This window comes from Gigantopelta aegis, chromosome 1 (assembly GCF_016097555.1).
Source record: "Gigantopelta aegis isolate Gae_Host chromosome 1, Gae_host_genome, whole genome shotgun sequence".
NCBI classification, from domain to species: Eukaryota; Metazoa; Mollusca; class Gastropoda; order Neomphalida; family Peltospiridae; genus Gigantopelta; species Gigantopelta aegis.
Window position 1 is genome coordinate 37,387,674 of NC_054699.1, and position 69,948 is coordinate 37,457,621.

At 37.9% G+C, this 69,948-nt stretch overlaps 3 protein-coding genes across 3 annotated transcripts in view; 2 read left to right on the forward strand and 1 right to left on the reverse strand.

The window, feature by feature from the left end:
• Positions 1 to 112, forward strand: part of LOC121378885 — a 16,218-nt gene extending 16,106 nt beyond the window's left edge. The window contains exon 7 of the mRNA XM_041507283.1: positions 1 to 112. This exon is cut by the window's left edge and continues 122 nt beyond it. Coding sequence (XP_041363217.1) covers positions 1 to 24 — 24 coding nt within the window. The 3' untranslated portion in view covers positions 25 to 112.
• Positions 113 to 22,744: 22,632 nt separating this feature from the next.
• Positions 22,745 to 42,668, forward strand: LOC121378957 (monocarboxylate transporter 5-like). The gene is given in 8 exon segments (XM_041507406.1): positions 22,745 to 22,972; positions 23,822 to 23,975; positions 24,917 to 25,060; positions 27,549 to 27,695; positions 30,163 to 30,839; positions 30,841 to 31,528; positions 34,778 to 35,011; positions 42,537 to 42,668. Coding segments are annotated over 7 exon segments (2,232 nt in total). The 3' UTR covers positions 34,972 to 35,011; positions 42,537 to 42,668.
• A 9,963-nt stretch (positions 42,669 to 52,631) lies between these two features.
• Positions 52,632 to 60,634, reverse strand: LOC121367972 (pulmonary surfactant-associated protein D-like). Its single transcript, XM_041492449.1, has 2 exons — positions 60,111 to 60,634; positions 52,632 to 53,022 (listed from the first exon to the last, which is right to left on the reverse strand). The coding sequence occupies exons 1-2, from the start codon at positions 60,268 to 60,270 to the stop codon at positions 52,811 to 52,813; spliced, it is 372 nt and encodes a 123-aa protein (XP_041348383.1). The 5' UTR covers positions 60,271 to 60,634; the 3' UTR covers positions 52,632 to 52,810.
• Between the last annotated feature and the right edge of the window lie 9,314 nt (positions 60,635 to 69,948).

Consider the following 69,948-nt stretch of genomic DNA (forward strand, 5'->3'; position numbering starts at 1 on the left):
AGAAACACGTCTAGCAAGAGTTGATTTAGTGTGAAATAAAATACTGTTACTTCTGTCATGGCAACGATAGCATCAATGTCAGGGTCACTTTTCAGGGGATGGGATGCTAAAAAAGTTAGAGTTTGTTTTGTTTAACGACGCCACTAGAGTACATTGATTTATCAATCATAGGCTATCGGATGTCAAACATTGTGTTGTTTTGACATATAGTCTTAGAGAGAAAACCCGTTATATATTTTTCATTAGTAGCAAGGGATCGTTTATATGCATCATCCCACCGACAGGATAGCACATATATATTTCGTTGCTTATAAACTCGCTCTGGGTGGGAGCTGCTACGAAGAGGCGAACCCAATACCTACCAGCAGTAATCCGACGACTAAAACACTACACCGCTGAGGCTGGTTTTGTAACGATTTATCACGAATATCGGGTGCGAAAGGACAGCTGAACATTTCAAATTGACTGTTGCTGGCTAGTTTAAAAACGTCAAATTCAGCCATGACAACCAATGTCAGAATAACCCAAAGTTTGTTTTGTTTAACGACACCACTAGAACACATCGATTTATTAATGGATGTCAATCATTTGGTAACTGAAATGTAATTTCTTACATATAGTCTGAGAGCAATCTAGCCCGAGTACTCTGACGATAAGAGAGCTAGACGGACATCTGGACAGTTGTTAAAACTCTTACAACTTTCCAAATGTCCGTTTAGCTCTCTTATCGTCAGATTACTCGGACTAAGAGGAAACACGCTACATTGTTCCATTAATAGCAAGGGATCTTTTATAGACATGATACAACATGTCACAACCTTTGATAAACCAGTGGGGCACTGGCTGGAACGAGAAATAGCTCAACTGTCCTACCGACGGGGATTGATCTTAGACCGACCGCGCATCATAGTCCTGCAGCAGAGGCTGAAAAAAGCTTTAGTTTTTGAGTAACCGGGGCCGGAAGTATAACACTTGTCACTGTGGATGAAATTAATGTCTAGCGTGTGGAGTTCACGAAAATATAAGATGAAATTTTCAAAATGGCCGCCAGATCATCATCAAAACTGTATAACTTAAGAACTACAGCACTTTGAAATGTGATCTTGGTGTCAAAACAGATGTTTATGGGCTCAGTGAGTTCATTAAAACTGTATATCTTCAGAACTACAGCACTTTGAAATGTGATCTTGGTGTCAAAAGAGATGTTTATGGGCTCAGTGAGTTCATTAAAACTGTATATCTTCAGAACTACAGCACTTTGAAATGTGATCTTGGTTTCAAAACAGATGTTTATGGGCTCAGTGAGTTCATTAAAACTGTATATCTTCAGAACTACAGCACTTTGAAATGTGATCTTGGTTTCAAAACAGATGTTTATGGGCTCAGTGAGTTCATTAAAACTGTATATCTTCAGAACTACAGCACTTTGAAATGTGATCTTGGTTTCAAAACAGATGTTTATGGGCTCAGTGAGTTCATTAAAACTGTATATCTTCAGAACTACAGCACTTTGAAATGTGATCTTGGTTTCAAAACAGATGTTTATGGGCTCAGTGAGTTCATTAAAACTATTTATAATACTGTCAGATATTGTGTGGACTAATGGCTGGCTAAAAGGACGGTAATTATGGTGTGAAAATATTTGTAACAAGACTTAGAAAAACCTAATTTTATGTCAAATGTAAGTTTTAGAATGTTGTTAAGTTTAGTTAGCATGTTTTAAAAAATATTAAAATAAAATATAACTGCAAATTGTAAATGATTGTTTAAACTAATAGATCAAGATACCGACCTACGTCATACTATTGATCAATGGCTCCCCAGTAAAAACGCGTTGTTGTAATTATACACCTATCAGCATCCACAAAACCACCAAAGCCTGAAAAAATAAAGGAATGGATAAATTAGTGAGTGAGTGTATGTATGTTTGAATGAATGAATGAACGAATGAACGAATAAAAGAAGGTTTAGTAAACCTTCAGCCCAAAAACCTTGAGGTTTGTTGACGGCCTTAGTGTGTTGTACACAATACATAGACCATAGTACATACCGTACATACCGTACTTCTATCATCAGATTCACTCTCGACTGACTGGGTGGTATGTAGCCCAGTTGTAAAGCGCTCGCCTGATGCACGGTCGGTTTGGGATCGATCCCCGTCGATGGACTCCTTGGACTATATCTCGTTTCAGCCAGTGCACTACGACTGGTATATCAAAGGTTGTGGGATGGTACATATAAAATATCCCTTGCTACTAATGGAAAAATGCAGCGGGTTTCCTCTCTAAGACTATATGTTAAAATTACCAACTGTTTGACATCCAATAGCCACTAGTTTATAAATCAAATGTGTTCCAGTGATGTTGTTGAACAAAACAGACTTGAACTCAACTAACATAACTTGTGTTGTTGGATCACATGCACCTGATCACCTGGTGCATCCCTTGGATACGTCGATCTGCATGCTGCTGTGCAAGGTTGTCCAATGCCAAGACATTAGTACTTTGAAGTACATATATATGTAAAAAGGGTCGACTGGTGCAGCAATTTTGGATCACTTAATGCAAATAGTCTGTTTCATCAGTTTTGATAAACCCTACCCATCAAGTGTTTCCTCGAAATCAAACGTGGTGGAATCCTCATCCATGGGCATGCTTTTTTATTATTACCCCCAGATCAAACAGACAATGTCAAGGTTATGAGCATAGTGTTTACTACTATGTCAACTGCTATTATTGCAGTCTGCATGTGTATGCGTCTTCGGCTTGTGGTCATTTCTTTGCAAAGACACTCTTCTTATAGACAATGCCTCACTGAATATTGTTTAACAATGCGCAGTCATCGTTACTGAACAGGGCCCAAGACACCTGGTAGCTACCATTTTTATTCCTAAAACAATGTCCTGTATTCCTAGGTTGGGAACGACTAAAACTGTTCAACTTTCTTCATTATTTATCAGTATACTTAGTGTTACCCTAGAAAGACCTCACAGTGCTGTAGCCAGTTGTAGGCAGGATACAGAAATCACATGACAGTGCAACATATGCTTTAGCTGGTCATAAACAGCAAGTGTTGGTTTATGCCAGGTATTACTGTAATATGTTCTTTCATTGCATGTGAGGAGATATACACATATTTTCTTTACTGTAACTATACTCGTACTATGATAATACAGAAGCAATACGAGATCATCACTGCTTATTACAATGTGTTGTGTTCACCTTCCTCAAGTGCATTTGAGGAGATATACAAGTATTTTCTTTACTCTAACTATACTCGTACTATGATAATACAGAAGCAATACGAGATCATCACTGCTTGTTACAATGTGTTGTGCTCACTTTCCTGAAGTACATTTTGCATGTAGCACAATTCTGATGTCAGCCTAATGCATGTTTCAATATTTTTACTTCACAACTGCCATTTGTTGTAATATTTACTTGCCTCGTCCTGTTCAACAATGAGACACAGCATCTTCGTGCCGCTCAGGCTGATACCTAGACATTTGACCACGTGCTTTGTATAGACATATGCGGGCTTTGCCTATTATAATTGGAGGAAGAAAATATTATTGTATCTCCACATATATGGAAACCATATATGCCAGTCTTAAGTGGTTTACATCAGCACATGCTATATAGGACCAGTTAAGGAATAAGCAATACAGTATCATTATTTGACTATGACACACACAGTGTTCAATTTAATTATGAAGAAAGTTGACCAGTTGCAGTTGATTGCAAACTTGGGAACACAAGAGATATTGTTTTAGGACGAATAGTTGGCGGCCACCAAATGTTGGGTCCCTGTATGAAAATACAAATTGCGCTTAGCTGAACAATCTTCAATATTAGATTGCCAGTAAGAAAGGTGTGCTTGCACATTGTAATTCCATGGTAAGTTGCATTTTCACAAAGTTTTCAAATTTAGTTCACTGACAAATCATGCACATAAATGAAATGTATGATGATTCCATTTTCTGTAATAAGAATAGTATTCAGTTCATTTTTTTTTAAATGGCTTACTAGAATATTGACAAACCAAATGCATCAGAAAAACGTTTAATGGTCTTGTAGGGACAGCATCTCGTTAGTCTCATGTGTTTGTCCCATCAGTTATTTACTAGAAAATAAAGCAGTAGTAAAAGTGAAAGAGACATTTCTCTCAAAACTGATCTTATTGCAGAATTGCGATATGTAGTTAGTGAAAGGGCTGTAAACAAAAATAATATATTTCAAGCTGAGATAGTGATTATAATGTCAGTACACTCTGAAAAGACGTAGTCCGTAAACATTTCATATCAACGTACCATAAGGTTTTAACCTACATAGCAGTGATGACTCTACCGGCTGATGACATCGCGAGACGTCACCAAAGTGATCATGCTTTGACAATGGACAACCATGCACAACATCAGGCAAGACACGTGCCAGATGATTGTGTTGTGTGTGAAGATGATAATGAGATGAAGTCGCCAGTGTACCAGATGATAACTAGTATGCGGATATGAGGAAGGTAGTATGCATAGCGCTATCAATTTATATATTACCCTCAATGGTTTTCGTGTTGTGGATTTGTTAACAGTTATTCATTAATTTATTCGTCATTCATAATTAATTAATTCATTCATCATTCATAATTAATTCATTTATGGTTTGGTATTGTAGTTGTGGTAACTTGTGAGTGCTATTAGCTCTATAATGACAACAATGCTTACTCAATGAGCAATTAATTGACCAATATATGTACCTCGTCTCGATTTATTATTTTAGACAAACAGTTACAATTGTAAGTTAAAAAAAATTTAAATATTTTTCAAAACATGTCATCCTAAACTTATCAACCATTAAAAATTAATATTTAACATAAAAAGTGTCTTTCCAACACAAAGTATTAGATTTTCATGCCAAAACACCGCCATTTTCGTCAGCCATTTTAACTGTTTGACAACCAATTATCCAACAGTATAACAAACCGTTTTGGTGAACTTACTGACTCCATTAACACCAAGATCACCTTTCTAAGTGTTGTAGTTCTAAAGATATACAATTTTATTGATGAACTGGCGGCCATTTTGGAAATGGCCACCATCTTGTTCGTACCAACTTTAGAAAATGTCATCTTATATTTTCATGAGCTATACACCCCACAGATTAATTTCCAGCATGGTGACAAATGTTATACTTTGGGCCCCGGTACACTTCACTTTTGGGGGCCTCTGCTGCAGGACTATCAGCGTAGCACTTTATCACTGGCGTACATGCGTGGAAACGTTATATTGCAATTAGTCTTATAAATTGAAGACAATTAATACAATGTAATGCAATGCAATACAATCTTTATTGCAACCATTGTTACTGTATGAGTACACTGGTTAAGGGGACAGATTCCTATTTACTAAAAGAAAGAGAAAGCAAACATATGAATTAGTTATAACAATAGTAAACAGAGATTTAATACACATATCTACATCTATATGCCACATAAACTAGTGATGATCTTAACGTGTTCAACCTAACTAGGTAGTATTTGCCCTATGGGCGTAACCAGAGAGGCAACGCCGTCCAAAAACACCTATCTTGTTTTCTCACCACCATAAAATATAAACAGGCGAATTTAATAAGCGCCGAATTTTCAGACGGTGTTGTCGTGGTTAAGCCATCGGACATGAGGCTAGTAGATACAGGGTTCGCAGCTCGGTACCGGCTTCCACCCAGAGGGAGTTTTAACGACTCATTGGGTAGGTGTAAGACCACTACACCCTCTTCTTTCTCACTAACCACTAACCCACTGTTTTGGACACACATCCCAGATGGCTGAGGTGTGTGCCCAGGACAGCGTGCTTGAACCTCAATTGGATATAAGCACGGAAATAAGTTGAAATGAAATAACGCGTGTAACTACAAACACATACAATACAATACCTGCGTCTACAGTAAACAGGCTGAGTACATTTGGCCTATAATATATGCTACGCCAACGATGTTACTTGCCTACCTGTTACTTGTCAAGTTAGTCGGTTTGGAGGTACACACACTTCTTCCATCGTGGCTACAGTGCCTGGATCCCTCGGAGGAAAACAAAGATTCTTCCCGCAAGTCCAAAACGTCCATCACTGTGAGGAATGTGGTTAGATAACGATACGGTTAGGTAATCGATACGCTGGAGTCCACAGTGATGCAGTGCAGCCATGACGACCACCGGTGTGTGAGCGGGTGCGGTATTCTTCCCTAAGTTCCGCCAGCAAACGTTTCGCTAACGTTCGCGAATTATTTGATTGGTTCCCGACGTGGCCATTTGGTTTAATGCGAGGCGCCTGAACCAGTCTAGCGGACGTTTTTCCGCTCGGTCTGGATGAACGCAGCCCTGATTTACACCTTTCGTGACACTTTTCTAACGGACAGCACGCGATGTTCTTCATTCTTTTTTGCGTCAACAAGCCTAAAGTTTGTTTTGTTTAACGACACCTCTAGAGCACATTAGCTTATTAATTATAGGCTACTGGATATCAAACGTTTGGTAATTCTTATTTATAATTTTAGAAAGAAACCCGCTAAAATAACATTCTTTAGCAGCAAGGGATATTTTATATACATGTACCACGGCATTTGATATAACAGTCGTGGGGCATTGGTAAAGAATGAGTTCGCCGAGGAAGGTCGATCTAGTGGTGGAAACACTTCTCGCGGGCGCTCTACCCACTGACTTGGCATGTTTAAAATACTCGCTAAAAAGGAAAGCCTGACACTGGTAAAGTGCTCGCCTGATGCGCGGTCGGTCTAGATTCGACTCCCGTCGGTGGACCCATTGGGCTATTTTACGTTCCAGCCAGTGCACTACTACTAGTATATCAATAGCCGTGGTGTGTGCTATCCTGTCTTGTGGATGGTGTATATAGAAAATCCCTTGCTACAAATGGGAAAATGTTGCGGCTTTCCTCTCTAAGACTACATGTCAAAATTACCAAGAGTTTTACATCCGATAGCCATTAGACCGGCCTCGGTGGCGTCGTGTTTAGGCCATCGGTCTGCAGGCTTGTAGGTACTGAGTTCGGATCCCAGTCGAGACATGGGATTTTTAATCCAAATACCGATTCCAAACCCTGAGTGAGTGCTCCGCAAGACTCAATGGGTAGGTGTAAACCACTTGCACCGACCAGTGATCCATAACTGGCTCAACAAAGGCCATGGTTTGTGCTATCCTGCCTGTGGGAAGTGCAAATAAAGATTCCTTGCTGCCTGTCGTAAAAGAGTGACGACAGCAGATTTCCTCTATAAAAAAAAACCCCAGTGTCAGAATGACCATATGTTTGACGTCCAATAGCCGATGATAATATAAAAAATCAATGTGCTCTAGTGGCGTCGTTAAATAAAACAAACTTTACTTTTTTTTACTGTTCTGTGGTTTTACGAGTATATTTAAGTCCAATCGCCGGTGGTTTGGGCTTTAATAAATTATCTGGGTTCTTCAGAAGATAACATTAAAGTTTGTTTTGTTTAACGACACCACTAGAGCACATTGATTAATTAATCACCGGCTATTGCATGTCAAACATGTAGTAAATCTGACTGGTAGTCATCAAAAGAAACCTGCAACATTTTTCCATAAGCACAAAGGGATCGTTTATATGCACTTAGTCACAGATAGGACAGCACATACCACGGCATTTGACCAGTTGCAGTGCACTGGTTGGAACGATAAAAAAAACCCAATCGGTTGAATGGATTCAATGATTCCACAGCAGAGTTACCGGGATATCGGTAGTTCTGACAAATGATCCCACAACAGTGGTTACCGGAATGGCGGTAATTCTGCCAAATGATCCCACAACAGTGGTTATTGGAATGGCAGTAGTTCTGCCAAATGATCCCACAACAGTGGTTACCGGAATGGCGGTAGTTCTGCCAAATGATCCCACAACAGTGGTTACTGGAATGGCAGTAGTTCTGCCAAATGATCCCACAACAGTGGTTACCGGAATGGCGGTAGTTCTGCCAAATGATCCCACAACAGTGGTTACTGGAATGGCAGTAGTTCTGCCAAATGATCCCACAACAGTGGTTACCTGAATGGCGGTAGTTCTGCCAAATGATCCCACAACAGTGGTTACAGGAATGACGGTAGTTCTGAGAAAGATCCCACAACAGTGGTTACCGGAATGGCGGTAGTTCTGACAAATGATTCCACAACAGTGGTTACCGGAATGGCGGTAGTTCTGACAAAGATCCCACAACAGTGGTTACCGGAATGGCGGTAGTTCTGACAAATGATTCCACATCAGTGGTTACCGGAATGGCGGTAGTTCTGCATAAAGATCACACATCAGTGGTTACCGGAATGGCGGTAGTTCTGCATAAAGATCACACATCAGTGGTTACCGGAATGGCGGTAGTTCTGCATAAAGATCACACATCAGTGGTTACCGGAATGGCGGTAGTTCTGCATAAAGATCACACATCAGTGGTTACCGGAATGGCGGTAGTTCTAACAAAGACCACACAGCAGTGGTTACCGGAATGACGGTAGTTCTGCCAAAGATCACACAGCAGTGGTTACCGGAATGGCGGTAGTTCTGCCAAAGACCACACAGCAGTGGTTACCGGAATGGCGGTAGTTCTGACAAAGATCACACAACAGTGGTTACAGGAATGGCGGTAGTTCTGCATAAAGATCACACAGCAGTGGTTACCGGAATGTCAGTAGTTCTGCATAAAGATCAAACAACAGTGGTTACCGGAATTTGTTTCAGACAGCTTAAGTGTCCTTCGGGTTATTAATAATTAAAACAAAAATAATAGCACAAGCGACTACTAAAGGTAATATTATGAAATCGGAATAGGTGTCAGGTGTTACCTGTGCATGGCTATTACAAACTCCTCCAATTGTTGGCTTGGACATATCCACCGGGAAATCTCGGAGAATGTGTCCAAGACAATCGTGCTTGAACTTTCAGTGGATGTGAGCGCGAATCAAATGGTTGATTCTTTGAGTATCAGGACATGGAAATATTTTAGTTCAAAGCTATTTTAACTTGATTTCCGTGCCTATTTTTTTTATTGAAAAAAAGGTTTAAGCACACTGTCCTGGGAAGACACTGCACTATCTGGCTTGGTTGACTATGAGAATAGGTTAGTGATTAATAAAAGAGAAGTCAGTGTAACGACATTGCACCTCTGTTTTGAGCCTGATTAACAGCTAGGACGGATCTAAGGGTTATCTAGGGGTACGCCGCCTGTTTAAATGCCCCACTTTTTTAACAATATGTTTATACTTTTCACTTAAAGAATGCCATTTGTTTTTTAATTGAGGTGTCCTTTTCAGGGTCTGGTCCATACGCCCTTTAGCGCTATGTCCCCGCCCTAAAATCCGTGGTACCCGAAACGTAAATTAATAATAATCATAATTGTGTTTTAAATAATAAAAACTAACGAACACTCCAGCCGTTCAGTATAGCACAATGATACAATCAATTATTTCATTCATTTATATTATTTTCGTGCTTATATCAAATTAATGTTCAAGCACGCTGTCCTGCGGACATACCTCAACTATCTCAGCTATCTGTCGAGGACAGTGGATTAGTGGTTAGTTGTTAGTAATAGAGAAGTTGGTGTTCAGTCGTCAAAACTCGATCTGGTTGGCATCCGGTACCGGGCTGCGAACCCAGTATCTACCAGCCTTATGTTTTAACTACGACACCACCGAAACCATGAAGTCAGGTCAGGTGAGGTCAGGTCATAGGGTTTTACGTGCACATTCAGAACAAGCTGTTGTAGCGTACGCCTGTCCTGGGCGCAAGTGCCGGCTCCTCCGTCCAGGACAGGAAAAGGGTTGGAGTGGGTGGAAGAGGAGACCACCTGCACTGGCTAGTGCAAAGGAAACACCAGCAGCCCGACCGGAGTCGGTGCCATTGAATTTTTAATATCCCGTAGGATTAAGTCAAAAATCAAAGTAGTGCGCAATTTTTTGAAGGAATTTTGGCGCATTTTTTAACGGTTCATCAAAAGAAAAAAGGGAGCTACATGTTAATTTGAACTTAGTTTTCCGAGAGTAGTTCGTATTGAAACCTAGTCTATTGGTGGCTGTCGTTGTTCGCCTCCCGTGGTTGCCCCCTAGCTTTTGAAGTCAGCTCAGGTCAGGTCATAGGGCTTAACGTGTACATTCACAGCAAGCTGTTTCAGCACACGCCTGTCCAGGACAGGAAATGGTTGGGGTGGGTGGGAGAAGGGACCGCCTGCACTGGCAGGTGCAAGAGAGCACAAGCCGCCCGGAGTGGGGGGAAGGGGTCATGCTATGGAATTTGGAATGTCTTGTAGTATTAATGCTAAAGGGGAGAAGGTGCGCAATCTGAATGAAGGAAATTTGGCGTATTTTTTTTACCGGTCCGCCGAATTTGAATATGTTTTTGAACTTAGAATTTGTTAACGCATGCGTCTGCGTTAAGGGATCACACCGCTATTTCAGCCAATGAGCGACGTGTAGGCGACGAATTTAGTTCCATGAAAAAGAGTACCTCTTTTCTTTATTTTATTATGTTGGTGTCTGAACAGACTTGACAGTATGATTATGGAATATTGGAAGGGTAACATTGCCTCTTGATTTTGGCATATCAAACTGACAGATGCATATCTGCTTAACTACAAGCAAGACCATTGTTTGCTATGCCTGTGGTACATATATTTAACGAGAGTAGCCTCCCCTCCATTAGCCCATGTGCTTAGGAGAGTGGATAATTAAAATTGCAGGTGGCGAAGTATCAATTTTATTTGCTTAAATCCTGTCACAGAGGCTGTTCTCTTCATGTCAGGTAGTATATAGCACCTACTGTTAATAATTTAGTCAGTGCTTGGCTTTATATTTGTACTGTCACCAATGTATAATCAATAGTGGTGAGATACCTAAACAAACGCAGACTCAACGCTGACGGATGCGTCTCGTGTGCGCCTACCTACCTGCGATGCGTTCCTGCGATCCACTGACGATTTCTTTTATTAATTAATTTATTTATACTTTACTCTAAGAAAAATAACAAAGATTAAATGTAATTTATTAATACATTTTAAAACATAATAAACTTTATTTAAAACATTATGTACAATATACTACTACGATATAAATCTTTGTTATTTCACAATTGTTTGTTTTAATTATTATTATTAGGCATAGTACAATGAATGCAATAATTTATATTTTTTAATTTCATCTATTTAGAAATGTCATTAATTACACATGCCTAGTCTTTGTTTCAAAGATGAGCAGTTGGAAATTATTTGTGTTGAAACATTTACATGTTAGTAATTTTTAATGGTTGGGTCTGTTTTCACAGTTCCATTCATCACTGAAACCAATAATTGTTAACTGTCAGTTGGAGAGGCCATTTCGAAAGGCATGTTACTGAATAGACAGATGATTGGTCAATATAAAAATGTGAACGCAACGCAGACGCAAGTAGGCGCACACGTGCGTTTTTAGACGGATGCGGCAGGAGACGGATGCGTTTGTGCGTCTAAAATCAAACATGTTTGATATTTGAAAATTCGACGCAGCGCTAAAAAACACAACGCAGAGGGGGTCGCACACGATGCGTTTTTATTGCGTTCGTACTGATGCGTTTTTTAACGTAAGACGCATGCGTTAAAAAATGCTCGTCTGCGCCGGGCATAAGTTGATAGTAATGTAATTAATATGAATGCTGTATTTTTTTTTAGCATAATTACTTGTTTAGGTTGTACTAATGCACGGGGCACGTTAAGGTCAATATTTTAATTTTAATTTATAAATATTCATATTATGTGCCATTTCAGGAATTACTGTAAACAAACAGAAATAAAGATTGACATTATATCCATTTTAATTTTCATTTATTAATATTAATATTATGTGCCATTACAGGAATTACTGTAAACAGACAGAGAGAGAGAGAGAGAGAGAGAGAGAGAGAGAGAGAGAGAGAGAGAGAGAGAGAGAGAGAGAGAGAGAGAGAAGAGAGAGAGAGAGAGAGAGAGAGAGAGAGAGAGAGAGGAAGCAAAAGATTGTGCATACGAACACTGTAGAATAGTAAACACAATATATTATGTGGACAGCAGGTGCTTGGTTTGTCTGTTTTATAATGTACACGGCATACGGTGTGGTATGATTTATGGCCCCGCGTGATATGTCGTATGTCACGGGGGTCATATGTCATGCGACACAGGTACATGACAGGCCCGGTTGAAAATACGTTATTTTGAAAGCAAAGCTAGCGAAGCCGCCGACTCACATTTTAAAATGGCGGGGATATTGTTTAGGAAGCACTAAACCAAATACTTACCGGCTGGGTCAAAGTTGGAGGTGCACCGAACTTTTGATAGAGAAGTGAATACTACAAGTCCTCTGACTGGTTATAAAGGTGAGTGTGTTGGTAACTAATTTTTGGCATGCTTCCATCAGAGAAGTGTTCAAGCACCTGTCGTGGGCACAACCTCTAACTTCGCCAGTGTTCTTTCCATGACAGGGAGGGAGGGGAATTTCGAGCTATTGCTTTAAATTTCGTTTAGTATTGGCTAATTGATAGATAACAAACTGTGTGTGTGTGTGTGTGTGTGTGTGTGTGTGTGTCTATATATATATATATATATATATATCTATATATATATATATATGTGTGTGTGTGTGTGTGTGTGTGTGTGTGTGTGTGTGTGTGTGTGTGTGTGTGTGTTTAACACAAAATAAATAGCAAAAGTCAAAAAGTCAACAAAAAAAAAAAAAAAAAAAAAAAAAAAAAAAAAAAAAAAAAGATCAAACAAACACTCGTTAATAACTTCCATAGGCAAGCCGAAAAGTTTAAAGGTAAATTGTGCCATTTTGTGTGGGTGTCGAAATACAAAATAGAAGCTTGGATAACCAATAAAGATTCGAATCGCAATAACCTTTATAGTCTACGAACAGCTGCCGCGGCCTCATCACGTGACCGGCAGGTTTCCGATAAGGTCCAGTTGAGGTCACGTCGTTACAAACAAATGTGAGTTGGCTGTATGTTATAATTCGTGCATCTAGCCAGGCTGTATGTTGTAATTCGTGTATCTAGCCAGGCTGTATGTTGTAATTCGTGTATCTAGCCAGGCTGTATGTTGTAATTCGTGTATCTAGCCAGGCTGTATGTTGTAATTCGTGTATCTAGCCAGGCTGTATGTTATAATTCGTGTATCTAGCCAGGTGTATGTTGTAATTCGTGTATCTAGCCACGTGTTGGCGGCGACGTAAACAAATACTGTCGTGCGTTCGTTTAGCTGTCATCTTGGTAATACTGTTTTTGTATCCTTTTCAAAATCAATATTTCCACCCATTACTAAGCAGTATTGGTTGCACTGTTGTGCGCGGGGCACGTTGACTCAATACCTTCTTAACGCGCGCGGCGAGTTACTTCCCTCTATGCAGCATATTTTCGTGTCGCTTTTCAGCCCAAACCGTACACTAAATAAGTAGAAAAACTGAATATATGTAAACCTACCACATTCTCTGAATCTCCAATTCAAGTAATTTTCACACTTTCAACAAATTAAATCTTCCCACAAAAACCCATCCCGGCTAGCTTTCCTTTAAAAATAACGCTTTTTTAGTGAGTTATGTGAAATCCCGGAACGAACCGTATACTACACTAATTAATACAAAACAAGCATCGCCTGCTGCCGTATATTGTGTTTGCTGTTCTACTGTGTACATTGTTTCTTAACAGGTTTTTTTTAATATATATAAAACATTATTTATTGCTAAATCGATAAACATGATTAACATGAAGTAAAATATAACTTTAATTTTTTTCAATGTATTGTTTTCTGTCTTATGATTTTTAAAAAAGGATTCACAGGTAAAAAGAGTAAAAATGTGGTTAAAAAAAAAAAAAAAAAAAAAAAAAAAAAATATATATATATATATATATATATATATATATATATATTATTTTAAATACCGACCTACATAACAATATATTATTATTATTATTATTATTATTTATTATTATTATTATTATTATTATTAATTTTTTTTTTTTTTTATTATTTTTTTTTTATTATTATTATTATTTTATTTTTTTTGCATGTTCACAAAAACCCACATTTGTTTTGTATTAGTGCTCTCTCTCTCTCTCTCTCTCTCTCTCTCTCTCTCTCTCTCTCTCTCTCTCTCTCTCTCTCTCTCTCTCTCTCTCTCTCTCTCTCTCTCTCTCTCTTTGTTTAGAGTAATAGTGCTGGGACATCTGGGATGTGATCATTCTAAGAACAGCGTTCTGCACAGCAACTCGGCTAACCAAATTTTGAATTTATTCCTTAACATGGAACACAGCGAACTCCAAACTATTATTGCAGAACAAGTAAAATGAAATAATCGTGAGATTCTCACCCAGATGTCTCAAATGATGAAGTCATTCAAAGAAGACCTGGCAGAGACGGCGGCGCAGCAATCAACACAACAGCTGATTGAAATTAAGAAAATAAAAACTACAACAGACTACAAATTTAAGAAAAGAGGAAATGAATTACAGTTTAAACACAACAGACAAGTGATGGACTGTCTATTGGAATCCGAGGAGCACATGGGGGTAAACAGATTGAGTAGTGCTCAAGAGACCCTAAAAAGAGGTATGGAGATAGTAAAACATAGACAGAAGATAATTCTTCTTGCAGACAAATCAGAATATGGGTGGAAAACTATTGAAGAATACGAGGGGAAAGATATAGCAGACGACAGCGATGACGGTAAGAACATGAGAAAAGCTGAATTCACAGTGGGGAAGAAAATAAAAGAACAAAGAAGCAAGAGGTGTTTGGGTGGGAATTTAAAAAGACGATTCCAAACCACCCGAGAAGCAACAGCAGCGACTTCACCTGTAAAACGGGGAAAGACTGGAACCTGCTTTAACTGCGGAAAGTTCGGCCACTGGGCCAGGGAGTGTCAGAAGTTTGCTGACGGGCACTCATCAGGAAGTGTCCTGGTTGGTGGGAAGCAAGCGTGAAAGATAAGTAAATCTTACATTGATTGTAGTGATTGTAGTACTGAAAGTACACATCTTGAAGATCAGGCGTTATGTAATAACGAGATGATCAATGATGAATTAGAAGGCATTTTTGAAAGAGAACATTTTGAATATACTGAGGATATAGACAGAAAACATACTGTATTTAAGGGGCGATTAAAGGCAAACATAGAGAAATGGAGGTTGCTTACACCACCGGGGTGGATTATTGACACCGTACAATCTGGGTACAAATTACCATTCAAAGGTTTGCCAAAGTCAAAAATAATGTCCAATAACAAATCAGCGAGAGAGAATAGCTCATTTGTAACAGAAGCAATATCTGACTTGTTACAAAGACAAAGTATCGTAGAAATAAGTGAGCCAGCATATGTTGTAAATCCATTGTCAGTGGCGACAATCGACCATGGGGAAAGTAGACTAATTCTTGATCTTAGACATGTAAACCTATTTCTTTATAAAGACAAATTCAAGTTTGAAGATTTATCTCTCATACAGGAAATTGTAAGTCAGGACGATTTCATGATAACTTTTGATTTAAAATCAGGATATTATCATGTTACAATATTTGAAGAACACCAAACATTTCTTGGTTTTAGTTGGAAATTAGAGGGTAGTATTAAACACTTCAAATTCACAGTATTACCTTTCGGTCTTTCAACGGGGCCATATGTGTTTACAAAATTGCTTAAGCCTTTGGTTAAAAAATGGAGATCAGAAGGAAAGCGCAGGGCTCTTTACTTGGACGACGGGTTAGGGCTGTCCACTTCAAGACGTGAGGGAGAAATTATGGCAAAGGAAATGCAAAAAGATTTACAAGATTTAGGCTTTGTTGTCAATAAAGACAAATGTCAGTGGGATCCTGCACAAAAGACAGAATGGCTTGGGGTGATTATTGATATAAATACTTTTACATTTTCTGCAGCGGACCAAAGGATTTGTAAATTGAAAACAAGTCTAGAACATAGTTTGCACAATTTAGAAAAGAGTAATGTTATCCCAGTTAGAAAATTGGCAAGAATAACAGGACAGATTATATCTATGTCGAAATGCATAGGCAATGTTGCACGGCTTATGACAAGACAGACATATTATGTGATAGATACCAGAGAAAACTGGTTCAGCTTAGTTGCTTGTTCCCAAGAGGCAAAAAGGGAGTTGACATTTTGCCAAGAAAATATTGAAAACATAAATGGGCAAATGGTAAGACCACTCAATAAACCTGAAATACTGGTGTATTCAGATGCATCAGACACTGGATATGGAGGTTTTCAAGTCAGTATGGAGACTTGTGTAGCTGTGGAAAACTGGAGTGAGATCGAAAGCAAAGAAAGTTCCACCTGGAGAGAACTAAAGACAGTTCATAATGTGTTACAAAGTTTAATCTTTGACATAAAAGTTAAACACATTAGATGGCATACAGATAATACAAATGTAGTGTCAATCTTGTTGAATGGAAGTTCAAAGTACAAAGTACAGCACTTGGCATTCGAAATTTTTAAAATTTGTAAACTAAACGACATCGTTTTAAATCCAACAAGGATTCCAAGAGAGGAAAATAAAGAAGCAGATAAGCTAAGTCGAGAAATTGATTGGTATGATTGGCAAATACATCCTTTTATTTTTAGGCAGCTGAACACCAAATGTACAGTGGACAGATTTGCAAATTGTTACAATAAAAAAGTACCCAGATTTAACAGTAAAACATGGGAACCGGGTAGCGAAGGTGTAGATGCTTTCTCGCAGAACTGGGGACTAGAGCATAATGGGTTGTTGCCCCCAACACATCTTATAGCCAAATGTTTCAACTACCTGAACATACATAGAGCTAAAGGCATTTTGGTAATCCCAATGTGGACATCAGCTGCATACTGGCCACTACTATGTCCCGACGGTACTCATTTGGGAACATTTGTGCATGATTGGTTAGTTTTGCCAAAAACAAAAGGTATGTTCATCCAAGGTAAATCAAAGGAAAACATATTTACAGAGAATATGAAATTTACAATGATAGCATTATACATAAGACATGATTGTGAACCAAGGAATGGTAACAGGGGTTTCTGCATGACCTTACTAGGGAGGTGTCCTGTTTGTTACACATAGATCAATATGCATGGTAGCTGTGAAACATGTTACATAGTTAATGCTGCAAATACAATTATTATCTTATTGACACGATGTTGAGAAAACAAGGCAAAAAGGCCAGAATATGAGATGGCACTGAGGCCAGAATATGAGATGGCACTGAGGCCAGAATATGAAAAGGCACTGAGGCCAGAATATGAGATGGCACTGAGGCCAGAATATGAGATGGCACTGAGGCCAGAATGGCATATGGCACTGAGGCCAGAATATGAGATGGCACTGAGGCCAGAATATGAAAAGGCACTGAGGCCAGAATATGAGATGGCACTGAGGCCAGAATATGAGAGGGCACTGAGGCCAGAATATGAAAAGGCACTGAGGCCAGAATATGAGAGGGCACTGAGGCCAGAATATGAAAAGGCACTGAGGCCAGAATATGAGAGGGCACTGAGGCCAGAATATGAAAAGGCACTGAGGCCAGAATATGAGATGGCACTGAGGCCAGAATGGGAGATGACACTGAGGCCAGAATATATATGTATGGCACTGAGGCCAGAAATATATAAATGGCACTGAGGCCAGAATATCGAAATGGCACTAAAGCTAAATGATATGGTGCATGAGATACGCTTTATTTACTTTATGATAACTGATATGAGATCTTCCTTTTGCAGACATTACGTCATGCGTGACGTGGAAGAGACTTGAAGAATTGCAAAACAAAGAGCTGAAAGAATTAGCATCTACTCTGCCAAATATACTGTTGAAATCTAGAACAGAGAGTACTGTATCAATTTATCAAAGAGGGTGGAACAAGTGGAAGGACTTTGCAGAAAATAAATCAGAAATATGTGTTTTACCAGTGGACCCATTTCATATAGGACTTTTTCTGTCAAAACTAATTCAGAACAAAGTATCTTTACAAACATTTAATGTTGTTCTGTATGGAATGAGCTGGGTGCATAAAACAGCTGGTGTCCAATCCCCAATGGACAATGAATTAGTGCAAATGACCGTTGAGTCAGCTAAACGACTGCTGGAAAAGCCTGTAGTGAAGAAAGAGGTGGAGGAATCTGAACAGATTGTGATTCTCCGCAAAACATTTAAGAACAGTACAAAACTAGTAGATGTTAGAGATGTTTGTTTTATTGTATTATCATTTGCTGGCTTCCTGAGAAGTCAGGAAATAAGAATGCTTAAATGTTGCAATATAGTATTATTTTCAGACCATGTAGAAATCACAATTGAGAAAAGCAAAACAGATCAGTACAGGCAAGGAGACAAAGTGATTATTGCTAAGACGGGTACAGTAGCATGTCCGGTGACATGGTTAGAAAGATATATGAATATGGCTAAGGTAGAGGTAACTTCCAGTTTAAAATTGTTTAGAGCAATATCTGTCTCAAATAAGAAAGAAAAGCTAGTGTGTGTAGACAAAGCAATAAGCTATTCCACAATGAGGAAAGCCATGTTGGAAAAATTTAGAAACATTGTGTCAGATGTAACCAAATATGGCTTGCATTCTCTTAGAGCAGGGGGCGTGTCTGCAGCTGCTAATGCGGGGGTAAATGACAGGTGTTTAAAACGTCATGGGCGTTGGAAAACAGACATCGCTAAGGATGGATATATCAAAGATAACAAATGTGCCAGATTACAAGTATCACAACAACTGGGAATCTAATTGCCCTTTACTTTATACAATTCGAATGTATGTGTTGTTAATTAGCTGCTGAATAAACGCTGGTCTCACCAAGGATAGTGCTGTTGTAAATAGTTTAAAGGGGTGATTAAACATGATAATTCTGGCGGCACTTAGTGAAGCTAGAATTAAATGTTTACACTTCACGGTAACGGTATCAGTGGGTGATGAGAGAGAACTGCAGACAAAGGGAGGGCTGGCAGTTATAGTGATGGGACTTCTGGGATGTGATCATTCTAAGAACAGCGTTCAGCACAGCAACTCGGCTAACCAAATTTTATTGCTTGTAACATAATACTTAAGGTGATGAGAAGCAATAAGGATTATTAACAGTTAGGTACACAGGTTGTTTAATGGTCAGGTGCAAACAAACTTAATACAAACCTATCGCTTTTTTCAGAGTTTTTGGCCCATATTTTGCTGAGGTTTATCTCTGGTTTTTTAGAGCGAGGTCAATAAAGGTGTTGTAGCAGTTTTTAATTGTATTATGGATATTCTGGATATATGTAAAACAGGTGAACGTTAATTAACATGTGTTAATTAACGACTAATGTATGTGTTGTTAATTAGCTGCTGAATAAACGCTGGTCACACCAAATGATAATTCTGGCGGCACTTAGTGAAGCTAGAATTAAATGTTTACACTTCACGGTAACGGTATCAGTGGGTGATGAGAGATAACTGCAGACAAAGGGAGAGCTGGCAGTTATAGTGCTGGGACATCTGGGATGTGATCATTCTAAGAACAGCGTTCAGCACAGCAACTCCGCTAACCAAATTTTATTGCTTGTAACATAATACTTAAGGTGATGAGAAGCAATAGGGATTATTAACAGTTAGGTACACAGGTTGTTTAATGGCCAGGTGCAGACAAACTTAATACAAACCAGATTTTGCTGAGGTTTATCTCTGGGTTTTTAGAGCGAGGTTAATAAAGGTGTTGTAGCAGTTTTTAACTGTATTATGGATATTATGTATATATGTAAAAAAGGTGAACGTTAATTAACATGTGTTAATTAACGACTAATGTATGTGTTGTTAATTAGCTGCTGAATAAACGCTGGTCACACCAAGGATAGTGCTGTTGTAAATAGTTTAAAGTGGTGATTAAACGGACAGTGCTGTTGTAGATAGTTTAAAGTGGTGATTAAACTAACCTTTATAGTCTACGAGCAATACGAACAGCTGCCGCGGCTTCGTCACGTGACCGGCAGGTCACGTCGTTACAAACAAATGTGAGTTGGCTGTATGTTATAATTCGTGTATCTAGCCAGGCTGTATGTTGTAATTCGTGTATCTAGCCACGTGTTGGCGGCGACGTAAACAAATACTGTCGTGCGTTCGTTTAGCTGTCATCTTGGTAATACTGTTTTTGTATCCTTTTCAAAATCAATATTTCCAACCATTGCTAAGCAGTATTGGTTGCACTGTTGTGCGCGGGGTACGTTAACTCAATACTTTCTTAACGGGCGCGGTGTATTATTTTAAATACCGACCTACATAACAATATATTATTACTATTATTATTATTATTATTATTATTTTATTTATTTATTTATTATTATTATTTAAAAAAAAATTTTTTTGGCATGTTCACAAAAAAACACATTTGTTTTGGCCTAATATGAAATAACCAAAAAATTAATATATTTGTGCTCTCTCTCTCTCTCTCTCTCTCTCTCTCTCTCTCTCTCTCTCTCTCTCTCTCTCTCTCTCTCTCTCTCTCTCTCTCTCTCTCTCTCTCTCTCTCTCTCTCTCTTTGTTTACAGTAATTCCTGTAATGCACATAACATGAAGATTAATAAAATTAAAATTAAATGAATATAATCTCTCTTTTCTCTCTCTCCCACCAAAAACAAAAATAAAAATAAATATAATAAAATAAAAAACAAAGAAACATACATACAAAAAAAGAAAAAGAAAGGATAAATAATTAATAATAAATGGTGGACAACCGTCATTTTCGACCACAAGCGACGATAACTAACATAACCGTTGTCAAGCTTCCATATAAACTGTTCCATTCTTAAGGTACCCCCCCCCCCCCCCCCCCCCCCCCACACACACACACCCCTTGCCATCGCTCGTACTCAAACACTGGAGATGGCACGTTCTGACTAACGGGTCAGTTTGCTCTCAAGTTTGCATTTGAGAAGTTTACTTAGAAATTGGAAACCTGTGCGTTCAAGATAGCAATAGCCTGGCGATGTGTATAAGTGTCCAGCTCCGGTCAGTACGACCCGACCACTAGGTGATCAATTAAAGGTGCATTCTCACTCTTTAAAGTGTTATATTTCACAGTGTGTTATATTTGTTTGTGAAACATAAATACAAAGTAATGGCATTATAAATTAAAGTCTACATTTTCATAAATTGTTTTTCAATTAGGGGGAAGAGAATAATTTAATTTTTATTTTATATTTTCGGGACAGTGAAAATACCGCACATCGGGAAAAACATGATTAATAAAAATTGGCCAATGAAACCCCCCTCCCCCCCCCCCAAACCCAAACAAACCAACGAGCGCGAGCCCTTATTTTCGAATTGTATTTATTTCAGGGGCGTAGGCTGGGGGGGGGGGGTTCGGTGGTTCGAAAGAACCCCTCCTCCCCCCCCCCCCACCACATACAGGTTTATACATATGGAGTTTCTGGATTTGCAAAAACTAAATAGAAAAAGGTCCACTTGGTTCATATTCGACCCCCCCCCCCCCCCCAGGTCCAGATCACGCTACGCCACTGAATTTTATAATGGTCTAATCAGTACCATATATAAACGCTGTATACTTAATTCGCCAATACTCTTTGGTTGAAAATATAAAGTACATAGAATAACTTCATCTTGTGTCTACCTAATTATCAGTCAACCACTACATCTTAATTCCAATTTAAACTGTCATCTCCCGAGTTGACCGTATATTTTCTTTTACACGTAGTACATTTTATAAACAGTAGTAAATAAAATTATTACAGCGATGCACTGTTTATCTTTTGCCAATTTGGGATTTTTGTATAGTGGATTAATAATTACTTTTGGTCAGGAACCAACTTTGATATCTCCTCTTTGACCAGGAATATAGGCGATAAATTAATGAAGACTGTGAGATATTTTAAAGCTGCAATCTGTGGTATATTTTTATTATTATTTAACCGTTTGGAATACCATAATATTATATTCCTTAGAAAATAAATATTTTTATGGGCAATATAATATCAATTGATTGTGAAATGGTCTTCATTTTATGTCTCGCTTTACGAAGTAAAAAGGCGAGATATAGGTAGTACGTTTCGCCTTTTTTTCTTCATGCCTCTCAAACTATAATAAATAATAACGTTTGCTTTGTTTAACGACATCACTAGAGAAAATTGATTAAGTAATCATCGGCTATTGGATGCCAAACATTTGGTAATTCTAACAGGTAGTCATCAGAGGAAACACGCTACATGTTTCATAATGCAGCAAGCGATCTTTTATATGTACCCACAGACAGAAAAGTACATACCACGACATATGTCCAATTGTGGTGCACTGGTTGGAACGAGAAAACACCAATCAGTTGAATGGATCCACCGAGGTGGTTCGATCCTGCGACGCAAGCACCTCAAGCGAACAGGCAACCGACTGAACTAAATCCCACTACACAAACTATAAATACTACATCAGTGAATCTATAGTTTATAGATACACCTATGAAAGCTTCCTCTCAATGCTTGTTATAAAAACTTGAAATTTATTAATGCAATTTTAATTTAATTTTTAACTTCTTTTTGTTGAGTTTATGTTGGGCGAGACCTAAAAATCTGCAAAATTCGTGTTTGGAGTAAATATAGCTTTCAATATTTATAAAATTGTAGTTTATGATGTGTATCAGTTCAGAAAACTATGTGCTTCGTTTAGCATATTTACAAGAGGCAGCATTCCTTGAGACCAGTTTTATTTGAAGTGAGATGAGAACTAACAAGACTGAAGTGACAGTGGAGGAGGACCGTGACCTGGACATCTTACCAGATTCTGAACCAGACCCTGAACCAGACCTTGAACCAGACCGTGAACCCGACCGTGAACCAGATCTGGGTGAAACGGGACAGACAAAAATCCGTAGATCAGACGAGGAGGTGTCGGCGTTTAGACGCGGCCGCACCCAGGAACAAGGACTAGGGAGTGTAGAGTCTGAGGTATGTGTCTTATTCCTTTTGGTATAAAATTAATTTTGATATACTATACAGGGCCGATCGAACGATATCTGAAGTGGAGTGGGGATGGAGTGGGAGAACATACAATCTCTAGTTGCGGTTCCGCACAACCAAATCCTGGTAACCTATTTCGTTTTTGCATAACGCTAACCCTAACTCTGACTTGCTAGGTTTTACCGTAAGAATACGTTTTTAACAGACAGTTCCATCATTAACCGGACCCTGACTTGTGGAGTCAGTTAATATGTAGTTAATTTTCACAAAATGTAACACATGTACAAATAGCGAAATATGGAACTGTCAGCTTTCAGAATTCACCTTTAACAGAAAGTTCCTTTATTAATCTAACCATAACCTAAACCCTAACTTGGCAGGTTTTATACGAAAAAAAGTAGTTTGTTTTACTTAACGACGTCACTAGAGCACATTGATCTTTTATCTTATCATCGGCTATTGGACGTCAAACATATGGTCATTCTGACACTGTTTTTTAGAGGAAACCCGCTGTCGCCACATAGGCTACTCTTTTACGACAGGCAGCAAGGGATCTTTTATTTGCGCTTCCCACAGGCAGGATAGCACAAACCATGGCCTTTGTTGAACCAGTTATGGATCACTGGTCGGTGCAAGTGGTTTACACCTACCCATTGAACCTTGCGGAGCACTCACTCAGGGTTTGGAGTCGGTACCTGGATTAAAAATCCCATGCCTCTACTGGGATCTGAACCCAGTACCTACCAGCCTGTAGACCGATGGCCTAACCACGATGCCACCGAGGCTGGTCGGTTTTATACGAATTCACCTTTAACAGAAAGTTCCTTTATTGACCAGAGACCAGAGAAAGACTCTCAGAAAGAAACAGTTGTAGTTGAGGACGTTGTTGTTGTTGATGATGATGATGATGATGATGATGAGGGTGACGAGGTTGAAGACGACGACGACGGCGTCCCCATTGACCGCGGCTGGGCGTGGATGACCGTGCTGGGTACGTGCGACTACAAGAGGTGGTTGATTTCTTGTTAACCATTCACGCCATGATTCACTATTCAAATAGCACTTAGAGTGTTCAGTTCATTCACATATAGGGGCGGGACGTCGTCCAGTGGTACATCGCTTGCTCGATGCGCGGTCGGTGTGAGAACGATCCCCGTCGGTGGACCCACTGGGCTATTTCTCGTTCCAGCCAGTGCACCACGACTGGTATATCAAAGGCCGTGGTATGTACTACCCTGTCTGTGGGATGGCGCATATAAAAGATCCCTTGCTGCTAATCGAAGAGAGTAGCCCATGAAGTGTCGACAGCGAGTTTCCTCTCTCAATATCTGTGTGGTCCTTAACCATATGTCCGACGCCATATAACTGTAAATAAAATGTGTTGAATGCGTCGTTGAGTCGTGGTACACTGGCTGGAACGAGAAATAGCCCAATGGGCCCACAGACAGGGATCGATCCCAGACCAACCACGCATGGTGTGAGTGCTTTACCACTAGGCTACGTCCCGCCCTGTTCCAGCCGGTGCCCCACGACTGGGTATATAAAAAATCCACGGAATTTGCTACCCTGTCTGTGTGATGGTGAATATAAAAGATCCCTTACTACTAATAGAAAATTGTACAGGGTTTCCTCTCTAAGACTATGTCAGAATTACCAAATGACATCTAATAGCCGATGATTAATACATCCATGTGCTCTAGTGATGTCGTTATACACAACAAACTTTAATTCTAGGTGGTCAATTTTCACTTAAATCGTGAAACATAGTTCAGTTGTCAACGAGAAATCATTATTGTCTCAATATTGTCTTTGTTTTGCCTCTCCAGACACAAAATAACTGTTCTCAGGCACGAGTTTAAACACGCACATATGCTTTTCTTTCTTTTTAACACGCATGTTATTGTTTTAAAACACAGATATTCTATTTTGTAGCGTATTTCTTCAACCTGTTTATAAGTGTGGGTTACGTGAAGGCACTGGGGGTGCTGTTTGTCGAGTTCCTCGCTATCTACAGAGCATCTGTTACCATGACAACACTGCTGATGGGCACCATGTCAGCTACTTACAGCGTTGCGTGTGAGTATAAAATAATAACGGAGTGATATCCAGATTCTGGGTATGACGGTTTATATATAATAGATTCGATATCTCAGTAAATTGGAAATAAAAGGAAATTACATAGAATGAAAAAAATGCGATTGCTGTGGGCCTTTGTTTTTGCGCTATGGAATTCACTACAACTTATTTATTTATAAGCCATTTGATATAGTCGGGTCTCATTTCTTGAAAAAAGAAGCTTATTTATCGAATTACGAGCATTTCTTTACGATTATGTCAACAATACTTATCTAACCTTATTTGGGGTGCTGAATTAAATATATATATATATACATATATATATTGGCGATCTGAAAAATTACGTTTAGAGGTTCAAAATGATTAAAATAAAATGGTAGTATACGAAATTAGGATTGTGTTGAAAATACATTGTATCTAAATATAATAGAGTTTAACAGATTATGTTTTATCTACTTTTGTGCGATAATGTCTTTAGGATTGTATCCAAAATAATCTTCTAACCAAATTTAAATATGCTGAATACAAAAACATGTGTTGGCCATTTGAGAAATATAATGCTTATGTACTATGTACTCAAAATAACAAAAACAAAAACACACTTTTAGATACAACGCAATTTCGACACAATACTAGTGTGCAGACGTTCATATTATGAAACCCTAAATGTAATTTTTCAGATGGACAACACATTTATTTGTATTAAGCAAACCTATATTAGAATAGAAAAACAAAACATCTATGTTTTCAAATAATGTATATAGATACAAATGCGTTTACAGGCATCAAAATTAGAGGCAACCGTCTAAACGGAATTTATGGAATTGTATTTTTTTAAATGTATTTTAAAGAGTTAAAAGGAAAAAACATGTATGCCTAAATCTACATGTTAACATCAGTTTTTAGAAGATTTTATGTCTGTACCTACCACATACAGGCGCGGATCGAACATTTAAGTGGTGGGGTGGTGGGTGGGGATAATATCAATGTAATGGTTAATATAAGTTTGGATTTGTAGGTGATATAAAATAGTGACGCCCTGAAGCTAAAATCCTTTATTTTGCATAGACCTGGAGGGGTGAGGGTCTGCGTTACTCCCCACCCATTAGGGTCTCCACGAGTACTCGGGCACTCGGGCACGAGCCGAGTCTAGCAAGACTCGAGTACCCGTACACGTGAGACAATGTAGGACATTAACTTCAGCAGTAACTAATCAGCAATACAAGTTACACACTAATTAGACCTATATGATCATGCGCTAGTTTCTCTTTTTCATCTGGCTGTCCGTCACAATACCGAACATACCAACCGCTTCCTAAATGCAATACAATGTTATGATTTGGTATTCTGATTCAGCGCTGGAATGAAGATGCATAATGCTAGTTTACTTTATTCTTGTAGTTTCATTATCATCTCGTGTAAATGTCGGGTACATAGGTCCGAGTCAAGTTTGACCCTCGAGTGCCCGATTCCAATATTTTGGACTCGTGTAGGCCCTACCACCCAGCCACCCACCCCACTCCCGTTGAAAGGCAATATAAAGTTTAAAGTGTTTTTTGTTTAATAACTCCACTAGAGCACATTGATTTATTAATCATGGTCTATTGAATGTCAAATATTTGGTAATTTTGACATATAGTCTTAGAAAGGAAACCCGCTATACTTCCAATAAGTAGCAAAGGATATTTTGTATGCACCATCCCACATACAGAGTAGCATATACCACAGCCTTTGATAGTCCAGTCGTGGTGCACTGACTGGAACGAGAAATAGCCCAGTGGGCCGGCCCACCGATGGGGATCGATCCTAGACAGACCGCGCATCGAATGATCGATTTACCACTGGGCTACGTTCCACCCCCCAGTCAATTTAAATGCAAGGATATAGGACTAGCTCATAAATCTCGATGTTGTTAGAAACTATTTCAGTACGGCCAGAGTTGATTGTAGACAATCTGTATTGTTTTATAACAATTATATGTGTACATATTTCGTGTATAATTATGTAACAATTACAAACACAACCGCATATTTACTTACTGATCCCTCCAGTTTTCCACCCCACCCCACCCCACCCCCACCCCCACCACCAGTTACCGGCCTCTCCCGACGCTTATGTTTTGAGGACTTGTTTATATCCAACCTCCTAAACTGGATCAGCAAAATGATGAAATCATGCCAGACCTGGCAGTGACGTGACAAAGATTTGCCTCCGAGTTGGTATATTATTATTAGTCCCAAATTATGGTATTTCAAGGGAAATTAAACGATTTTGAAAAAAATATGATGGTTAATTTTACTGAGAACAAATAGGAGTGCTTTAGGGGGTGGGTGAGTGAGTGGGAGTGGAGGCTCGAGTTTCGACTGGGGTGAATGTATAATTTTCAGTTTGGGAAGCAATGTGCCCTGCTCCCACCCCACCTCACGTCTCCCCGCTTACATCACCTATATGATATCAATGTTGTTTTTCCGTTTTTTTCCTCTCTTAGCTTTCTTGACAATGCAGGTGGTCCTAACACACTTGGACACACGGAAAACTATCATTCTTGGTGGGATTATGACGTCAGCAGGAATAACTCTGTCCTACTTTGCGGACAGTATGGTGTTCCTCATCTGCATGCAGGGAGTTGTAGTAGGTAGGTCGCGGTGTAATCAAAGCCTTCAATCTACGTCATAGCGAGAGGTCTAATGCGCGGCCTACATGTTCGCAGGGAGCGACGTAGCCTAGTGGTAAAGCACTCTCTTGATGCGCAGTCGATCTAGGATCGATACCCGTTGATAGCCCCATTGGACTATTTTTCGATCCAGCCAGTGCACCACGACTGGTATATCAAAGGCCGTGGTGTGTGCTATCCTGTCTGTGGGGTGGTGCATATAAAAGATCCCTTGCTACTAATTGAAGAATGTAGCGGGTTTCCTCTCTAAGACTATATGTCAAAATTACCAAATGTTTGACATCCAATAGCCGATGATTAATAAATCAATGTGCTCTAGTGGTGTCGTTAAACAAAACAAACTTTTAACATATTCGCATCAGTGTAGACTTGCTGTATACTAGAATCTCACTACGTGTTGTCTATTCGGTCAAAATTTAAAAGTCATTACACCTTCTTGAAATGTTTACATATTATAAAGATATCCTTATGTTACTGGAATATCAAAACAAATAATAATAATAATAAAAAAAAATTATAGGTCACCGTACAAATTTTTTATGCAAAGTGAATAGGTGTATGAATCACTGTGACGTTTCCTTTTTTCCGTGTGTAGTCTAATTAATCATGTTTTACATCCATTAACCATACTTAATTTTAAACTGTTCTGTAATGCAACAAAGCAAACATTATTCGTGTTGCTTAAAATGACATCCAGCAGACACACACGTGCATATCTTCACTACTAAAACGAAGTTTTAAATACACGGGCACTATGTGTGGTCATTATTCTCACATATATGTATGTACTGATACTAATGTCATAAAATGGCTTGCCTGACAAAAGTGACCAACTAGTCAAACAAATTACACTAAGATATGTGATATTTTATTGAATACGAAGCCAAAATGACAGTCCTGTGATTGCCGTCCATTGCAGGACTAACATGGAAGTACACCATAGTCTGCTTAAATCATACACTTTTTCATAGAATTTCGTTTAATTTCACAGAACATTATCTCTTTTTGCCAAAACAGTTATCTTTTTTTTCCCTTCGTTAACATACACCAAAATTATATATTAAAAAAAATATGTTTTGAAAAAAGCAGACTATGGCTATAGCCTATATAGACGGACGTATTTTGTTACGTCATTGTTTCTTGTTTCTTGTTTATGCATATGTTTTGCATCCAGTTCCGTATGTGGAATGTTTATATGCAATAAAGTTTTTATCTTTTATCTTTTATCTTGTGTATGTTTCAGCGCTAAACATATCCGTAGTGACGCCATGCCACTGTTGTTCTGCTAGTTAACGATTTTACCGCTGCCAAATATAGGAAATGTTTTATTTAACGACACACTCAACACATTTTATTTACGGTTATATGGCGTCGGAGCCAAATATAGTGGCATGCGTGTAATACTATCATTTCCCCTTAAAGTGACAAACAATAGTAATTAAACATTATGGCGTATAATCTAATGTTCAGTATTAGAGCCGTTTTTCACAACTGAAAACAAACATTACTTAGATTGTGTTGATCACCTTATCCATATCCATACATCCGAAGTGTTTCTGGTCATACTGGTGTTTCCAATAACTCAAACTACATATTTGATATGTTTAAAACACACATGCCTGTGAGAAATAACGGTTATGAGATGAGCTCTAGTCTACTTTTAAGGGTATTTCCCCATTCAGACTCGTGCAAAACTGCAGTAACGTTATCCAAATGTGTTACAGGTTTGTAGTTTAACCAAACTTAGTGAAACTAGGGTCTGCGACTTTAAAGTTGACACTGAATCATTCTGACATTTAGTATTCAGTCAAAGTTAAAGTTTATTTTTTAGTCACCACTAAAACACATTGATTAATTAATTATTGGCTACTAAATGTCAAACTGTTGGTGATTCTGATACGTAATCCTCACAGGAAACCTGTTAAAGTTTTACATTAGCAGAAAGACATTTCTATATCCACTTTTCCACAGACAGAACGTCACATATCACAGTCTTCAAACGCGATTTACATTCCACTTCTTTTTTCTTTTTTGTAGGTTCAGATTATATAACAAGCTATATTCCGTCCCACGGGGAACGCTTTTTTTCATGCTATGGATTGTGCTACAAGTTATTTAATTCTAAGCAGATTGTTTTCGAAATTGGACACAAAAATAGTAGTTTTGTTCTTATTTCAAAACACTTTACTGTTCTTCTTACGTCAAACCAAACTGAAATTATTGACAAAAAAATTTTTTGTAAGAGGATGGGACGGATTTTAATATAACAGACTGAATAGTAATATTTAGGACTATTTACACAAAGGTTTAATGGAATGCATGAATGTTTAAACGACACCCCAGCAAGAAAACTACACCATCAGTTGGGTGTAATATGCCTAAGTATAATTACTCGTTGGTATAGCCCATGTACCATGTTTCATTCCAGGCATCGAACACGCACTGATTAACGGTCCGGGGATGATTCTCGTTAACGAGTACTTCAACAAACGTCGAGGTATTGCGACAGCCATCGCCATCTGTGGCGTCAGTGTGGGTGGCAGCGTGTTCCCGCCATTTGTGAATTACCTCTTCGGAAAGTTCACCCTCAGGGACACGTTCCTGATTCTCGGAGCCATAAGCCTCAACATCTTAGTGGGCGGCATGCTTTCACGCCCTGTCAGCTTCTACAAGAAATCGCACGCAAGGAAAAAACTTCTACTGGAAGACAAGCCAGCAGAATCTTCACACTCGAGGGAAAATATTCTACTTGGAGATAAAACGGACGAATCTTCACATGGAAGGCAACGATTTCTGTTAGGAGACAAAACAGGAGAATTGTTAAGATATGTTTCCAAAACGGAAAGAAAACCTTCGAAAGAGATAAATGTCATAGAAAACTATTCCCACAAAACCTCATGTCTTTTAACGAAATCGCATGACCACCTTCCAGCTGACAAATTCCAGACTCTACCACCTCTCAGACAAAGAACATATTCGGACAGTATGACGTATAGGACAAGAACGTGGAAGAATCAGGAAACTTTCAGCAGGCCTACCCTGCTGCTTCTTTCTAATGCTTCCGAGATTGGCCCCGTCTCTCTTACTGATATAACATGGTGGCAGTAGAACTCTCTATGTTCCTACAAACATAGATCATGATGTCAGTACGGTTCAAGGTATTAGCTTAATGAACGGAGAACACAATGTCTGTATGGATCCTAGTATTAGCTTAATGGATGGACACCATGATGGTATTATGCAAGAAACATCAAAACCCATTATTACAGAACATATTAGTTTTTCCATATGCCAAAGGATACTGCGTCTTATGAAAAAACCGTTTACCTCTTTCGATTTCAGCATTTTTCAGAATCCATTATTTTCCATGTTAGTTTGTGCTGCAGTTTTTACTATTCAGACACAAGCTCATCTGACGTACATACTGGCGCTTGCAATAGAACATGGCATTTCACCATCAAATGCTGCTCTCTTGTTGACAGTCACTGCATCGCTGGATCTTTTGAGCAAACTGGCTTTCGGGTGGTTTGCGGATCTTGGCGTGATTCGTAAGCACTACCTCCAGATGACGGGTCTCTGCATCAGCGCCACCTCCTCCCTGTTCGTGTCTCTGTACTCCTCCTTCCCTCTCATGATGGGTTACGCCGTGATCCAGGGAATCTTCAGCGGGGTCTACAGGTCGCTATATGTACTTGTGCTCATCGACTTCGTGGGAACTGAGAACATGGGAAAAGCGTTTGGAATCATTCAGCTGATACATGGATCAATGGTTGCCATTGCTCACTCTGTTATAGGTAAGATGACTTTTCTAAAAAGATTCTCACTCGGTAGTTAACATGTGATTGTGACAGTATGTAGGTAAATGTATACACCCGTCTTAGAGATGACCCGTTATAGATCAATATCGTCTTCATCATATATGTTGTTGATCACTTGTAGAGGTGTGGTTGGCTGTTCAGAGGTCATGACTCAAGTAACCATACACGATGGCGTTATTTAGTACGTCATTATGTCAAAGACGTCATTAACGTACACATTTTCAACCCAATGTTTCTGTTTTCCCGTTGAACTATATTATAAACAGGTATTCAGGATGTGTAAGAAATAGAATGATACACTTGTGCCTATTGGAGACAATTTATCTTACACCTCATGGTTCCTACAAGTATAACTCGCTTTCGCTCGTTACATAATTTCACAGTGCTAAAACTTCAACTTTATAACAATACAGTTTATATATTTATTTTTACAAGTACATTAATTAGAATTGGTTAATTGGTAATCTGACGTCTGCCGTGGTTTATTCGTTTATTTTACCAAAGCAAGTTGCTTACATGCATGTACATTCCAGTTACCTTACATTGGCGACGTGCAATTCAATATACAATGTGTTAATAATAAAAGTATAACAGTACATGTACATCTTAGAAAAACATACTTAGGATGGACACAATTGTTTGTAAGAAATTAAGAATAGACAGGTAGTTTTACTCATTATGTTAATAATGTTAATGTTATAGGTGAGATTATTTTTTCTTGCAAAACTCAAGTCTGTTGTGGACGAAAAGTTAAAGTGTGCTTTGATATTGTTTAATTCATTATCGGTTTCTAACTGCGACACGTTTGATCATTCTGACACGTAGTCTTCTTGTAATCGTCGTTCTTTTAACTATTCCACTAGAACACATTTCTTAGCAATCATAGTTTACCAGGTGTCACACGTTTTGCAATTCTGCAATATAGTTCTCAGTTAAAGTCTGTTTTTGTTTAACGACACCTCTAGAACACATTGATAATTAACCATCGGCTATTGGATGTTCGGACTGTTAATACATAGTGTATTATAATAAAGATCATATCAGTTTACTTGTAGATTGCTTACGAGACTTCACGGGTTCGTATTGTTTATTTTTAGATCAATTCTCTGTTTTGTTGTAGGTAGTTTGCGGGACTTCACGGGTTCGTACTGTTTAATCTGTAGTGCATTATGATAAAGGTTATTTCTCTGTTTTGTTGTAGGTAGTTTGCGGGACTTCACGGGTTCGTACTGTTTAATCTGTAGTGTATTATGATAAAGATAATTTCTCTGTTTTGTTGTAGGTAGTCTGCGGGACATCACGGGTTCGTACTGTTTAATCTGTAGTGTATATTAATAAAGGTCATTTCTCTGTTTTGTTGTAGGTAGTTTGCGGGACTTCGCGGGTTCGTACTGTTTAATCTGTAGTGTATATTAATAAAGGTCAGTTCTGTGTTTTGTTGTAGGTAGTCTGCGGGACTTCACGGGTTCGTACTGTTTAATCTGTAGTGTATTATGATAAAGATCATTTCTCTGTTTTGTTGTAGGTAGTTTGCGGGACTTCACGGGTTCGTACTGTTTAACTTGTAGTGTATATTAATAAAGATCATTTCTCTGTTTCGTTGTAGGTAGTTTGCGGGACTTCACGGGTTCGTACTGTTTAATCTGTAGTGCATTATGATAAAGGTTATTTCTCTGTTTTGTTGTAGGTAGTTTGCGGGACTTCACGGGTTCTTACTGTTTAATCTGTAGTGTATTATGATAAAGATAATTTCTCTGTTTTGTTGTAGGTAGTCTGCGGGACATCACGGGTTCGTACTGTTTAATCTGCAGTGTATTATGATAAAGATCAATTCTCTGTTTTGTTGTAGGCAGTTTGCGGGACTTCATGGGTTCTTACTGTTTAATCTGTAGTGTATTATGATAAAGGTCATTTCTCTGTTTTGTTGTAGGTAGTTTGCGGGACTTCATGGGTTCTTACTGTTTAATCTGTAGTGTATTATGATAAAGGTCAGTTCTGTGTTTTGTTGTAGGTAGTCTGCGGGACTTCACGGGTTCGTACTGTTTAATCTGTAGTGTATTATGATAAAGATAATTTCTCTGTTTTGTTGTAGGTAGTTTGCGGGACTTCACGGGTTCGTACTATTTAATCTGCAGTGTATTATGATAAAGATCATTTCTCTGTTTTGTTGTAGGTAGTTTGCGGGACTTCACGGGTTCGTACTGTTTAACTTGTAGTGTATATTAATAAAGATCATTCCTCTGTTTGTTGTAGGTAGTTTGCGGGACTTCACGGGTTCGTATTGTTTAATCTGTAGTGTATTATGATAAAGGTCAGTTCTGTGTTTTGTTGTAGATAGTTTGCGGGACTTCACGGGTTCGTATTGTTTAATCTGTAGTGTATTATGATAAAGGTCAGTTCTGTGTTTTGTTGTAGGTAGTTTGCGGGACTTCAAGGGTTCGTACTGTTTAATCTGTAGTGTATTATGATAAAGGTCAGTTCTGTGTTTTGTTGTAGGTAGTTTGCGGGACTTCAAGGGTTCGTACTGTTTAATCTGTAGTATATTATGATAAAGGTTAGTTCTGTGTTTTGTTGTAGGTAGTTTGCGGGACTTCAAGGGTTCGTACTGTTTAATCTGTAGTGTATTATGATAAAGATCAATTCTCTGTTTTGTTGTAGGCAGTTTGCGGGACTTCACGGGTTCGTACTGTTTAATCTGTAGTGTATATTAATAAAGGTCATTTCTCTGTTTTGTTGTAGGTAGTTTGCGGGACTTCATGGGTTCTTACTGTTTAATCTGTAGTGTATTATGATAAAGGTCAGTTCTGTGTTTTGTTGTAGGTAGTTTGCGGGACTTCAAGGGTTCGTACTGTTTAATCTGTAGTGTATTATGATAAAGGTCAGTTCTGTGTTTTGTTGTAGGTAGTTTGCGGGACTTGACGGGTTCGTATTGTTTAATCTGTAGTGTATTATGATAAAGGTCAGTTCTGTGTTTTGTTGTAGGTAGTTTGCGGGACTTGACGGGTTCGTACTGATTAATCTGTAGTGTATTATGATAAAGGTCAGTTCTGTGTTTTGTTGTAGGTAGTTTGCGGGACTTCAAGGGTTCGTACTGTTTAATCTGTAGTGTATTATGATAAAGGTCAGTTCTGTGTTTTGTTGTAGGTAGTTTGCGGGACTTGACGGGTTCGTACTGATTAATCTGTAGTGTATTATGATAACGTTCATTTCTCTGTTTTGTTGTAGGTAGTTTGCGGGACTTGACGGGTTCGTACTCTGCCAGTTTTCAGTACACCGCTGCGTGTGGGTTTGTCGGCTCCAGTATACTACTGTTGGAGAGGTGGGCCACACGGAAGAAGAATCAGATCAGAAACACGTCTATTTCAAAACCTATTTACGAAACGCCATGTGAGAAGACAGACTGGCCGGACAAGCATTGATGCATATTCATCGTTCTGTGAACAACTATGTGAGCAAAACGTAGGTCATCATGGCGCTTTTCGACTAGATAGATATTATTTGATGTTGATTAGTGCATCGTATATTATATACATGTAAAATTGTGTCCATTACACATTGCCTGACAATGACACTGAACTGTGTGATGTGTATTTATGTGGATTGCTTTGTAATTCTGATAGTTGGTATACATATATATATATATATATATATATATATATATATATATATATATATATATATATATATATATATACTATGGAATGCTTAGTGGTTGTGCATAATATTAATAATTGCAGGTATATAGTCGATCGTAACTATTAAATTACATATGAAATTATTTATTTATTGTGTCCGTTACACCTTGTCTGACAATGACACTGGACTCGCTGTTCCGATTTGTTTGCGTATTTTCACCAATAATGCATTTATTTGCATCGTCAGTATTTAATTAAATTTAATATACGTCATGATGTACGATTTGTTACCTGTGTTTATTCCACTGAAACATATGTGCATGTTTGCTCCCGAAACTGTCTTTATTACCGAGTCAGACAGTAAAAGCCTTATCGTTAGGCGAAGAAGTGAATTTCTGTATTGTTAATTTAATGATTAACTGCAGCATAGGTCGTAGTTAATAATGCAGCTAGTCATTTAGTCAAATTAATGTACACTTCCGTTCGTGCACAGTGATATATACACAAACACATGCATTAGTCCATGGGCTAGGTGGGCTACCGTGCATCCCCGCCACATCTTAACTTCTTTGGTATAGTTTTATACCTATGAGTCTAGTAATTCAGAACAATGATGTTAACAGGCAAACCACTGGTACTCAATATGTGTACAGGCCATGAGTTTTTCTCCATGCTACAACGACGACGTGTGGCTAAATTGGGGGTAGGGGAAACATTATTGTTAATATCAGCACTTTATTTTCTTATAATATGCACATCAATGGAACGACAATGATCCACTCTACACTTCAATATTAATAATTTGATGATTTTCCCATTTTTTATGTAACTAGAAGCCAATAAGTGGCTCTTTTTGAAGGAAAGTGAATTTTTTTGACTTTTTGCAATAAAATCGCCACAGTGTGCATGAAATGTGAATGAATCAGGTAATCTTAGCTTAGAATATATAAAAAAGGAAACTGGAATAATTTTGGTGGTACTATGTTTGTTTTTTATGACACCAATAAGGCAGTTTACCCCCCCCCCCCCCCTCTCCATATTCATCACCAAAATTTCACTAAATTAATTTTTCTGCAAAAGTACCGCTAAGTGAAATGTATCTTTTAATTATTTCCTGCCAAATGCTGTTAAGCAGTTTTTTTGTGTGTTCATATGACACATTTCATTTCTTTGGTGAACATATTAACCTTTATATTAATCACACCTAACTGTTTTTATCTAATTATTATGTTTGTGCACGGACCATCTCAAGGCGATCCTTTAGATCCATCTAATGGTACAACTCAACTGGAAAGCAGTCTAGGTGTCATCGTCACTGGCCGTGTTTGATTCATCACCTGTATCGTCATCATCACTGTATTCCTCATCTTCAGAATCAGTTTATTAAGATGTCGTTTTAACGAGTCAATCATCAATGACCCCCTCGTCCTTTGTCTCCCCAAGACGTGTTCGTAAATATTTCTCTGAGCACAAAACATATTTTACATTTTCTTTTCTGTAAAAGGAGATTGCACACAATCTGACAAACAATAATAGTAATATAAAACTTTATTAACGTCAAAAAATAAAAGAACAAGTCGACGACTCCTCCACAATTCAGCAGAAACAAAAGGCCTTTGTTGCAAGCGACTGGAGCGTGAACGCGCCGGAAATAATTTAGTGGCTGATTGGGGCCGCTTAGCGCTATGCAAATCAAGGGCAGATAAGTATGTTTCTAATACAGGCTATAGCCTCTATTAGAAGTTCGTGAGAGAAAAAATAGGCAGAGTTACGTCCCCTAACCATTTCCGGCGCGTTGCGGTTACTTCAGGGATGGCCGATGGCCACAGTTGTTTGTGAATCTTCAGCTGAGATTTATGCATGCCAGTCCCTGGCATCATACATGTCCCCACCTATGCTTTAAAAATAAAGAATGATACAGGTAAAAAATTAAGTTCATGAAATTGCGTTTTGTTATAACTGACCATGTGTTAAATATAGGAGATGAATCTAGCGAGCTGTCACACACCCTGATTGTTTTGGTTTTCTTGCCTGGAAATGTTTGATTTTTTGTTTCAAAGCTGCAATCTCGCCTCACATTAATTATCATAATTTCATTTAAACATACAAACACACCTGCAGTTTTAAAGAATTGTGTGTGACAGTAACACAGATATATAATAGATAACAAAAACATACGTTTATAGTGCGTCCCACGGGAAACGCATTTTTTCATACTATGGAATTTACTACAAGTTATTTATTTCTGAGCCGCTTGTTTTCTAAATTACACACAAAAATAGTATATTTTTGTTATTTCCAAAAAACATTTATTTTTATTTTTACGTGAAACCAAATTTAAATTTTTACAAAAACAACAAAACATTTTTGTAGGAGGATGGGACGGACTATATGTAGTATTCCGATCAGAACAGTCCCCTTCCCCAAGTGCTATATTATATTTTATTGGGGTTTTTTTTTAGTGTTTTCTGGGGACGCATGACCCGACCCCATCCCCTAAAAACACCACTAACCAGTCTAGACTTCCTCTGCACAATTTCCTGCACATGCGCCTGTTTGACTAAATATTTCGTTTGCTATAAATTAATTAGGCCTATATACATTGCATTATAAAGCGTAAATTTTGCTGTAATAACAGCTAAATATATAATTTAACCTAAAAACATCTACCTATAGTAACAGTACTTGTTTTGTTTACATAAAAATATCTGTGTAAACATATTTAAGTTAGTCTTGCATGCCGATTATTCAAGGTTAAAAATTAAAACGAAGAAATTGTTCTATATACATGATTATAAGCGTAAGTGGCAGGCAAAACAAAAAACCTAATATTTTAAAAAATACCGCCCCCTCAACAATTTTACCTCCCCCCAAAGAAAACACCAGTAACAACAACAAATCTGCCCCAAAATAAACAATAGCCTACAAAACAAGCCCACACACCAGTTCACACGCACAACCAAAAACATAACCCAAACTAACACGCACATTTGAAAAAAAATATTGTTATCTACGTACATATACCAGTGGCGTATGAAGGTGGCAAGGCGGGGGATGTAAGCGCGCGCGCACACACACACACATACACACACACACACACACACACACACACACACACACACACAAAACACACACACACACACACACACACAAACCATACACAAACACACAAAACACATAACACACACACATAAATATATTAGTGGCGCAGGAAGGTGCCAACAAGTGTGGGGAGGGAGCCACACTTTTACATGTACACACTTTTACACTATTATAAAGCAACATTTCTGAAAAGTGGGGGCACATGCCCCCCTTGCCCCCTGCTTCCTACGCCTATATATATTGTTGTATCCGCGTCCCAAGGATGTCAACAATGTCCAGAGAATATAAATAGCATCCACAGATGACAAAGCCGATATGTTCTAGTTTTCAAAATTATAAATTTATTTAAAAGTTATGAGTAAATGAAAATAAAGTTAATGTTCACAGGTAAGTTTCTAACATATAGATAGATCTCTTCCTTTCAGCTCTAGTTATATCAAACCAGATAGGATTGCATCTCCAATAAATGTAAACAGCTTACATTTGCTTATAAGTATTATTTCCATAAAACAAGTTAATTAAATAGAGATGGTAATAAAATTTACTTTAAAAATATAAGTTAAAGTTATTCCAGTGTCAATTGAAATGTATGTAATGTAGTAAAATCTAAAAGTTGGACAAGGGGACATGAACTTACAAGTTTGGTTGTCGGAGAATGAGTGCTGACGTCCAATGACGTCGTCTTTTGATACTTTTTGAGAAGTACCACGTGACGCCACAACAGCCAATCAGAAATTACGCTAGGAAGAGATCTACCTTTACAAAATAAATATCATTTCATTTAATAATTACGTTATGCACACAATTGCTCAATAAATAAAGTAATTGTTTTTTGGTCCAGCTTCCGTTTTCAATTTACAGTTTGTAAATGCACACTCTAGATCCTGAGAAACTTCAACTTTTATAAATACGTCAGTTCAGCCCATTGCAAAAGCATTACAAACTTGAAATAATTAATACTGGACATTTCTAAAGTGCATAGACATAAAACTAACATTTCTCAATTGCTTTTTTAGTCTAAAATTAGCGTAAAACAATTTCACAGAAAAAGCCTTTACAATATTTATAAAAACGACATTATTGACCAGGCACAGAAACACGCTATTGTGCATTGCAAATACATTAGGAATTCAGGCTAATAATACAAACAAATTCTAATGTGCATAAACATGAGTCTATCACTACACAATTGCTTTTTTGGGTCTAATTTCAATATAAAATAGTTTTAATGAAAACAAACTTTGGGAATATTGTAAAAACAGCATTATTTAATAGGCACAAAAAGACGCTATGGTGCATTGCAAACACATTGGGAATTCAAGCTAACAATACAAACAAATTATAATGTGCATAAACACGAAAAACCTTTTGGGGATATTACAAAAACAGCATTTTTATACTGTTCTTTACAAACATTGTGTACCGATATATCCGACTGTAGCAACCTGTATGCGTAAACAGGTTCTCAGCGTACAAGGATATAGTTCCTAAAAGCACTAATATATTACAGTAATCAGATTTACAGTTATTATCTCAATTAATTAATAAAACGATTTGTCACAATGTACAAACAATATATTAGGATACGTTTAACTAAGAAAATTGCTAATCGATCGTACAGGTTTTGGAGGAAAATAAACTTTACTGAAGGGCAAGGTCGCTCTCGGCAGCCATGCCAAAACAGTCGATCAAACGGAAATTTATCCCAGGTTTATTTATGAGCCCATGGGATGTTTTCAGTGTGTAAGTACACACCACTTTGCAGTTATGGAAATATTTACATCAATAATATTAATGTCAACGTTGTGTCATAGCTTTTACATGCACAGGAATCTGGGAATTAAATAAAGTCGAAAACCGCAAGGCCAAAAACACGGACGTCAAACATTAAATTAACACATTTAGCAATCGTAATATACTAATATCCCATAAATAAATTACGGCAACTATTTACAAACATAGTTCCATACACTATAAACATATTATTTTGAAATACAACTAAATGTAGACCGCATTGTGCATCCAAACGATCACTAATAACAATGGTTACGCAATTTCGTTTTTGTCTGTAGTGCGCGACACGACAAACTGCACCACTAAGAATTTCATTAAACAATAACTATAATAAGTGGCATAGTTCCAGACATTACAGAATACAAGCAAATATGTAAATAATTACTACTAAATGTAAAATTAAATATTCTGTTTTGTCCAATATTAAAATTACTTGAGAAAGGTCCATGTCACAGCACACAGTTACAAAAATTGTTGGGACAGCCATATATATATATATATATATATATAACTCGGAGTTTGGAGTCGATATCTGGATTAAAAATGCCATGCCTCGACTGGGATCCGAACCCAGTACCTACCAGCCTGTTGACCGATGGCCTAACCACGACGCCACCGAGGCCGGTTTTTTAGTCAAATTAATGTACACTTCCATTCGTACACAGTGATATATACACAAACACATGCATATTACTTGCAAATATCAAAACTTTATTAAGGTGCCGTTTTAACGAGTCGATCATCAATGAGCCATGTTTCTTGGTCCTCTCCCCCAAGACGTGTTCGTAAGTAGGCCTATTTCTGTTGAGCACAAAACATATTGTACATTTTCTTTTATGTAAAAGAAGCAGATTGCACACAATCTGACAAACAATAATAGTAATAGAAAACGTTATTAACGTCTAAAAATAAAAGAACAAGTCGACAACTACTCCTCAATTCAGTAGTAACAAAGAACCTTTGTTGCAAGCAACTGGAGCGTGAACGCGCCGGAAATAATAATTTAGTGGCTAACTGGGGCCGCTTAGCGCTCTGCATATCAAAGGCAAATAAGTATGTTTTTAATAGAGGCTATAGCAGCCTCTTGGCAGCGTCCACGTAGCCTGCGCCAAACCCTTGCACGACCGTCAGTGAAGTCTATATTAAACCTGGGTTTGTCTCGACATTTTACCAACGGACCTTTGCCCATCGTACATAGACGCCGACACTATTGCAGAAGAGTAATTATTTGAACTGGTTTCGCTACGACCCACAGGCGAGTAGCCCCACTTAGAACTCGCTTTGCGATATGCGCTCGTCCGGGGGTACGGGCTTAACTAGTTTATTATCAATTATGGTTAAAAGTATTATAATAATAAATTAAAATTAAAATATTTATAAATAGAGGGATAATAAAATAGTATAGTTTACTAAGCCTACCGCGGCGGTCTGCCCCTTATTTTTTGGCATATTATTATTATTATTATTATTATTGCTAAGTATTATTATTAAGTATTAAGTAATTTTTAATTGGGCCTGGTATTATAAATACTAGACCAATTAATCTAATTTAATAAGCACTCAAGATAAACTATATTTATTTTAACATTGAACGTCTTGAGTGCCGAAATTCCGCTGGCGCACATCGATCGATATTTCCGCGGCCTACCTCGTGTCGCTAGCTATGACGTCAGAGGTCAGACCAAGGTGACAGCTATGTAAATACTGGCTACACCTATCGATCGTCCGCGTGTTTCGTTGTGTGTTAATTATTTTAATTAATTATTTTAACTCAATTTTTTTTATTAATCTAATCTTTGATTATCTTTATTTATATAAGTGCTTGTCTATGTTCCCGGGGCCGGACAGTGCGTGCGATTCTGTCGGCTATGTCAAAATTTGTTTGGTAGCTGGTTGGTCGCGCGTGGCTGCATTCCTCCGGGGAATAATTAAAGATATTATTTAACATATTTATTCTTTTTAATCAATTTATATGTCTCTATCAGCTCTACCAAACGTTTATGGTGGCTGATTGGTGACATTCCTTTTAGCTGTGTATATATGTTATATGTTTGCTCGGTATTGGGTGTGGGCTTATCTGGCAGTAATCCCCAAATATGTGTGTCTTTTAATTTTAGCTTTGATTGTGTGTGGGTTTTTTCCTTTTGTTTTATTTTATTTTTACTTTTTTTAATTTCTTGTTTTATATATATATATATATATATATATATATATATATATATATATATATATATATTATTTATTTATTTTTTTTTTATTTAATTTTTTTTTTTTTGGGGGGGGGGGTCGTTTTTGTTTGTTTTTTGTTGTTTATTTTTTTTTTAAATATTTGTTTTTATTTATTTATTTTTTGTTTTAAAATAAATTTGATAGGTTTTCATTTGTATATTTTATCCGTATTTTAATCATTATTTTATATTTTTAATTTTATTTTTTTAAATGTAATTTAACAGGGCAGGTGTCTGGTCTGTGCCTTTGGTAGTGGCTTGGTTCGTCACATGACAAGATGGAGGACACAATATTTTTGATGGTAGAATTTTACAGGTAAATTAACAAAAAGAGCTGATGAAATGAGTGTTAACCCGCAATACTCTGCACAAACGAACTTTGTTGACTTTACTAGATCCCCCGAGTTCGGAAACCCAAATATTCAACTGTTACACCAAACAAATGAGATGCAACAGTCACAATACCATACCGGTCCGCCATTAACGCTCGAACAGCAGCAACAACAACAACAGATGCTAAGTTCACTTCAACCGAGCAATGCTGGTATGCAGTTAAGTGGTTCCTGTAATGCACCTATATGGGCCCAAACGTTAACTGACCAGATCGCATGGTTATATCTGAAGGTGAGTGACATCCACAAAAGAACTGGGAAGCTAGAGAGTGCACCATTGAGAACACCATTGTTGAACTGAGCACTAGTATTAAATCTGCACACGATCGAATAACGAAAGTAGAAAACAGTTGCCAGTTCATCAGCAATACTTTTGATGAAACAAACACTGAAATTAACCAACTTAAGAAAAATGTAGAAGATCTTACTAAAACCATGAATATTGCAAATGATGATATTCTATATCGGTCTAAGAGTCTGAGTGATGTGCAAACAGAAAATGTTAAAGCTCACGATGACATCCTATACTTACAACACAGAACCAGGAGGTTTAATCTTCTGTTTTATGGTGTGCCAGATGGAGGTAAAATGAAGACACTGAGGTAGCTTTATCCACATTTCTTGAGAAAAAAATAGATATAACTGAAATTCCTTTTCAAGTGACACACAGGCTGGGGCCATTCCATGAAAACCAGAGTAAACCTAGAACAATTGTGGCACACTTTGTCAGACTTAGAGATAAAGCCAGGATCTTAAAAGCTGCCAAAAAACTAGCAGGCAAACCATTCGGAATAAGTGAGCAGTACCCAAAGGAAATCTCAGAGAGAAGGAAGCAGCTGTACCCCATATATAAACAAACCAGAAGAAACAACAGAAGAGCTTTCTTAAAGGTGGACAAACTCTTCATAGATGGGGAGGAAATATTTCCTGATAAAGTGTATCCCAGAGCACCACCCACAGCACCACCCAGCCACCCTCCATCTGCAAACAACACACAACCACCGAGGAAAAGAAACCGCCATGAATCCACTGTTCACAATGCTCCAGTAGCCACCAGCAACAGGTTCAGTGGTATGCCAGTATGTGACACCTAGGACAGGTCAGGAGGGATATATGTGTCCACTAAGTCCCATGTTGCAGTTCCAACCAATGTAGCCACAGATGTGACTGTCAAGAGTAACAATAACAGACAGTATTCTAATTATGAGTATTCCAATTATGAATGTAACATACAAAGTAGAAAACACACTAATACCTACTCTAGTATTGCTAAAGTAGATACAATCAAATTTCACATTAAAGATACTGTGTACAATAAAAATACAGTGGAACATCCACCAAACAGTGTATATCCATCTAATGACAATAGCCCAAACTATGGTTATAGCCCCATTATAACTAAATAGAGACATCATTACTTTATACCACCCTAGGTGTTAATAACACTCATTGTGTTAATTCATTATCTAATGCAGAAACTAACCCAACTTTAGCAAAACATAACAACAAGATGACTACAGACTACTGTTCTAGAGTCCCACCCATGAATAACCCAATATGTGTTGATTTCCAGCCGACTTACCTTCAGTACCAACAGTATGAGAAAGATATGTGGGTAAAGTGTGGGATGACTGTCAAAGGTAATTCTAGTAATATGTCTGTAAACATACCTGCTGAAACATACCCCATTGCTAATTGCCAAACCAGTACTAACCTTAGCTGTCCATCTAGTGAGACAGTAATATTACTTGATATTTCTCACACTTACCTTAACAGCCATACTATTAAAGCTGATATGCCAGATATGTCAGTATCCAAACAGTTGACAGCTAATAATTCCAGTAGTAATGACAGTACTCATTACACAGGTGTAAATATGAATATACACACACACACCACAGCACCAGCACCTGTTTTAATGTCCCACAAGTTGTAAATAATGACCCGCCACACCCTGTTTTGTCTACCACTTACCTGAACTGCAGAAACAGTGACTCAGATTCTAGTGTACTAAATAAGACCTTTAATACTCTACCTGCTACTAGTTCCCAAAATGATGTACAACTAGACTCAAGTGTATATGGTAAGTCATCAGTGTGTAATTATGTTAACAGAAACAGTGACTCAGATTTTAGTCTATGTAGACAGCCTGTACTTAATAAGACCTTTAATACTCTACCTGTTACTACATGTAGTTCAAACAATGTTGTACAAATAGATACGAATGTTTATAGTAAGTCATCAGTGTGTAATTATAGTAATATATTTCCTGTAAATAGTACACAAACTGTAAATTGTGAAGCTTACCATACCGGCAACTTCCATCATGTTGAACAAATTACAAACTCATATAAACCCAAAGTCATAACCCTAAATAGATATGCAAGCAAGCCACCTCAAATCTACAATAATGATGGGCATATATTTGAAAACAACTTAATTGAACAGCCCCTAATAAATAATATTAATATTACCTTTTCGGACAATAATTTAACAAACCCATCCCCTGAAATCCAAATGAGATCACTACATCCCCAGACCTATGTTACAGTTAACAATCATAATACCATGATGGAAGTTAACACATTAACTAATGATGAAATAGTATACAGCGATATAAACAGTGACCATACCAAGCTGAACATACTTAGTTTGAATGTCTGTGGTTTGAGAAATGCACTAATTGTACCTGATTTCTCATTATTTATGTCAAAATATGACATTCTGTGTTTTGTGGAAAGCAAAACTGATCAAACTGACAACAAGCCTGATCTTATACCAGGATATACCAGTTATTTTAATAATAGAAAAGCTTTTAGACCCTCTGGTGGTATTGTTATTAGTGTAAAACATGATATTGTTAATACTGTAAAAGTTAGTGAAACAAACAATTCAGAGTTCATAACCTGGTTTAGCATCACAGACACTCAAACCAAGAATAGCGATACTAGTTTAATGGTTGGTGTTGTATATATTCCACCTGCTGGCTCACCCTACTATAAAGAAGACACTTTTAAGACTATTGAGAATGAAATATTTCAAAATGTAACATCTGGAAACCCATTGCTCCTGCTTGGTGATTTTAATGCTAGAACCAGTTGCTCTCCTGATTACACTACTGTTGATGTTGTTTATATTGATGATGAAGGATTAAATAATTTCCTGAATGACATCTCAAACCTTGACAATCTTAAGATCCCCAGAGAAAGAGCAAGCCAAGATAAAGGCAGGGTTAACCAGCATGATGTTAAACTTTTAAATCTATGTAAAGTACATAATATGTATATCCTTAATGGTAGATGTGGAATTGACAAACATGTTGGCAAAACCACAAGCAAAGACTGTAGTTTAATTGATTATGCCATAGGTACCCACCATATTTTCAAAAATGTAACAAGTTTTCAAATCTGTGATTTTGACCCACTTCTGTCAGATATCCATTGTGCAGTAACACTTACCTATGCATATAAATACAACCATGACCCATTTAACCCTGTTGATAATAATAATGATTTAAATAGAGAAACCGTTCGCAAGTGGGTTCCTAATAAACGTGAAGAATTTATAAAAAACATTGACACGAACACAGTCCAACAGATATCCTTAGTTGTTGATGACGAAAATATTAATTCGGAAACACGTGTGACTAACGCAGCCGACATGTTAAAAAATCTATTTTTAGACACTGCGGGCTCGACATTCGGTCACGTGCGTGCACACAATAACAGAAATAAAAGGTCAGCGCGCCCCAAGCAACCTTGGTTTGGGACATTGTGTAAAAAATTACGACGGAAGTATCATGAAGCTAAAACATTATATGCAAAAAATAAAAGTATAGATAATAAAATGCAATTAATTAATGCCAGTAAGTCTTACAAGAAATGGATTTTTAAAGCCTTTTCTCAGTACAAATTTAAAAAAGAAAATGAAATGCGACAGCTAAGATCAGACAAGCCTAAAGATTTTTACAAAATACTTAAGAATAAGGAACTGCCTAATTCTAACATTCCTTCGACAAATGAATTTTTAAATTATTTCAGCCATTTAAATAAAGGAGAGCCCAATAACGATGATGTATTTGATTTTAATATGGACGAGGTACTAAACGTAGTAACTGACAATGATATTATAAACGAAAAAATTACTGAAAATGAAATAATGCAAGCTATATCACAATTAAAATTAAACAAGGCGGCAGGTGTAGACAAAATAATTAATGAATACATTAAATCAACAGCCACCTTGCTCCTGCCAATTTACGTTAAGCTTTTTAATACAATCTTTGATAATGGAGTTTTACCTGAAGAATGGCACACTGGTATTATTATATCAATATTCAAAAATAAAGGAAGTCGACTACATCCCGAAAATTACCGACCAATTACATTACTTTGCTGCTGCTCTAAACTATTCACAACATTACTAAATAACCGTTTAAATACATTTATCGAAGAAAACAATATAATTAGTGAGGCCCAAACCGCATTTCGGAAAGGCTATTCAACTACGGATCATATTTTTACATTACATCACTTAATAGATATCCTTAAAAAACGAAAGAAAAAGCTATATTGCGCTTTTGTTGATTTTGAGAAGGCATTTGATATGGTACCCAGAACGCTACTTTGGCATAAACGTCTGCAAAATAATATCTACCGTAAATTCTTTCGAATTATGTACGAAATGTACCAAGGCCTAAAATCACTTATTCTTATAAATAATAAACAATCGGCTTTATTCCCATGCAATATCGGCATCCGTCAAGGTGAAAATTTATCCCCAATTTTATTTTCCCTGTATTTAAACGATATAGAAGATTATTTAACTAGCCATGGATATCAAGGAGTTGCACCTATGTCCGATAATCAAAATTCACCATTAGATATTGTACTACATATGTTTTGTTTGTTATATGCAGACGATACCGCACTTTTATCAACCTCCGCAAACGACTTACAACACACCTTAAATATATTTTATCAATATTCTTTAAAATGGAAATTTAAAATAAACTGTAGCAAAACGAAAATATTAATTTTTAATGGAACCACTAGAGATTATAAACATACTTTCAAGATCGGAAACACTGTTCTAGAGAATGTAAAAGAATATAAATATCTTGGAATTATCTTTACTAAATTAAATAACTTCCGTATTACTAAAACTAAGCTCAGCCAACAGGCTACTAAGGCCATGTATTTTGTATTATCAAAAGCCAAAGATAATCATTTATCAACCGAATGTAAATTAAAAATGTTTGATTCAATAGTCCTTCCAATCTTGTTATACGGATGTGAAGTCTGGGGACATGAGAAAATTGATATATTTAATTCCGTACAAATACATTTTTTAAGACATATTTTACCTATTAAGAAAGCAACACCATTTTTTATGCTCTTTGGAGAGCTAGGGAGACTTCCTATTGAATTAATAATTTATAGAAGAATGGTATGTTACTGGGCAAGGCTTTTATCAGGAAAGCAGTCAAAATTTTCGACGTTATTGTATAAAGTAATGCTAAATGACTATATTGTTAACGGAACAGAATATAAATGGGCCATTACTATTAAACACATTTTGGAACACTTGGCAATGGGTAATATCTGGGTAGCTCATACTTTCAGATCAGTTAATTGTCTCTCGCAACAAATTAAACAAAGACAAACTGATCAATATTCACAAACATGGAGAAGTAACATATCATTATCTTCGAGAGGCAAAATCTACCAATTATATAAGGAACAACTAATTTTAGATTAATATACTTCCAGAAAAACTGTGGAAACCACTCTTAAAATTCAGAACATCAAACTATTATTTACCGGTAGAAACAGGACACTGGAATAATATTTCATTAGAAGATAGAATTTGTACCCTGTGCAATGAAAGTGAAATTGGTGATGAGTTTCACTATCTTTTCATTTGCCACTTTTTTAGTAATTCTAGGACTCAATTTTTACATCCCTATTACTATACTCGACCAAGTACTTATAAATTCAAAGAACTAATGCAAAACAAACGAATCAGTACACTAAAGAATTTAGCAAAGTTTATAAAAGTAATTATGAATGCATTTAAACATCCTTGATATTTCACATCCCCAACCCCCAGAAGTACATTTTGTATATATTTTGAACATTAATTTACCAATAACAATTTTAACTAGTTCTACCGGATAAACAGTTTATTTATTTGTATTTTTATGAATATTCACAGCTTTATGTTGTATGCAAATGTTCATAGGAATTAATTCACAATCATTGTAATTTAACTTTTGTATTTCTCTTTCATCTTGTCACGTGTTTATAGAAATATTATATATTCCTCCTACGCCGTTGTGCAACGGCCAGAGAGTAAATACAGTCGTGTCTCGTCTTGTTAATATTACCTTGTCTACTGCCCTAGGTATTATAGATTAAAGTGTTCGCCGCGTCTTCTAAATAACTTAATCGTGTTGTTTTAGAGGACAACTGAGAAGTCGCCTGTTTTTCCATGGATCGGCCGGGTTCACTTCTCTCCTTCTGGCAGGCTTGGCACCAAAACGCAATACTAAATTAACCATCGCTGGATTTTTTTGCGCCACTCCCGTAATGGCACCAGCGATTAAACTCGTATAACCCTTTGGCGTCACTCTTCAAGTGAATCTGGTTTAGAAAGTTATAATAACTTCCTAAACAACTAGTAGACTGCCAGGATTGGACTGAACTGCGGTTGGACTCGGTGGGGGATGGGGGGGATGGGATGCCGGAAGTCCGGGCATTCTTTGGGGCTATAGGCGGTTCGGCCTTAGGTTTTGTGTAGAGCCGGCCTCCCCTCCCTCCTGGCCCTCACCTGGTCACACCAATGTTTAAAATATGATTGGCAGCCCCTTTCCTCTTAACCTCCCATGGGCTTAATGAATATTGTTTAATAATTATTAATTTTAGACCAGCCCATCTAAATTTGCGCCGAAATTATATTATATTAATAATTTATAAAGGTTAGGAATGTTAATATTTTTCTATAAGGGCGCAGCCAAAACTTATTAACCCCAATTTTCCCCTTTTTTATACTTTTGGCGTTAATATTCAAAATTTCAAAATTGACCCCATTTGTTAGGTTATCCCTGTCCCGAATCAGACCCCCGATCCTATCGGAGGCCGGACTCGGGGATAGGCGTTTTTGAAACCCTAGTGGTATATGGACACGTTAAACCAGTTACTAAGCTAAGCTAAGCCATATTAATCCTGGGTTCGTCTCTAAATGTGACATTTTACCAACGAACGTTTGTCCATCGTACATAGACGCCGACACCTTTGCAGACGAGTTTGGCGATGTCTTGCAGTTAAAGATAAAGGACTATACAGTCTACGGGCATGTAACAAAGCAGCATGCAGGCAGTTACGAACCGAATGGGCCGATTCCTCGTGCCTGGGTTTAGTTAACACTAGGCTATTGTATAACCCAAGGTTAACCCTTGGCTACGTGACAGGCCAAGGCCAAAGACCTTAACCCGCACCCAATACGGTGGAGGCTTTTCGCATGCATGGGTTATAGACGTGTTACGAAAGCTACGGGTTTTGGATGGTATACCTCGTGAATGGTGATCCTCATCGGTCGGAAGATGTGTAAACGAGCGCAATAGCAAAAAACAATATATTCCACTCAGGTGTGCCGGGTCATAGGATCGATCACCCTCCGTGTATTAACCCACCCTCTGGTGCTTTACCGTCGTGGTAGTATATGGGCGTCAGTGAATTTCCTTTGGGCTTCATATTGGAGGCACGCACCCTGTACACCCACTTCCCCTGCTTCCTACGGGCATGTTATGGGGGTACAAGCCCATTTTGGGGTTTTATGTATAGTAGAAGAAGAAACAGTTTTTGGCCTACAATTGGGGCCTGTATTAATGGGGAATGAATGAATGAATGTTTAACGACACCCCAGCACGAAAAATACATCGGCTATTGGGTGTCAAACTATGGTATTAATGGGGAGCTAAATTATTATTTTTGAATAGTCTCAAATAGGATTTCGTAACATCAGGAGAAGAAAGGTTATTTTGTGTAATACGACAAAAATATATTTTTTACGGTCGTCAATTATTACAATAATATTAATTCTTAAAACTGCATTTTGTCTGACTAACAATAATAACACACAAATTCATAATCCAGTCATCAAAGTACACAGAACAGGAATTTCATAAAACACAGGCTTTGGATGATTTTGTTTTTAATATTATGGGGAAAATATTAAATTGTTGAAGATATGAAGTAAAATGTATAAATAGTTTGTCGAGTTAACCGGCACCTTTTTTTTCCACAAAGAGCAAGTCGTCAAACACAGGCGCGGATCTACTTTTTAATAATAATATATTTCAGAGGTAAATATATCTTCATAGTCATACAGGCTGCCTTTTTTAGTGGTGTAGGGGATAGGGGCACCCCCCCCCCCCCCCCCCCCCCTTCTCGTACGTTTATGAATATATTGGTCGGCTGGGTGCTTCTGGGAAATAGTTTCCTGTATATAATGTATGTTAGTGTACTTTGGAATACTATAGGTATCCTTTGTAAAACGTTGCACACACACCCCTCCCTAGAAAAGTCATGTATCCTCTCCTGAATACACATCTGAAGGTTTCAATTGGTCCCTAAGATACATAGCCCTAACACACTGAGGTTTTCATAACCCACTGATAAGGGGATAAGGCGTCCGTCATCGCGTCTGATGGTGGCATTTGTTCTGTTTCGCTTCCATTGTCTGCTAATGACCGACCGTGAGACATTCATTTGGTGAGCTGTGTAAGTCTGGGTTTGCCCAGCCAGGAGCATCCCCATGGCTCCAAGACGTTCCTCCAAATTCAGTCAGCGTATTGTTACATTTCAGCAAGTGACTGAGCAATCACAATCCTTGCAGCCTTTTATGCTCAAAACGTGCACGTGCAACATATTTTAAGCGGTTCAGTTGAGAGACTTGAGAAAAACCATTTAAGTGTGGAAGGAAATAAACATAATTGGTGTATTGAGACATCACTTCACATGTTGGTGATCAGTGATGACTTGGCTGCACTGTGTATAAATTGAAATTCAATGTCCTAAGGATCATAACATGTTAATGTTCCTGCTTTTTCTGAACTGTATGTATAAAACAATAGGAAAGATGTATACTAGTATATTATTAAATACACAATTTCATGGTGTTTTATCGAATACGACTTTTATGTCAACTCGTTTTGTTTGAAAACCATATTTTATCTTCTGTTTTTTTATCTTTTTTTTATCCCATTGCCCCTTTCTTTTCTCTGCTTTAATTTCATCTAATCTCTGCCCAATCTGGCAACTGTTCCTATATTTCAACTTTCGCTGTCCAGCTCCACATTCAAGTCTACGTGCTTGTCTCTCGTGGCTATCAATGCCACACACCTGTCATTCCCCATTTGATTTAACTGTGGGCTTAGTCTGACCGCTTCGGAGAATGTTCAGTAGATACTTCTGGCATTGTTAAGAGGCACTTGTAAACACCTACTATATTTCCTGCTAACACTACTACCGACAGTCGTTAGTTAGTGCCGTGGGTCAGACCAGCTTTATTGGTGGCAGAGGACAAGGATGCCATATGGGTGCAGGGAAATACACAGAGATTGCACCCGTGGAGGAAGTTGAGACATGTAGGAGATGGTGTGGACAGGTCAGAAGATGAGAGTTGGAGTAAATTCGTGAAACAAAAGTTTGTTTTGTTTAACGACACTACTAGAGCATATATATTTATTAATCATCGGCTACTGAATGTCAAACATTTGGTAATTGTGATATATAGTCTTAGAGAGGAAACCTGCTACATTTTCCCATTAGTATCAAGATACATGTGTATTTATATGTACCATCTGACAGAGAGGATAGCACATACCACGGCCTATGATATACCAGTAATGGTGCACTGGCTGGAATAAAAAATAGCCCAACGGGCCCACCTATGGGGATCAATCCCAGTCCGACTGTGCATCAAGCAAGCGCTTTACCACTGGGCTACGTCTCGCCCCAATATTTGTGAAAATATGGCTTTCACACATCAATTGTTGACATAAAAATGGTATTATATTACATTAAAAAAAAACACTGCACTGAACTAGAATCGTTTCTCACAAATGTATTTCTGATCTGTGCAAGGGTAGTTATACCACTGGTATGTGGTTGGAAAGAACACCACGCAATTTTTACCGGTGTTATCATCTGGCTGGCTGTTATACCAGTTTGAAAAAACGACGTCTTTTCCATTCTCCCAGACAAATCTGCCTTCTTCTTTTACGTCTGTCAACCCAATGAGGTACGTAGCCGTATCTGAAGAATTTAAAATAAAAATCAAGAATATTAGACAAGCTTACAAGTTAAATATACTGTGAAACAAATTAAAGTTTGATTTTGTTGTTTCGTTTTAATTTTATTTATTATTATTATTATTATTTTGGTCTTGTTTTGCCGTGGGTTTGTGTGTATGCACATGTGTGAGATTCTCGGGTGTGTTTTTTTTATTGTTGCTTTGCTTAATGGTAGCAATTAGTTTCATGGGCTGCACAAAATGAGTGTTCAAAATGTATGGTAGAGGGATATCAGTTGACGTCAGCAAAAGTTATAATCAACTGTAGTTCTGAACATACATCACTACAATCGACTATATTAATCGTACATCAATAGTCAGGTGTAGTTACGATCGTACATCACTACAATCAACTATAGTAATCGTACATCAATACAGTCAGCTGTAGTTACGATCGGACATCACTACAATCAACTATAGTAGTCGTGCATCAATGCAGTCAGCTGTAGTTACGATCGTACATCACTACAATCAACTGTAGTAATCGTACATCAATACAGGTAACCGTAGTTACGATCGTACTTCACAACAAGCAACTGCAGTTACGATTGTACATAACTACAATTAACTAGTTACGATCGTACATAACCACAATGAACTGAATTTATGATCGTACATAACTACAATCAACTGCAGTTACGATCGTACTTCACTACAATTAAATGTCAATATGATAGTGCATCACTACAGTCAACTGTGATTACAAATGGATATCACTGTAATCAATTTTTGTTATGATTTTACATGGCTAAAATTAACTCTTAACTACAATCATACATAACTATAATTAACTGTAGCTATGGTAATACATAACATAACCAAGTGTAAATTCCACATTATGTCACTACAATCAACTAGTTACGATCATACACCACTACAATCAACTGTAGTTACGATCATACATCACTACAACCAACTGTAGTTACGATCATGATACATAATTACAATCAACTAATTATTATCATACATTACTGCAATCCATCGGACATCACTACAGTCAACTGTAGTTATGATTTACGATCGTACATCACTGCAATCAACTGTAGGTAAGATCGTATATACGACATCAACTGCAGTTACCATATAATCAACTTTAGTTACCATATAATCAACTTTAGTTCCAACAATGCATCACTACAGTCAACTTTAGTTATCATTGTACATTACTATAATCAACTTTAGTTATCATTGTACATCACTACAGTCAACTTTAGTTATCATTGTACATCACTACAGTCAACTTTAGTTATGATTGTACGTCACTACAGTCAACTTTAGTTATCATTGCACGTCACTACAGTCAACTTTCGTTATCATTGCACGTCACTACAGTCAACTTTAGTTATCATTGCACATCACTACAGTCAACTTTCGTTATCATTGCACGTCACTACAGTCAACTTTAGTTATCATTGCACATCACTACAGTCAACTTTAGTTATCATTGTACATCACTAAAATCAACTTTAGTTATCATTGTACATCACTACAGTCAACTTTAGTTACCATTGTACATCACTATAATCAACTTTAGTTATCATTGTACATCACTATAATCAACTTTAATTATCATTATACATCACTATAATCAACTTTAGTTATCATTGTACATCACTACAGTCAACTTTAGTTATCATTGTACATCACTATAATCAACTTTAGTTATTATTGTACATCATTACAGTCAACTTTAGTTATTGTTGTACATCACTATAATCAACTTTAATTATTGTACATCACTATAATCAGCTTTAGTTATCATTGTACATCACTATAATCAACTTTAGTTATCATTGTACATCACTACAGTCAACTTTAGTTATCATTGTACATCACTATAATCAACTTTAGTTATTGTACATCACTATAATCAACTTTAGTTATCATTGTACATCACTATAATCAACTTTAGTTATTATTGTACATCACTATAATCAGCTTTAGTTATCATTGTACATCACTATAATCAGCTTTAGTTATCATTGTACATCACTATAATGAACTTTAGTTATCATTGTACCAAACAAAAATATTTCTTTAACGACACTACTAGGGCTCATTGATTTATTTATAATCGCCTATCTGATGTCAAACATTTGGCAATTCTTACATATAATCGTAGAGAGAAAACCCGCTATATTTTTCCAATAGTAGCAAGGGATTTTATATGTGATTTAAAAAATTTACTAGCCACGATTAAAAATTCGCTAGCCCTACTTTACTTTAAGTCAATACAATTTTACTAAATAATCTTATAATCAGATATGTCACCTAAAGAGCGAGATTAAGAAATTCGCTAGCCCTGCTTTACTTTAAGTCAATACAATTTTACTAAATAATCTTATAATCAGACATGTCATCTAAAGAGCGAGATTAAGAAATTCGCTAGCCCTGCTTTACTTTAAGTCAATACAATTTTACTAAATAATCTTATAATCAGATATGTCACCTAAAAGCGAGATTAAGAAATTCGCTAGCCCTGCTTTACTTTAAGTCAATACAATTTTACTAAATAATCTTATAATCAGATATGTCACCTAAAGAGCGAGATTAAGAAATTCGCTAGCCCTGCTTTACTCTAAGTCAATACAATTTTACTAAATAATCTTATAATCAGATATGTCACCCAAAGAGCGAGATTAAGAAATTCGCTAGGCCTGCTTTACTTTAAGTCAATACAATTTTACTAAATAATCTTATAATCAGATATGCCACCTAAAGAGCGATATTAAGAAATTCGCCAGCCCTACTTTATTTTAAGTCAATACAATTTTACTAAATAATCTTATAATCAGATATGCCACCTAAAGAGCGATATTAAGAAATTCGCCAGCCCTACTTTATTTTAAGTCAATACAATTTTACTAAATAATCTTATAATCAGATATGTCACCTAAAGAGCGAGATTAAGCTTAAAAACTCTAACATTGGGGGGTTGGGGTCTGTGCAGGATATTCATATTTACAAAATAGACTTAACTGCAACATTTGAAGAAGAAAACATTCACTAGCCGTCGGGCATGGCAATAGTAGTTATTTACTAGCCCAGCATTGAATATCACTAGCCATGGGAGTGGGACTACCATAATCTAGAAACCCTGCAGACAGATTCCGTTTGTGAATTACAATTTTGACTGCTTCTGGTTTTAGCGAATACTGTGGGCGCATCAAAAAGATTTTGAACTCCACATTTATTCCTATTCTCCTTTGGACGTAATACAATTATAATATACCTTGTTCTTCTGTCATATTTGCAAACTGGCTGATATGAAACTGTTTATTTGAGTCTGTATATTACAATCAAATGTAAATATGATTGTACATATTTACAGTCAACTACAGTTACGATTATACTTTTCCAAAACCAACTAATTATGAACCAACTGTAACCACGACGTTAGATCACTATACTCAATTGAAGCCATGATCGTACATCACTACAATCAACTTAAAGTATGATCGTACATCACTGCTATCAACTTTAGTTACGACTGTACATGGTTAAAATTAACTATAACTACAATGAACTATGTTACGATCATACATCACTCCAATTAACTGTAGTTACGATCGTGCATAACTAGAATCAACTGTAATTACAATCGTACATAATTACAACCAACTGCAGTTACGATCGTACATCACTACAATTAATAGTATTTACGATCGTACATCACTACAGTCAACTGTTGTTCGATCGTACATCACTACAATTAACTGTTGTTAGATTGTACTTCACTACAATCAACTGTCAGTACGTCACTACAATCAACTGTCAGTACGTCACTACAATCAACTGTTGTTAGATCGTACGTCACTACAATCAACTGTTGTTAGATCGTACTTCACTACAATCAACTGTTAGATTGTACGTCACTACAATCAACTGTTGGTAGATCGTACATCAATACAATCAACTGTTAGATCGTACTTCACTACAACCAACTGTTGTTAGATCGTACTTCACTACAATCAACTGTTATATTGTATGTCACTACAATCAACTGTTGTTAGATCGTACTTCACTAAAATCAACTGTTAGATCGTACTTCACAACAATCAACTGTTGTTAGATCGTACTTCACTACAATTAACTGTTATATCGTACTTCACCACAATCAAATGTTGTTAGATCGTACTTCACCACAATCAAATGTTGTTAGATTGTACTTCACTACAATCAAATGTTGTTAGATTGTACTTCACTACAATCAACTGTTAGATCGTACTTCAATACAACCAACTGTTGTTAGATCGTACTTCACTACAATCAACTGTTAGATCGTACTTCACTACAATCAACTGTTGTTAAATCGTACTTCACAACAATCAACTGTTATATTGTACATCACTAAAATCAACTGTTGTTAGATCGTACTTCACTACAATCAACTGTTGTTAGATCGTACTTCACTAAAATCAACTGTTGTTAGATCGTACTTCACTACAATCAACTGTTGTTAGATCGTACTTCACTACAATCAACTGTTAGATCGTACTTCACCACAATCAAATGTTGTTAGATGGTACTTCACTACAATCAACTGTTGTTAGATTGTACTTCACTACAATCAACTGTTAGATCGTACTTCACTACAACCAACTGTTGTTAGATCGTACTTCACTACAATCAACTGTTAGATCGTACTTCACTACAATCAACTGTTAGATCGTACTTCACTACAATCAACTGTTGTTAAATCGTACTTCACAACAATCAACTGTTATATTGTACATCACTAAAATCAACTGTTGTTAGATCGTACTTCACTACAATCAACTGTTGTTAGATCGTACTTCACTAAAATCAACTGTTGTTAGATCGTACTTCACTACAATCAACTGTTGTTAGATCGTACTTCACTACAATCAACTGTTAGATCGTACTTCACCACAATCAAATGTTGTTAGATGGTACTTCACTACAATCAACTGTTGTTAGATTGTACTTCACTACAATCAACTGTTGTTAGATTGTACTTCACTACAATCAACTGTTAGATCGTACTTCACTACAACCAACTGTTGTTAGATCGTACTTCACTACAATCAACTGTTAGATCGTACTTCACTACAATCAACTGTTGTTAGATCGTACTTCACTACAATCAACTGGTAGACCGTACTTCACTACAATCAACAGTTGTTGGATCGTACATCACTACTACAATCAACTGTTGTTAGATCGTACTTCACTACAATCAACTGTTGGATCGTACATCACTACTACAATCAACTGTTGTTAGATCGTATTTCACTATAATCAACTGCTAGATTGCACTTCACTACAATCAACTGTTAGATCGTACTTCACTACAATCAACTGTTGTTAGATCGTACTTCACTACAATCAACTGTTAGATCGTACTTCACCACAATCAAATGTTGTTAGATGGTACTTCACTACAATCAACTGTTGTTAGATTGTACTTCACTACAATCAACTGTTAGATCGTACTTCACTACAATCAACTGTTGATAGATCGTACTTCACTACAATCAACTGTTAGATCGTACTTCACTACAATCAACTGTTGTTAGATCGTACTTCACTACAATCAACTGTTAGATCGTACTTCACTACAATCAACTGTTGTTAGATCGTACTTCACTACAATCAACTGTTAGACTGTACGTCACTACAATCAACTGTTGTTCGATCGTACATTAACACAATCAACTGTTAGTACGTCACTACAATCAACTGTTATTATATCGTACTTCACTACAATCAACTTGTTTTAGATCGTACTTCACTACAATCAACTGTTGTTATATCGTACTTCACTACAGTCAACAGTTGTTAGATCGTACTTCACTACAATCAACTTGTTAGATTGTACTTCACTACAATCAACTGTTAGATCGTACTTCACTACAATCAACTGTTGTTAGTTCCTACATCACTACAATCAACTGTTAGATCGTACGTCTCTATAATCAACTGTTGCTAGATCGTATCACTACAATCAACTGTTGTTCGATCGTACATCAATACAATCAACTGTTCGATCGTACTTCACTACAATCAACTGTTCGTAGATCGTACTTCAATACAATCAACTGTTAGATCGTACATCAATAGAACCAGCTGTTAGATCGTACATCAATACAATCAACTGTTGTTAGATCATACATCAATACAATCAACTGTTAGATCGTACATCAGTACAACCAACTGTTGTTAGATCGTACATCAATACAATAAACTGTTGTTAGATCGTACGTCACCACAACCAACTGTTGTTAGATAGCACATCAATACAATCAACTGTTGTTAGATCGCACATCACTACAATCAACTGTTGTTAGATAGCATATCACTATAATCAACTGCAGTTACGATCGTATATCACTACTATCAACTGTACTGAGATCGTAAGTCACTACAAGCGCCAGAGCCTCGTGGATAAAGCCGTACTCGGTTATTCTCTACATATAATTTCACTAGTATGAATGTTCTGCTAGTGAGCAGTGTTCAGGAGCGTATGCAGAGATGTTAGTGGGGTGACGTCTTGACTATGGCCAGTGAAGTTTATTGGGGGGGGGGGGGGGTCAAATAATGATAACGAGTGGTGTGTGTGTGTGTGTTTCGATTCCAACCTCCCTCCCCACCCAATCCATGCACACACGCCTGACATTGTTTAAGAATGGTAGCGAACTCAGGACAGTCTCTTTAGTTCTGCTCTTCTTACACGCTAGTCAGAAAGGACATAGAAAGTGTGGTGTGCTTTTATGTCCGAAAGTGATTACATTACTCTATATATAGTTGGTATTCAAAACTTGTTGCACCATGTTTCAACCGTTTCTCAACCGAAATAGTGCAACAAATGGACACAAAACAAAAATGTATAACCTACCGTACACACTAAATCCCGATTGAAGTACTTGCGTCCTTATTGACAAAATAAATCTTCCAACGACAACATTTAAAACTCTTTCTGCCATTTTAAATTTGCTAAATAGAGGGAAGCAACTCGCCCTGCACATTAAGAAAAGTATTGACTTAATGTACTCACCGCACTACCTACAGGCGAGACAGAAAAACTTACCCTTGGTTCCTTTGATATATTCACCGACATCTGTATTTTTCTCCTCCGTATCCAGGACAACCAATCTGGCACTTGTTTGGCTGCAACTTCTGCGTGCGTCATCAAGCGATTTTCTCTTGACGAACAATTTGATGCATAGGTTTGACCGGTTCAGCCGCATGTATCCCTCCTCGAGTATGCAGCCAGCTGCAAATATAGTTCTGATTAATATTCAGATTTCCAATTAAAACTTCTTTTACCAGCATGAAGGCGCAAATCACTCATAAAACAAATTATTATGCAAATATAGTTCTCAGCAATATTCATATTTCTAATTAATATTCAGTGTTTACTAGTATGCGACACCAATCATTCAATATGCAAATGTAGTTCTCAGCAATATTCATATTTCTAATTAATATTCAGTGTTTACTAGTATGCGGCACCAATCATTCTTAAAACAAATTAATATGCAAATGTCGTTCTAATTAATATTCACACTTCTCATTAATATTAAGTTTTTACCAGCAAGAGGCACCAGTCACTCTTAAAACAAATTAATATGCAGATATTGTTCTCATTAATATTCGGCTTTTACCAGCATGAGACAACAATCACTCTTAAAACAAATTAATATGCATATATATATATATATATATATATATAATATTCTGTTAAATTAATAAATTACAACACCAATCACTGTTATAACAATGAAATGTGCGGTCTCTAAGTCAACATCTTATATCATCATCTACTGACAAAACATACCAACGTAACTACACGTTTAATAAACAGTCCATGGGCCAGAGAAGGTTACTGATATGATCGAGAGGTAGGATCGACTAAACTTTAGAGTGTGATAGCAGGTGAGATATCGAGCGCAATCATTTTGATGACAGAGTCTCTTATTTTCCCAAATTTACAGACATAAATTTTCGGGTCTAGGTATATTACTACCGACAGTGTTGTACTGATTATGTGAAGACCTATTGAAGACCTATTGTCCTAATGTTAAATGGAAACAAGTGAAATAAGTGTCTTCCATTTGTAGGGGCGGGACGTTGCCCAGTGATAAAAGGCTCGCTTTACACGCGGTTTGTCTAGGATTGATCCCCGTCGATAGACCTATCGGGCTATTTCTCGTTCCAGCAAATGCTTCACAACTGGTGTAACAAAGATGGTCTGTGGGATGGTGCATATAAAAGATCCCTTTCTGCTAATCGAAACAGGCCCGTAGCATGGTGGACATTATTGGGGGGGGGGGGGGGGGCAACTGAACAAGCGCCGAAGGCACGATTTTTTTTTTTTTTTTTTTTTTTTGGGGGGGGGGGGGGGGGGGGGGGGGGGACATGATTCAAAGGTTATTTGCCCGTTACTGTAACTCTCACCGTTAATCTCGCTATAACTTTTACATTCAGTCGAGATGTTCCATAACTGGTGTAATAAAGGCCGTGGTGTGTACTATCCAATTCCTTTTTGTGGGATACTACATATAAAAGACGCTATATAACCAAACTTAAAATGTTTTGGAAGCGTCGTTAAATAAAACATTCCTTTCTTTCTTTCCTTTGATAAACACGCAATTACGTCAGTTCTAGAGGGGACTCGAGATAAGGGGGCATGCTTGCGCTGAAAATAATAATTTAAAAAAATGATGTTCTAAGGTGCTTATTTCCTGCTTTTTACAAATAAAATTCACCATGGCAAATGCTGGTAAAAACCAATATTTTAAATATGTAAAGCTAACATATACTGTAATTGATGAATATAAGTCAAAAACAAACTCAGGTCTAAATCCAGGAAGTGCAAGTGCCCCCTCCCATGTCCCCCGCTGCGCATGCCCCTGAAGGAGGTAGGTGGGTGGCGTGGGTGATCGCATAGAATAGAGTAGATTACACAACAGTGTGCAAAAAATTAGCGATATGCGGATGAACATGAGCGGGGTAGAGGTAGTCGCACCGACTTCTCGCTTGCTATCGAATCGTACAGTGAGAATGCGTAAATCGGAACGACATTAGTCTTATACGTTGGAATCGTATCGATTAGGACATGTCCTATTACTCACGACAAATCGTAACCTTTCAGCCAATCAAATCACATTAAAGTTCAACCGTTCAGTTTTTTCACCTTGTGTTTTTTTAGTTGGTTTATTAAGTTAACATGTCAATATCCATAAAACATACAGTCCAGTAGAAATATGTCAAAAATGGCTTAATCTAGAACACATTCCAATAGATTTTCTATGATTGCTTCAGGTAGGTGTTCACTCTGAATATCCACACCAAGTTAGGACAAAATCTGGCCACCGGAAGTGCCCTAATTTGCATAAATTCAAAATGGCCGTCAGCAAAAGCTCTGGGGGCCATTATCTCCTAAACGTTCCATCCTAGACCCCATAAATGTATTACTGGCAGATAGGAAAGTGACACCAATGAACACAAATCTGCCTTCAGAATATTTGTGTGACATCACAAACATCAGATATGACGTAATTGACCCAAATTATGTAATATTTACGTACAAATCACCATTACAAGGCAAGTATTACCGTTACTCAAACTGTGGCTTGGAAACTTGAACCTTGGTGTACAGGTTACCGTATACATCTCTAGACTGAAAATTAGTGCAATTGGTTATACACTTTGACATGTAGATGCGCATTGTGATAACCGTCTTTTGGCCATATCCTGGACGCTGCAAGTCCTAATGCGGACACTTAAGTCAACTGGAGGATTAACGTGTGGTCGCAGAATGGAGGAGACTTAGAGGACGTGATGGCTGCTAGCTCTGCCAGCATGTGCATCTATCAATGAGGGCATGCAGAATCTCACTGGGGCCCATTATTGCACCAGCGATCAGCACAAATAAATGTCACAATCAAGGATATCCCGTGACTGCAAAGATACAGATTCTGTCATCAAGTTCCTTCAACAGTCGGACCACCTTAGGAACATAGCAACTGGAATGATCACAGACAAGTCAACTAATCCACGTAGAACTGTTGATGTTGGTACAGCAATTCTTCATAAGATGACCGGTCAAAATATCTTCGAATATTCCTTTAAAAGAGCAGACACAGCCAGAATAATGGGACAAAAAGTTGTCTCAACAGAGATGAAACTATTGCTGTCCCAGTAGATCCTCAGCTCCTCTTCCAACGCCTTCTTCTTGTGGCTAATGGAAACCCTGACGATGATTTAAAGGACTTGTTTAAATATGAACCTGGAAGTCATCCAACATCTCTGTTTGATGCGCATGGACATCTTCGAGAGGCGAACAAGCCAAAACTTGCAGATGCTCTTGAGAGTTGTGTGCCAGCAGCAGTAGTGGGTGACATACCACCTACTAATACCCCTATATACCATGCTTTGGATGGAGAGTCACTCCACAGACTCCCTTCAAACAAAGACGACACCTATGAGGACATTTGTAAGCAGTATGTTAGTCGTGTCAAAGGGAATTACGATAATCCTATCATAGTTTTTGATGTGTACTCACAAGGTCCATCCACCAAAGATGTCACCCATGAAAGGAGAACAAAGGGAAAAGTTGGTCCACCGGTTTCATTCTCTCCAAAAATGATCCCGAGGCCAAAAAAAAGAGGAAAATTGGAATGACAAAGGTATCAAGACTTTAACTGCAGCTGGCGATGCTGATGTTTTGGTAGTGAAAACCGCTGTTAAGTATTCTACTTCTGCCTGCACCCACCTAATAGGCGAAGATACAGATCTACTTGTGCTGCCCTGTTTGTACTGCAGTGATAATAGCAAGGGGCTGGTCTTTCGATCAGAAAGAAATCTGGGGAGAAGGAAGTAAAAAGGAGAATTTGGGATATTGTGCACCTCGGACAGCAGTTAGGAGAGGAGCTGTGCAGCCTACTGCCAGTAATCCATGCCACTGGAGGATGTGACACAACATCCAGGATATTTGGGATGGGGAAAGGAGCACCTGTTAAGAAATGTAAAAATGCTGAGTTCAAGACATTTCTGAATATTCTGACTCGAGAGGGGCTTGAGGCAACTGAGGTGAAACAGATAGGAGAACGAGTTCTTATCTTGTTATTTGGTGGGAAGACAGGAGAAACACTTGATGAACTGAGAGCCAGAAAGTTTTCAGAAAAGGTGGCCACCAGTCCGAAGTGTGTTCAAGTCCAGACCTTGCCTCCGACATCAGTCGAGACGAGGTATTACTCACAAAGGGTTTATTTTCAAGCCCAGGTTTGGATGGGTTCAGAGGTCCTAAATCCAACGGATTGGGGCTGGCAGTTGTCAGATAGTCGTCTGCTACCCAGAAAGATGGATTTGCTGCCTGCACTGGAGTATCTCTTGAAAATCATTCGTTGCCAGTACAAGGGAGACTGTGATACTCTACGCTGCTCTTGCTTATTTTCCAATTCGTGCACAGGCTGCAAAGGTTCTTCGTGCAGTAATGCTGCTTATGCTGCTCTTGGCGCCGACCATGAAGAAGCAGAGCGAGTGTTTTAAGAGGTCTGGAAAAATATAACCATATATGACAACCCTTTTACCCTGCCTCTGAGAATGGATCGGCATTGCATAATATGACTCAAATGTATGAAAGTCCTTGTGTTATAACCTGTAAATGTTTGACCATAATAGCATTGAGATAAGAGACGATCTGAACATGGGCAGGAAAGAAACTTAATCCAAGTTCATACGTTCCATGTAATGGTGATATTGTGTCGGCATACATTACGCAATTCATGTCAATTACATCATATTTTGTGTCTGTGATGTCATACAAACATTTTGAAGGCATATTTTAGTTCCTTAGGTTGGTTGGTTGTAAATTTTTACATGCTTATATGCCACTAGAGCTTCAAGCATGTCTGCCCCGGGGCCGAGTCCTGGATAGCCAGGGGTCTGCTCCGGGCCAGAAATTTAATGGGCAATTTTGATATTTATTCAAAATATAAAATACTTATGGGGACACTTTACAAAAATAAATAAATTTTATTTGGTGTATATCCAAAACTTTAATATAATTATATACAATATAAAATAAAACCTACTAATTAAACACCAATTTTTGAGCAGGCAGCCAAAATATTATCTCAAACTCTAGGTCATTAATTATTTAAGCCCTTTCTGGGGAGGATTGGTGATTGGGTAGCCCAAGGGTCACAGGAAGTACTCATTTAATTTTAATTTATTATATTCACCGTAGGAGTGCCGAAGTTATTGGTAACTAAAGCGTGGCCGGATGGGGGGGGGGGGGGGGAAGGGACAACCAATAGCCCAAACCTTATGGGAGGGGGAAGGCGGGGAGGGGGCCAGCCCCCAGACACACCTATCTATCCCTACCACCTAAACCGCCTACGCCTAGGCGCCTGTCTCTATCCTCCGGTGGCACGCCCCCCCCCCCGACCCCCACCCAGCAAGTCCCCCCCACCCCGCCCAGCCGTTGTGCCCTCCAAAATCGGCACCCCCCATTTATTTAGATGTGCAGTCCCTAGGAGAGGGACAAAATTAAATTAACATTGGAATTTTAAATTCTGTAAATACTTTACGTTTCTTATCTTTATCAGTTATTTTTGGAAGCAAGGACTCTTGGATAGCAACAATATCAATAGATTTATTTAAGTCTAAAAAATGTTTAAGTTCTGTGCCATTAGCCCTAAGTCCTCTGGCGTTCCACTGAAAGATAGTGAGTCCCTTTTCTTTATACAGTATACCATTATTAGTATTATTTTTATTATTATTTAAGCTATTATTACGTATTACCATGGTGAAGGGTCGGAGCAACTCTAGTTATAGACTTATAGCTAACAATTTAGTCTACACTATCATTACTCCTAGACTCCACCACAATAAGGTCCTTGGCCCCATACCAAGAGACACTACGTTTCTCAATGGCATCGGGGTCAATTTTAAGAGCTAGATGTTCATTAAGTACCTCACAGGCATCCCTGGACGCCATAATGACGTCGTCGAGAAAGAATTTTTTATGCGGGACCTTTTCTAACGCTCTAGTCAAAAACAAACCAGATAGTACCCTAACTAAATCTAGAGCTGTAATATTCTGTTCGATATTCCTCAACTTGGTCCCTGAGGTGACGCCGGCATAAGATTGTGACTGAAAATTTATTGTATTACTGTCTTTGACTGATGACTCAGTCTTATTAGGGTATTTTGCGCCAGCCGCCACAGCCGGGGGACGGGGAACACTTGTCATACTCCCCTGAGGGCGACCAGTCCGTGGAGCTCGGTCCGCCATGACGCGGACCGCCCTCAGATAGTCTGGGCAGTCCTTAAAGTGAGTAACGTGAGGCCCCCTACAATTGGCGCACGAAACAGGTTTCGCGCAAGGACTGTCTGGGGACCTTCTAGGATGTGCGGTACCGCACCTGAAACAGACCGGATACTCCCTGGTCGACCTACACTTTTTGACTGTGTGACCCCACCTCTGGCACCTGGCGCATTTAACAGGTTTAGGTATGAACTGGTGGAGGCCATGTCTCTCCCCTCTTACCCTGATGAACTGTACCCCGGGGGGGGGGGGGGCAGGATAGCAGGACATCCAAAAACCCAATAGCCCATACCGTGATATTTTTTATGGCCGCCTGGAGGAGACCAACCCCTTGTGTCCCTCTATAATCAATCTTAACTATCCTACGGAGAGAGGGGGGGGGGGAGGGGGCAGATGAAACATGACTAGGCACAGGCTCGGATCCTTCCTGACGGCTGGACCCTCCCCTTACAACCTCCCTAAAAGGTTCTTCCATCTCCTCTATAGAAGGGGTGGATTGGATCTGTGTTGCCCCACCCCCCTCTCTAGTTGCTTTTACTTGTCTATAAAATTGCTGTGGCAGCTGTGACCCCCCGGGGGCACCCCCACCCTGGGCTCGAGGGGGGGGGGGGAATGGTCTACCTCCATTTCCAATACATTTAGCTTAACTGGTAGGCTCGTATTTAATTTAGTAGATTTAAGCTGTACCCCCCTTTTAGCCCTTGTACGTTTGGCTGCTGGGGGGGCAAGAGTATTTTTACATTTCAAAAATTCTTCATCTCCCGGTGAGTTATAGTTTGAACTAGGGGAGTTGGCGTACCGGCGTTTCCTCTTTTGGGTCACAGCCGTAAAGTCGTCCCCGGGGGTCTCCTGTACATGTATAGTTGCTACTTGATTATTCCAGAAACCCACTGCGACCGGTGGTGTATCAACTCCCTTACTAACTGGAATATCGATCTGCCGGCCTGCATTTGCAGTAACACACACTGCCTCGCCAGCAGTCGATACGGAGTTCACCGATGAGCGCTTCGTGGGTTCCCGGATACCGACACCGATCTTAACACATGTCCGATTTCAATGCGTTCGGTACGATGACATTCCGATCTCCTGCGAGCTATGCGTTCGATACGATGTCAGATCGTACTGAAGTATAAACCAGCCTTTATTGTTTAACTAACTTGAATAAAATAACATCGGTAGGTATATTAATGCCATGGATGCGTCATACATTAGTGGTGGCAAAATTTTATTTAGTCTTGTTTTTGTACTATTGTAGCGTTCTTCTGTTATATATTCATGTTTTGATCCACGGTGAAAAATTGCATACATCGCCATAGAACCGATGCCCTGCCCCGTAGGAACATGATATTTAAAATACCTTTAAAATTAATACATAAACTCCGCAAGTATGAAAATTAAAGATGTTTTTTTTTTCTTCATATATGGCTTCACTTTACTTGACATTTCCATTGGTCGGCTGTTGACAAGAGACACATGGCTTTGTAATGGCACAAAACTAGACAGAACGGAGTTCAGGTTGAAATGTGTGATAAAGATATTTAATTCTAACAATGTAAAATGTAATAAGAATTAGTTGCTTAAAAACAAATTTGAGTGAATTGAAAAACAAATCCGGATATTTGGCATCAAGTCCGGAATTTACGTAATGAAAATTCCGGAAAGTTGATCGGCCTGAGGTTCGTATCCCAGTACTGACTCCAACGTGCGCCAGTTGATGTAACACCCGTTTATAATGTTCGTGTGTTTGATAGTGAGCGAGATGGTGAACCACTGTAGTATGGTCTGTTCCTACTTCATATGGTTCTTACTGTACCGTACAAGCTACTGAACCATTCGATCATCGAATGACACAAAGACCTATACCTACAATATAGTGTGCTGTACAGACTGCATTATTATTTGGACGAATATTGCACCAGTTTTAATCAATGTGCTTTAGTGGTCTCGCTAAACAAAAACTAACTTTTTTTTTCTTTTTTTTTTTGGCACCAATTTTATGTGTCTTTGGTTGTGACATCAACCCCGGTTCCTGTGAGCTGTAATCGACTTTTTATGTGCACCTTTCCACAGGCAAAACGATACATACCACATTATTTGATATTCGACGTAGAGGGTGGGGAAAGACCCGTGCATCAGCCTGTTTGGTGGACATGTGCTTGAAACGCTGGAATATGTGGCGATCTTTATGGAACGTCAGCTAGCCAATCTTCAAGTAAACAATATGCAAGTCCCTGTGGCTTGAACTGAAAAAGTACGTGATTTTTATAATGCATGCTATTCTCTAAGGATGGGAGGGTACATATGGCCTTTGATGTACCAGTCTTGGGACGTGGTTGGGACTGGAGAGGTCATCGTGGGCCATTAACCGGCTACTCGCCCATCGTTGGTGTGTAGGCTGGCAATAATTACACAAGAGATCAACATGATGCTATGAAATCATAAAAGTTATTGAGGATGAATTTCATAATTTCACGCTTAGATGATAAAAAGGAAACCGTCATAAATCAAAAGTGTTGATTTCCCCAACGTGGCGAAGATTAATTACATACACGTGCAACACGAACGTCTCGTCGGCCTCTGTCTGATTGTTCAAGAGCTGGCGTATCTCCAGTTATGATCACGATCAATTGGGGCTGGATTATGAAGCGATATTCTGTTTCAAAGAGTAAATCTGTTAATTATTTATTTCTAATTACCCGTTATCCGAGGGGCGTCATTCAGCTCCGTCAGCAGAGCGTTCGCATGAGGTGCACTGGTCACATGATCGAACTTTCTCTGTGGACCTTTTTAAGCCCAGCCCCTTATTCCAGCCAATATCCCTTGACTGGTATATCAAAGGCCGTGGTATATGCATAGGCGTACGGGCTCCCATTGTTGGAGGGGGTGGGGGTGGGGGCAGATGCTTTTAAATTAAACGAAATTGCCCGAATCTCTGTAGTTTTAATGCACGAATTATGATTTGCCCCCATCTCGTACGCTTATGGGTCTAGGAAAGTGCCTACATAAAAGATCCCTTGTAGATGATGACAAAATGTAACGGGTTTCAGTTAACAAATGTTTCACCTCTAATGGTCTATCATCAGTTACGCTAAATAACCTACGGTGCTCATGTGGTGTTACAGAAAACGACATGACGAATAACTGTTCAGTGTTTGGCAGGAACTCTGGTTACTTTTTAATAATTACAAGGGCGTATCTAGCGGTTGAGATGGGGGTGGAAGGAAGGGCAGTTTCCTTCAAGAAATGGCTATATGTAAGTTAAAACTAGTTTTGTGTCATCTGTAAGATTGTCATTGTGGGAATACCGTATATACCGGGTATTGCTTGATGTAAAAATGCTGTGCAGGTTTTTGTTGTATTGACGATGTGTGTTAATTATAGGGACTGTATTAAGATTGTAGGCTATAATATTTAGCTTATTATTAATTTTGTTTTGTAATGTAAAGATAATACCTTGAACACTATTTTCCTAAAATTTGCATCCATATAATTTTGTTACTAGTATAAATGCTTTCATCATCTTCATCTTCATCTTCATCATTTTTAACAAGAAATCCTCACGCCACTCATAATTCTTTAAAGGTGACGC

Bases quoted from the DNA above. Each gene is read 5' to 3' on its own strand.
- LOC121367972 (XM_041492449.1), bottom strand. From the start codon at position 60,270: ATGCGGCTGAACCGGTCAAACCTATGCATCAAATTGTTCGTCAAGAGA. The intron at 53,023-60,110 runs GTAAGTTTTTCT...TAAATTCTTCAG, and splicing joins ATATATCAAAGGAACCAAGG to ATACGGCTACGTACCTCATT.